This window comes from Bos taurus, chromosome 17, assembly GCF_002263795.3.
Source record: "Bos taurus isolate L1 Dominette 01449 registration number 42190680 breed Hereford chromosome 17, ARS-UCD2.0, whole genome shotgun sequence".
Lineage (NCBI taxonomy): Eukaryota > Metazoa > Chordata > Mammalia > Artiodactyla > Bovidae > Bos > Bos taurus.
This window is the reverse complement of record NC_037344.1, coordinates 79,056-151,144: the sequence shown is the minus strand read 5'-3', so window position 1 is coordinate 151,144 and position 72,089 is coordinate 79,056. Positions and strand designations below refer to the sequence as shown.

The 72,089-nt window shown below is 38.6% G+C and overlaps 7 pseudogenes; all 7 read left to right on the top strand.

Moving 5' to 3' along the window:
• OR5F8P (olfactory receptor family 5 subfamily F member 8, pseudogene) lies at window positions 17,423–18,382 on the top strand (annotated as a pseudogene).
• On the top strand, window positions 31,875–32,781 carry OR10AG69P (olfactory receptor family 10 subfamily AG member 69, pseudogene; annotated as a pseudogene).
• OR5F13P (olfactory receptor family 5 subfamily F member 13, pseudogene) lies at window positions 37,378–38,106 on the top strand (annotated as a pseudogene).
• Window positions 39,276–39,617, top strand: OR5F2FP (olfactory receptor family 5 subfamily F member 2F, pseudogene; annotated as a pseudogene).
• OR5F12P (olfactory receptor family 5 subfamily F member 12, pseudogene) lies at window positions 45,675–46,517 on the top strand (annotated as a pseudogene).
• OR5F9P (olfactory receptor family 5 subfamily F member 9, pseudogene) lies at window positions 49,584–50,508 on the top strand (annotated as a pseudogene).
• Window positions 69,091–70,016, top strand: OR5I1EP (olfactory receptor family 5 subfamily I member 1E, pseudogene; annotated as a pseudogene).

Genomic DNA, 72,089 nt, shown 5'->3' with positions numbered 1-72,089 from the left:
CACTGGAGAAAGGAATGGCAAACCACTTCAGTATTATTGCCTTGAGAACCCCATGAACAGTATGAAAAGGCAAAATGATAGGACACTGAAAGAGGAACTCCCCAGGTCAGTAGGTGCCCAGTATGCTACTGAAGATCAGTGGAGAAATAACTCCACAAAGAATGAAGGGATGGAGCCAAAGCAAAAAGAATACCCAGCTGTGGATGTGACTGGTGATAGAAGCAAGGTCCAATGCTGTAAAGAGCAGTATTGCATAGGAACCTGGAATGTCAGGTCCATGAATCAAGGCAAATTGGAAGTGGTCAAACAAGTGATGGCAAGAGTGAATGTCGACATTCTAGGAATCAGCGAACTCAAATGGATTGGAATGGGTGAATTTAACTCCGATGACCATTGTATCTACTACTGCAGGCAGGAATCCCTCAGAAGAAATGGAGTGGCCATCATGGTCAATAAAAGAGTCTGAAATGCAGTACTTGGATGCAATCTCAAAAATGACAGAATGATCTCTGTTCGTTTCCAAGGCAACCCATTCAATATCACAGTAATCCAAGTCTATGCCCCAACCAGTAACACTGAAGAAGCTGAAGTTGAACGGTTCTATGAAGACCTACAAGACCTTTTAGAACTAACACCCCCAAAAGATGTCCTTTTCATTATAGGGGACTGGAATGCAAAAGTAGGAAGTCAAGAAACACCTGGAGTAACAGGCAAATTTGGCCTTGGAATACGGAATGAAGCAGGGCAAAGACTAATAGAGTTTTGCCAAGAAAATGCATTGGTCATAACAAACACCCTCTTCCAACAGCACAAGAGAAGACTCTACACATGGACATCACCAGATGGTCAACACCAAAATCAGATCGATTATGTTCTTTGCAGCCAAAGATGGAGAAGCTCTATACAGTCAACAAAAACAAGATTGGGAGCTGACTGTGGCACAGATCATGAACTCCTTATTACCAAATTCAAGCTTAAATTGAAGAAAGTAGGGAAAACCACTAGACCATTCAGGTATGACCTAAATCAAATCCCTTATGATTATACAGTGGAAGTGAGAAATAGATTTAAGGGTCTAGATCTGATAGAGAGAGTGCCTGATGAACTATGGACTGAGGTTCGTGACATGGTACAGGAGACAGGGATCAAGACCATCCCCATGGAAAAGAAATGCAAAAAAAGCAAAATGGCTGTCTGGGGAGGCCTTACAAATAGCTGTGAAAAGAACAGAAGTGAAAAGCAAAGCAGAAAAGGAAAGATATAAACATCTGAATGCCGAGTTCCGAAGAATAGCAAGAAGAGATAAAAAAGTCTTCCTCAGCGATCAATGCAAAGAAATAGAGGAAAACAACAGAATGGGAAAGACTAGAGATCTCTTCAAGAAAATCAGAGATATGAAGGGAACACTTCATGCAAAGATGGGCTCGATAAAGGACGGAAATGGTATGGACCTAACAGAAGCAGAAGATATTAAGAAGAGATGGCAAGAATACACAGAAAAACTGTACAAAAAAGATCTTCACTGCTCAGATAATCACGATGGTGTGATCACTCACCTAGAGCCAGACATCCTGGAATGCTAAGTGAAGTGGGCCTGAGGAAGCATCACTACGAACAAAGCTAGTGGAGGTGATGGAATTCCAGTTGAGCTCTTTCAAATTCTGAAAAATGATGCTGTGAAAGTGCTACACTCAATATGCCAGCAAATTTGGAAAACTCAGCAGTGGCCACAGGACTGGAAAAGTCAATTTTCATTCCAATCCCAAAGAAAGGCAATGCCAAAGAATGCTCAAACTACCGCACAATTGCACTCATCTCACATGCTAGTAAAGTAATGCTCAAAATTCTCCAAGCCAGGCTTCAGCAATACGTGAACCATGAACTTCCTGATGTTCAAGCTGGTTTTAGAAAAGGCAGAGGAACCAGAGATCAAATTGCCAACATCCGCTGGATCATGGAAAAAGCAAGAGAGTTCTAGAAAAAAAACAAAAAAACAAAAAAAAACACATCTATTTCTGCTTTATTGACTATGCCAAAGCCTTTGACTGTGTGGATCACAATAAACTGTGGAAAATCTAAAAGAGATGGGAATACCAGACCACCTGACCTGCCTCTTGAGAAATCTGTATGCAGTTCAGGAAGCAACAGTTAGAACTGAACATGGGTCAGCAGACTGGTTCCAAATAGGAAAAGGAGTTCATCAAGGCTGTATATTGTCACCCTGCTTATTTAAGTTATATGCAGAGTACATCATGAGAAACGCTGGACTGGAAGAAACACAAGCTGGAATCAAGATTGCTGGGAGAAATATCAATAACCTCAGATATGCAGATGACACCACCTTTATGGCAGAAAGTGAAGAGGAACTCAAAAGCCTCTTGATGAAGGTGAAAATGGAAAGTGAAAAAGTTGGCTTAAATCTCAACAGTCAAAAAATGAAGATCATGGCATCCGGTCCCATCACTTCATGGGAAATAGATGGGGAAACAGTGTCAGACTTTATATTTCTGGGCTCCAAAATCAGTGCAGATGGTGACTGCAGCCATGAAATTAAAAGATGCTTACTCCTTGGAAAGAAAGTTATGACCAACCTAGATAGTATATTCAAAAGCAGTGACATTACTTTGTCAACAAAGGTCCATCTAATCAAGGCTATGGTTTTTCCTGTGGTCATGTATGGATGTGAGAGTTGGACTGTGAAGAAGTCTGAGCACCAAAGAATTGATGCTTTTGAACTGTGGTGTTGGAGAAGACTCTTGAGAGTCCCTTGGACTGCAAGGAGATCCAACCAGTCCATTCTGAAGGAGATCAGCCCTGGGATTTCTTTGGAAGGAATGATGCTAAAGCTGAAAATCCAGTACTTTGGCCACCTCATGCGAAGAGTTGACTCATTGGAAAAGACTCTGATGCTGGGAGGGATTGGGGGCAAGAGGAGAAGGGGACGTCAGAGGATGAGATGGCTAGATGGCATCACTGACTCGATGGACGTGAGTCTGAGTGAACTCCGGGAGTTGGTGTTGGACAGGGAGGCCTGGTGTGCTGAGACTCATGGGGTCGCAAAGAGTCGGACACGACTGAGCAACTGAACTGATCTGAATGAGGTTGTTTGTTCCAGATTTTTTGGTATAGTTGAAGTACAATCCTTTATCAAATATGTATTTTTAAATATATTTTTCTGTGACTTGTGTTTAAGTTTTGTGAATAAGAATTTTCACAGTTCAAATTTATAGTTTTTTAAGGTCATGTTATAAGTTTTATGTCCTTTTTTGGATAGACTTTAGTGGGGTTTTTTTTTTTTTTTTTTTTGGTTAAATTTCATAAGCAAAATTGAGGTACTGTGGATACCATTTTAAGCAAAGCTGAGGTACCATAGATACAGTTTTGCCTTTTGTCTGCGGAGAAGTTTGAGTGAGGTTGGTATAAATTATAAAATTATGTCTACATTCATTTGACTGGATATGGCTTCCAATTATTTGTATAATTGGTTTTGGAGATGTCATGGGAAGTCAGTTTCCCCAAGGGAAACTGAGTGGGTTCCATGAAACATGAACTGTCTTCTCTCCCTGGGCATCACTCACTGCTTTTTCTGGCTTTGGATTTGACTTGTTTGGATATCTCATACTAGTGGAATCACAGAACGTTTGTCCTTTTTTGGCCTGGTTTATTTCACTTAATATAATCATCATAAGGTTCATCCACATTGTAGCATTGTCAGAATAACCGTCTTTGAAAGGCTGAATCATATTTCATTGTGTGTATACCACAGTTTGTTTATGGAATTGGCTGTCCACGGACACTTAGATTTCTTCTGTTTCTTGGCCAGTGTGAATCATGCTGTTGTAAATATGACTGCAGAAATACGCATTTTTTCAGCCCCTTTTTCCAAACATTTTTGGTACACAGCATGAATTAGAATTGAAATATATATTTATTCCATGTGTTAGTTTTGGAGTAATTTCTGTAATGTCTTGCACAGTGGCAGAACCATTTCAGTTTATCTTTTTGTATGGTAGAATACTGTTCAAGCTTTTGAATATACTGTGTTGCATATTCTTTCACCCACTGATGGACACTTGAATGGTTTCTACCTTTGGGCTATTGCAAATAATGTCACTATGAATATTTGTGTACCAGTTTTTGTTTGAATTATTAACAAATACATAGTACTATATATGAAATAAACCATAAGGATTACTGTATAGTTTAGGAAACTGTATTGAATCCCTTATGATAACGTATAATGGAACAGAATCTCAAAAGGAATACATGAAAAAGACATAATACCATGATAATAATTTTGCCAACACTATGAGTTATCATAGCACTAGTCAACATGTATTTATACATGCCACTAAAATATTCACATCCATAAGTATATTTCACAGCTTGATTATATAAAAAGAGAGAATTCAAACAGAGAATAAACTTCTTGTCATTGCTCATCATCATTTATGCACTATTACTACTGTAACACTCATTGTATAAGTACTGGACTAGGAATTGACATTCGTGTAAAAAGAGAGAGATTGTGCAGGTGTAAGGAAGTATAACTTATATAATTTCTTAATGAAGGATTATAGAACTCTATGTACATGAAGTGAATGAAAGCCAAATGGTTTAATTGAGCCACATTCTTACTAGAGTGATGAGCTGCCACCCCACCCAATGTTATCTCACAATTAAATCCTGCAGTCATCTGGCCTCAGTGTCCGCTTCCTGCCATCCAGAAAGAAAAGGTGAGGAAGTCCTGACAAAATCGTTGCTATTTTTTTTTTTTTTTGATTTGTATTTTATTGCAGGGCTTGGCAAAAAGAGGGCCTAACCTGTTTTTAGAGTTCCATCCCAAGGCTTTCTCTGGCATGTTACATATGTTGACAAACGGCTGATTATTTTCAACAAAAGAGAATGATCTGCACTTCACTATCTGTTGCTTGAGCTGGAATAGTAGGCATCCTTTTAAGTGCAGTCCTTCATGCTGAAGTGGGCATACCTGAAGCAGTAGCACAATATGAACACATTTATCATGTAGACATCGCATCCCATGAATTTATAGTAATTTTTCAGTTATATCCATCATCACTGGAGGAACTGACTTGTCTCAGTAATAACTGGAGTACCCAGCATAACAGTTCCTTGGCTAACTAATACGCTTACGAGTACTTCTTCCAGTGTTCTTTCTCTTACTTCGGTCATGAACAGTAGAAGCTGATGGCAGTGGTTCTTGAAAAGTATATTGATTCCTAGGTGTCACAGTCGTTAAATAATCTGCCTATCAGTGCAGGAGATAGAAGTGAGGTAGGTTTGATCCCTGGTTTGGGAAGGTAACAATTCATACACTCGTTTATACTCATGAGTTTTTTTCTTCTGTATACAGAATATATAGTTGAACTATAAAGAAAGCTGAGCACAGAAGAATGGATGCTTTTGAACTGTGGTCTTGAAGACGACTCTTGAGAGTCCCTTGGACAGCAAAGAAATCCAACCAGTCCATCCTAAAGAAATCAGTTCTGTGTGTTCATTGGAAGGACTGATATTGAAGCTGAAACTCCAATATTTTGGCCACCTGATGCGAAGAGCTGACTCATTTTAAAAGCCCCAGATGTTGGGAAAGATTGAAGGCAGGAGGAGAAGGGGATGACAGAGAATGAGATGCTTAGATGGCATCGCTGACTCAATGGACACGAGTTTGGGTAAACTCTGAGACTTGGTGATGGACAGGGAGGCCTGGCGTGCTGCGGTTCATGGGGTTGCAAAGAGTCAGACACGACTAAGCAACTGAACTGAACTGAACAGAAAAACAAATGCTGTTCAAGGACACTGAAAGAACCCTAATGTTGAAAATCAGATCTGTATTGTAAGCAATGGTTAGAAATCCATGAGTTGAAGCATAGTATTATGCCTATCATCCTTGTAGTTCCTTCAGTGAAATATGTTGAGAAAAGCTCTTCATTCGTGGTATAGATTCATGAAGAAGCTAAATAGCATTAATCCTTTGCCTTGACAAGTGTGAATTTAAATCTCCTGTGAATCCTATGTGACAACCACACATACCAACATGATATATTAGTATTATATCAATATTTTTAGTCTTATTTCAACTAAAAATATCAATATACAAACAATTGTACATGAAGTCAAGACATAAAATCAGGGCAAATACAAAATATTCCATCCTTTGAGAAAGGGAGTGAAAAATCTATGTACTTTTCATATTTCATTTTTATGTATTAGATCCTTAAGTATTTTATTCACCACACCTGAATATTGACAAATGTTTCAGAAAGGAAAGGATCATTTCTCTTTAACAATGAGTAGTTCAACTCCTCTCAAAGCAAATATTGGACAGTAATAACTATGAAGGATGAAGTTGATTATTCATATTTATATTACTCATTCTTTAGCTTGACAAAGGTACTAGATATGTTACCGCATTTTTTAAAAATAATATCTACATGTGAAAGTGAAAGTGGCTCAGTCATTCCTGCCTGACTCTTTGTGACCCCATGGACTGTAGAGGCCATGGAATTCTCTAGGCCAGAATACTGGAGTGAGTAGCCTATCCCGTCTCCAGGGGATCTTCCTGACCCAGGAATCAAACCGGGGCCTCCTGCATTGTAGGTGGATTCTTTACCAACTGAGCTATTAGGGCTTCCGTGGTGGCTCAGTTAGTAAAGAATATCTGCATAACTGTCTAGAAATTTGGAATTAGCAATCTGTTTGTAAGCAGGACTGGTCATTAGCAGCTTCTGTGATAAAACAGAAGCATGTCTGTCTGACTTTCTTCTACAAGGATCTTTCACTGTTCTTGTGCTAGTAAACACGGAAAGTATTAGATTCGGTTTCTAAGTGAGAATTACAGTGAGAAACTAATGGGTAATATTACAGCTGACCATTTAAGTACTTAATGGTAGAGGCAATCCTAGCTCTACCAAATAGTAGCCATCATGAAATTAGCTATTGTCATTGTAGCCATGTTCCTTGAATTTGTAGTGTTATTTGCTGTGTTATTCAAGAATATGCCTTCACCCTGTCAATAACGCATATTTCTATAACACATAGCGATGCATTAAACCAGTGTTCATCCTACAGTAAATCCCAGCCCCCATGTCTTATAGGAGCCTCTCCGGCCATTGTTAAAAGTGAGTCTAATTTTGTGTGAGACCATGAAAACTCAGTGTTTTTATTATGCTTGTGCTTATGATGGGAGGTCTGAGAAGGCACTTCTGAAGGTTTATTCCTACCAGTTGTTGCCATTTGTATAGAGTCTTTAAAGGTTTAATCACTGAGGTATTGCTTCTACACTTGTACTAGGCTGAGTAGCAACATGCCCTTTCTCCCTAAGTGCAGTAGAAGTCATTCCCACTTCCCAACATGTCTATCTTCTGTCCTCTGGAGTATGTATTGCTTGAGCTCACCATAGCCTGGTAGATGAAAATTGTCAGGATATTCTAGAAACCCTTTTTACTGCAGTCTCTTCAGGAGGTTACAACTGGTGCAAACCTCAGGATTTTACAAAGCACTTTTTACAACCTTAAATGAAGGAGAAGCCAACACTCATGACAGTCACAGGCTTCCGGGGCCTGTACGTGATTGTGGGCTTTGCTTTCATAATCATCTTGTTTCTTATAGCAATTAAGATGTCACTGTATTTTTTTAATCATCATTTTATCTTTGATGTTTTTTAGATATATTATGGATTTTCCTATACATCTTCACTTATTGATGAGGGTCTTCTGTTAGTAGCAGTTACTAAAACTGACTTCAAGTCAGTTAGCTGTGGTAGAATAGGAAAAAGAATGACCAACTGTATATTATTAACATTATGTATTAATATATTATTCATTTTATTGTTTGCAGGCATCCAATTCTAACTTTCTGAAATAAACATTCAGAAAAACCATATACTTTTGCATGTCCATTTGACTGTATAGGAACACGACAATGTTATTACATAAAATTGTTTAGTTTCCATTACATTTCTCCTGTTTGATGTAGATATCAGCCTTTGGTTCTATCACTAACATTGCAAGTAAAAAAAAAAAATTAATTAGAGCTCCAGTGGTATTTTTACTGTTAGAAATAAGTATAGCATAATGTGTGGCCTAGCAACAGCTAGTGAGCCTAGGTCTGTCTGGAACATTCTTGGATTCTGTGGGGAAAACACCCTGTGTGCGCCCCTGGATACTGGGCCTAAGGACCAAAATTCCCATGTCTCCCCTGGGGAGCCCTAATGCAGTGTGACCTAGCAACTGCTTGAAAATCTATCCCATTGCTGTTTTCCTCCTTTTGACAGAGCTAGCTTTTGCCTCACATTGTGATATCTCCAGCAAGGGGCCAGTCCGTAACTCCTCTCCTGGGGCCCTTCGGATGTGCAAGGTGCCCTCGACCAGATGATCCCAGCATGGCACCTGGCCCCCTTAGAGACACTCCCACAGCCATCTTCCTCATGGGCAGCACCGCTCTGACCCAGGAATGTCAGCAAAGGGAAAGGCAAAACTTCATCCACACGTCTTTGCTCTGTAGGAGAGCTCTAGTGACCCTAACTCTGTCAGGAACATTCTTGGCTCCTACAGAGACACACTCTGTGTGTGAACCTGCACACCCAAGCTTTCATTTGCAAAGTCTTCAAATATTTCCAACTTTGGGAACTATTACCAGTTAATTATATTTGTTCATTTTAATTAACTGAATATGTACTGCTTATGTAACTCAAGATTATTTACTTAGCCTTTAATTGCTTTTGAAAATTATTTTGAAATCATATTTTCTTGCTCATTTTTCAAAGAATTTTTGTAAAACATATTCAATTTTTTAAAAATTTTCTTTGACTCAAAAGAAATTTAGATTGTAAAAGCATTGAAACCTCTAATTTTGAGTTTGATTTTATCCTTCTCTTCTTTATAATTTAACAACATTTATTAAACTCTCCCTTATGAATGCATTCTTTTGCGCCTTTGGCTATTTGCATTTCGCTCACTTTTTCTAATGTCCCTAGTCTTTTATTTCCCTTAAACATTTAACATTACCACCTACCACTTATCAACCATGTTTTGCTTATTCAAGGGTTTTTGAATACCTTTTTTTTTTTATTCAAAGTATTTTATTTATAAAAGTTAATGAATTTTGAAATGCATGCCTTTATGCTTTGTTCAGTCAATATTCATCAGCAATTCTGGGAAATCAGAGACTACCTTCAAAACCTGTGAATATCATAAAGTTGGAAAATTAAGCAAATGCACTGGAAAGGATGAAATAATCAACATTTAGGAATCACAAAGATTCAAATATACAACCTTCCAAAAAGATGAAATTATTGGAGTCCTGCATTTAGGAAGAAGAAATGTTCAGAGACAGTAGGTATTAATATATAAAAATGATGTTTTATTTGTATTTAAAAATATAAACTAACATGTACAAAATAATTTTCATTAGATAATTAAAAAATGGGAGGTCTCATATTTTGTAAACATCTATTAGGTACAGGGTTAAGTGAAGCAATAAGCCTGTTTAACTTCACACAACTCAATTAAGTTAAAATATAGTGTATTACCTTATAATTATCCTTTAAAAGAGAAAAACAAGTGATATTATGTCAAAAGGACAAAACTAAAATGGTCACATATATGGAAAAGTGAAATATAAAGTAGTTGAATAGATTTAAAAAGATACAATCTGTAGTAAAAGAAAGCACAATGAAGTTCATTGAAAATATGTAGGTTTATTGAAATACATAAATTTATAGAAGCAATTTTGAAACAAGTAGTCTTTTAGAAACTGTATGGAATATATCTCAAATAGAAGGTATGACATCAGAAAGCAAAAATGGGGTCATTTGTTGCTAAACTTAGGTATAATTTACTTCTTTGGCTGGGAAATTGGTATGTATCATCTTTTTATCTTTAAATTTCATGATTTTAAGCCTACTGTGAATACATTACATATACCTACATTCCATCCTTAAGCCTCAAAATAGTCTATGGGATGTTTTAGTCACTTAATAAAAATTATTATCCTAGAGATTTTACTAAAGAAGGATGAATCTTGGTGAAGGAATTTCAAGTTTTTGCAAAGAAGAGATCAACTCTGGTTGAACAGCTATGTCAAAAACTTAGTTTCTGAATTGGGTTCCAAGTCCTCAACTTCCTGAAATTGTATGATCCTTGTAAACTTGTATTGTAAAACAAATAAACCTATAAGATATCATTATTCATGTTTGTGTTAAGTCTGGGTCAGATTCTTTAACACACTGGTTGGAGAAGACAGAAAGATGAAAAGAACATACAGACTTGTAGAGTATATGGAGATACAACGTTTATTTAAATGCAAAACAGACTCTTGCTTTCAGATTAAAAAAAAAAAAATCATTGCCAAGATGCATAATGCTGAGCAGATTTACCCTACATGTTCTTCTAGATGTTTTATGGTTTCAGGGCTTATATTTACCCTTAATCAATTTGAGCTGATTTTTGTTCATGATGTAAGTTCATGATGTCCAATTTCATTCTTTAACAGGTGGCTATACAATTTTCTCAGTATTATTCATTGGAGAATTGGTCCTTTTCCCACTGAGTGTTCTTGGCTCCTTTGTGAAATATTAGTTGACTATACACAGCCATGCTGTGCGGCATGCAGGGTCTTAGTTCCCTAACCAAGGATCTAACCCAGGTCCCATACAGTGGAAGTGCAGATTCTGATCCACTGAACTACCAGGGAAGTCCCTAAACGACTTGGTTGTAATGCTCATGAGGGGTCCAAAGACAACATTTTAGGCCTATAAGGAACAGAGGTAGAGTATTATTTGCAATAGTGAAGATATGGAAGCAACCTGACTGGCCAACAGTAGATGAATAGGTAAAGAAAAGTTATATGTGTATGTACATGTACACACACAAAATGGAATTAATAACCATAAAAAAGGAAATCTTGCCATTTGTGACAACATGGATAGACCTTGAGGGCATTATGCTAAGTGAAAGAACTAACCAATCTGATCACATGGACCACAGTCTTGTCTAACTCAATGAAACTATGAGCCATGCAGTGTAGGGCCACTCAAGACAGACAGGTCATGGTGAAGAGTTCTGACAAAATGTGGTCCACTGGAGAATGGAATGGCAAACCATTTCAATATTCTTGCCTTGAGAACCCTGTGAACAGTATGAAAAGGCAAAAGATAGGACACTGAAAGATGAACTCCCCAGGTCGGTAGGTTCCCAGTATGCTGCTGGAGATCAGTGGAGAAATAACTCCAGAAAGAATGAAGAGATAGAGCCAAAGCAAAAACAACACCAAGTTGTGGATATTACTGGTGATAGAAGCAAGGTCTGATGCTGTAAAGAGCAATATTGCATAGGAACCTGGAATGTTAGGTCCATGAATCAATGCAAGTTGGAAGAAGTGGTCAAACAGGAGATGGCAAGAGTGAATGTCAACATTTTAGGAATCAGTGAACTAAAATGGACTGGAATGGGTGAATTTAACTCAGATGAACATTATATCTACTACTGTGGGCAAGAATCCCTTAGAAGATATGGAATAGCCAACATAATCAACGGAGTCTGAAATGCAATACTTGGATGCAACCTCAAAAATGACAGAATGATCTCTGTTCATCTCTAAGGCAAACCATTCAATATCAAGGTAATCCAAGACGTTGCCCTGACCAGTAAAGCTGAAGAAGCTTTACCTTCTAGACCTTCTAAAACTAACACCCCCCAAAAATGTCCTTTTCATTATAGGGGACTGGAAAGCAAAAGTAGGAAGTCAAGAATCACCTGGAGTAACAGGCAAATTTGGCCTTGGAGTAGAGAATGAAGCATGGCAAAGGCTAACAGAGTTTTGCCAAGAGAATGCACTGGTTATAGGAAATACCCACTTAGAACAACACAAGTGAAGACCCTACACATAGACATCACCAGATGGTCAATACCGAAATCCAATTGATTATATTATTTGAAATCAAAGATGGAGAAGCTCTACAAAGTCAGCAAAAACAAGACTGGAACTGACTGTGGCTCAGATCATGAACTTCTTATTGGCACATTCAGAATAAAATTGAAGAAAGTAGGAAAAACGACTGGACCATTCATTTATGACCTAAATCGAATCCCTCACGATTATACAATGGAAGTGAGAAATAGATTCAAAGGACTAGATCTGATAGACAGAGTGCCTGATGAACTATGGACAGAGGTCTGTGACATTGTCCAGGAGACAGGGATCAAGACCATCCTCAAGAAAAAGGAATGCAAAAAAGTAAAATGGCTCTCTGAAGAGGCCTTACACATAGCTGTGAAAAGAAGAGAAGTGAAAAGCAAAGCAGAAAAGGAAAGATACATCCATTTGAATGCAGAGTTCCAAAGAATAGCAAGGAGAGTTAAGAAAGCCTTCCTCAGTGATTGATGCAAAGAAATAGAGGAAAACAATAGAATGGGAAAGACTAGAGATCTCTTCAAGAAAATTAGAGATACCAAGGGAACATTTCATGCAAAGATGGGCTCAATAAAGGGCAGAAATGGTATGAACCTAACAGAAGCAGAAGGTATTAAGAAGAGCTGGCAAGAATACACAGAAGAACTGTGCAAAAAAGATCTTTATGATCCAGATAATCAAGATGGTATGATCACTCACCTAGAGCCAGACATCCTGGAATGCTAAGTGAAGTGGGCCTGAGGAAGCATCACTACGAACAAAGCTAGAGGAGGTGATAGAATTCCAGTTGAGCTATTTCAAATCCTGAAAGATGATGCTGTGACAGAGCTGCATTCAATGTGCCAGCAAATTTGGAAAACTCAGCAGTGGACACAGGACTGGAAAAGGTCAGTTATCATTCCAATCCCTAAGAAAGACAATGCCAAAAAATGTTCAAACTACCATACAATTGCACTCATCTCACACTGCAGCAAAGCAATGCTCAAAATTCTTCAGCCAAGCTCAACAGTACATGAACCATGAACTTCCAGATGTTCAAGCTGGTTTTAGAAAAGACAGAGGGACCAGAGATCAAATTGTCAACATTCTTTGGATTATTGAAAAAGCAAAAGAGTTCCAGAAAAGTATCTATTTCTGCTTTATTGACTATGCCAAAGTGTTTGACTGTGTGGATCACAACAAACTGTGGAAAATTCTTAAAGAGAAGGGAATACCAGACCACCTGACCTGCCTCTTGAGAAATCTGTATGCAGGTGAGGAAGCAACAGTTAGAACTGGGCATGGAACAACAGACTGGTTTCAAGTTGGAAAAGGAGTACGTCAAGGCTGTATATTGTCACCCTGCTTATTTAACTTATATGCAGAGTACATCATGAGAAATGCTGGGCTGGAGGAAGCACAAGCTGGAATCAAGATTGCAGGGAGAAATATCAATAACCTCAGACATGCAAATGTCACCATCCTTATGGCAGAAAGCGAAGAACTAAAGAGCCTCTTGATAAAAATAAAAGAGGAGAGTGAAAAAGTTGTCTAAAATTTTGACATTTAGAAAACTAAGTTCATGATAACTGGTCCCATCACTTCATGGCAAATAGATGGGGAAACCGTGGAAACAATGTCAGACTTTATTTTTTGGGGCTCCAAAATCAGTGCAGATGGTGACTGCAGCCATGAAATTAAAAGACACTTACTCCTTTGAAGGAAAGTCATGACCAACCTAGACAACATATTAAAAAACAGAGATATTACTTTGTCAACAAATGTCTGTCTAGTCAAAGCTATGTTTTTTCCCAGTGGTCATGTATGGATATGAGAGTTGGGCTGTAAAGAAAGCTGAGTGCCAAAGAATTGATGCTTTTGAACTGTGATGTTGCAGAGGACTCTTGAGAGTCCCTTGGACTGCAAGGAGATCCAACCAGTCTATCCCAGAAGAAATCAGTCCTGAATATTCATTGGAAGGACTGATGTGAAGCTGAAACTCTAATACTTTGGCCACTTGATGTGAAGAACTGATTCATTGGAAAAGACACTGATTCTGGGAAACATTGAAGGCAGGAGGAGAAGGGGACAACAGAAGATGAGGTGGTTGGATGACATCACTGACTCAATGGACATGAGTTTGAGTAAACTCTGGGAGTCAGTAATGGACAGGGAGGCCTGGTGTCCTGCAGCCCATGATGTTGCAAAGACCCCATGACTGAGCAACTGAACTGATAGATGTGTCTCAATTCTTTATGTTGTCTCAATTCTGCTCCATTTGTCTATGTGCTTATGTTTATGTGAGTACCACACTAGTTCAATAACTATAACTTTAACGAGTTCAATAACTATAACTTTCAAATATCACTTGAAGTTTGAAAGTGTGATAACTCAAGATTTGCTCTTGCTTGAAATTCCTTAGCTGCAATTGAGTTTTACATCGCTCAACATGTAAGGAAACCTAATGTAGTTAGGTGCAAATTAATGAGGTTTCTTTCTATATATTTCAGTGAATTAAACCTCTCAAAATAAGATGCAGTGAGTTGATGCTAGTTCTGGTACGTTTTTTTTTGTATTTCTCCATTTACAAATCCATCCAAGAAACTTTGAAAATCAATTTGAATCCAGGAAGCTGTGGACTTAGTCATGCTATAAACAGACCTGACATGGGCAATGATGACATGACAAAGAAGATGAAGCGAATGGAATCACAGACTACACTTTTAATAAGAGAATATGAAATGGAAGAAGAGACTGATGATAAGATGTTTGTGAGATGTATTCAGGAAACAATCTCTTAGACAGAATCTGATCTCAGTAACTTTAACATTAATGTTCTTTATGTATGGATGTGAGAGTTTGACTATAGAGAAAGCTAAGCACTGAAGAACTGATGCTTTTGAACTGTGGTGTTGGAGAATACTCTTGAGAGTCCCTTGGACTTCAAGGAAATTCAACCAATCCATCCTAAAGGAGATCAGTCCTAGGTGTTTATTGGAAGGATTGATGTTGAAGCTGAAATTCCAAATTTTGCCCACTGATGCAAAGAGCTGACTCATTTCAAAAGACCCTGATGCTGGGAAAGATTGAGGGCAGGAGGAGAAGGGGATGACAGAGGGTGAGATGGTTGGATGGCATCACTGACTCAATGGACACGGGTTTGGGTGAACTCTGGAAGTTGATAATGGACAGGGAGGCCTGGCGTGCTGCAGTCCATGGGGTCGCAGAGTCGGACATGACTAAGCAACTGAACTGAACTGAACTGAATGTATAAATATGAATTGTGTAGCAGTGTTCTATATAGAAAACAGCTGTTTCATTAAAAAGCGAAATTAGATCAGTTTTTTTTTTTTTTCTATTCCTTTCTTTTCTTCTCAAAAATTTCCTGTTCTTCTTTGAGTTTCTCTCCTCCAGAGTGATACATATAAACAAAGCCACATGAACAAACATTCAGTTATGGCAGAGTTTAATCACCGCATAGTTCCAAAACAGGTAGATCAGTGTTTAATGTGTGAAACTGACACATATTCTGCATGATGGACTCATGGATTTCTTGCTTATGGAAATCTGTCAATTACCAACAGCATCCTTTAATCTGAATATTAAAGGTAAGCCTAAATGTGGAAGTGGAATGGGAGTGATTTAGTAGAATTCTGGAGGAAATTGAGAGGGGGTCAGCTCTTGTTAAGATGGTAACTATATTATATAGTTTTTGGAGAGAAATTCCCCATGGCCCTTGCCTTGCACTTGCTGCTAAAGTGGCACCTGATAGAAGCTGCGATATTCAACTGGGATGTGGTAAAGCTGACCTAATGACCTGCCATAAAGTTGTCATCCAGCTCAAAAATCTAGGTCCCTTTGTGGCCAATATAATTCATATTCATCAGAAGAATATTCATGAACTTAGTAGTTAGCATCTTCTTCCAGTTTATTTCACTCAAAACAGGTGGATTGCAGGTTAAATTTACCCAGAAATGTGGTGAGTTACATACACACACAGTTACACACAGACACACACTCAGACATATGCATACATAGGGGGAGATTTATAATTTTGTAGTGGTTTATGTACCCTTTTGGAATAAGCTAAAATTATAAAAAAAAATAGGCAATTAAATAGCCAATTAAAGTTTTTATCTTTGGAAAACAACTTTAAAGTAACACAGAGATCAATAACTAAGTTATGATGCAAGTCCACATAGAGTGTGATTCCATCTACCTATGTATGATCATATTTTAATTACTTTTGAGAATGGAGTTTCTGTCATTAGAGGATTGACTCACAATTAAAAGCTGTAATCTAGTCACCATGGTTAAACCCTCTTTCAGAAAAAAAAAAAAATCCAAGTATGTGTATATATTCAAGAAGTGTCTCAAATTTTTACACAGAAACAATCCATATTGTCTCTGATTTCATTTCATTTCAACATGAAAATTGTCTCTTTATAATTTTTATGCCTCAACTGAGTTATTAGAGAAGATTATGATAAGAAAGAAAATAATAGACCAGATGAACTAGTACTGGGAAAGATATTATTAAGTGTGTGCTGCTGCCCTTATCTTTCACTGCCGAGGACAGGTATGGTGACTGCTACTATAGGGCATTGATTTGATAATGTGTTTTGTAATGAGAACAGATATGTGGTTAACTTTTAAAACATACATAATAATTCTTAAGAGTATAATAGGTATCAAAATATGGGTTATTTGAAACAGGCTGTGTTTGCTGCTTGGAAAATACAAAAGTGATGTTTGGGTAGTGAGTCATAAATATTGGAATCAAAGAATAAAGAGAGCTGTCTTTGTGAGAAAAAAATGCATTTGAGTTAAACAAATACCTCCTCAGAAAATGGGGAAGACTTCAACAAGGATAGCTCTGAAATTTGCATTTTGGATGTGGGCTAGAAGAGAAAGAATAGAACATAAATGTTGCATTAGAAAAAAACTGAAGTGAACTATGTAGACTTAGGCCAAGGATTTTTGGATGCCTCAACCCACATTTCGGAAAAGGCAATGGCAATCCACTCCAGTACTCTTGCCTGGAAAATCCCATGGATGGAGGAGCCTGGTAGGCTGCAGTCCATGGGGTTGTGAAGAGTTGGACATGACTGAGTGACTTCCCTTTCACTTTTCACTTTTATGCATTGGAGAAGGAAATGGCAACCCACTCCAGTGTTCTTGCCTGGAGAATCCCAGGGACAGCGGAGCCTGGTGGGCTGCCATCTCTGGGGTTGCACAGAGTCGTACCCAACTGAAGCGACTTAGCAGCAGCAGCAGCAACCCACATTTAATACAGATAATTGGTTAACAAACTCCAACATTTATTCATTTTTTCACTAGTTTCTACCTTATTTCAGTTGTTCTATTTACCATACTCTATTATCCAAGCCATTTTTTCCCTCATGTGCCACTAACCACATTAACATTCCTATTACTTCATGGAAACATAGAACAGTGAAATGTTTCCCTCTAATGGAAGCTGAAGCATTATATATCTGTAATAAATGGCCGGAAAAAAAATTATACTTCACTGACGGAGTTCATCCTGTTGGGATTAGCAGACACACTGGAGCTACAAGTTATCCTCTTCTGCCATTTTTCTATGATTTAAACACTTACAGTTGTGGGGAATGTTGGGATGATCCTCTTAATCAGAGCTGATTCCAGACTTCACACACCCATGTACTTCTTCCTGGCTAACCTGTCCTTTGTGGATGTTAGTTATTCCTCCACCATTACTCCAAAGATGCTGGTTGATTTATTGTCAGAGAAGAAAACCATCTCCTTTGCTGGCTGGTTTCTGCAGATGTACTTCTTTATAGCCTTGGCCACAATTGAATGCATCCTTTTTGGGTTAATGGCCCATGACCGCTATGTGGCCATATGTAGCCCTCTCCTTTACTCCTTGATCATGTCCAGGACAGTCTGCCTGAAAATGGCAGCAGGGGTTTTTACAGCAGGACTGTTCAACTCTGTGGTTCACACAGGTTATGTGAACAGCTTGTCATTCTGCAGTTCCAATGTCATCTATCACTTCTTCTGTGACATCCCTCCAATTTTTAAGTTCTTGTGTTCTGACACACACCTGTGTGAAAGCATCTTGTCCACATTTGCTGGTGTGAATATGGTCAGAACTCTGCTGGTGATCCTTACCTCCTAGTGTTACATTCTTTTCTCCATCTTCTGTATGCATAAAGAGGAGGGGAGATGCAAAGCCTTCTCCACATGTGCATGTCACCTGACAGCCATGATCCTGTTCTATTCCACCTCCATCTACACTTATCTGAGACCTACTTCCAGCTACTCCCTGACTCAAGACAAAGTGGCTTCCGTGTTCTACAGAGTGGTGATCCCCGTGTTGAATCCTCTGATCTACAGCTTTAGGAATGAGGAAGTAAAGAAGGCTGTACGGAATGTAATTACTAAGAAAACGGTCCCTTTATTTCTAGGATTGTTGCTTAGGTTTTCTTGACTAAACAGAGCATGTTTTAAAGTTTTAAAGTGTGGATCAAGCTTACTGTTTATCACAAGAATATTTCCTAATTAATCATGTATTATTATTACTCAAGTACTTGTATCCAATTAGATATAAACTAACTGATATAAAATGTGTATCAGACTGTTATAAAATAATATACTTTTCACCTGATCATTTTATATTTCTATTGTGTCATCAAAATTTGAGCTTATTTATAAAGTAATCTTGGTTAGGGAAATGAAGTTATTAAGTATTTAAAGACAAAAGTAACAGTATCATATGAAACTAGCCAAGAAAAGAACTTAGAATTTTCAGTTTATTTTTTCCAGTGCATACTTTTTCACCATTTATGTTTTGTAATAGATTGCTATATAGCATATATGCCAAATGTTTTAAGTTTTGAATAGATTCCGATTTTATTTCATGGAATAATTTCCTGGGGATAAGCTTAAATCAAAATTCAGGAATATAATTTTAATAATAGCAGTAAACACATCAACTTTTATTTCTGCTATTCCTACAAACAGATATTCATTTAAAAAAGAAGTTATGAATTTTTATAAAAGAATGAAATTTAGAAAACTGTTCTTTGATTAGAATGCACTACTTACAGTAGTTTTTCTTCTATTGCCTTCTTTCCTTCTCAAAATTTTCTATTCTTCTCTCACTTTCTGTCTTCCAGATGATTTATACACTCAAAGCCACCTCACACACATTCAGCTACTCCAGAGTTTAAGTAGCTCTACCCGTAGATGTTGACATTGAATGGATGTAACACACATATTATGGAAATCTATCATTAACAACAAATAATCAAAATCAATCATAATATTAAAGCTAACCATTAATATGAAGGTGGAATGGGAATTGGCTTAGTAGAATTCTGGAGTAAAGTTAGTGTGGTTCAGGGCTTGCTAAAACGATCAACTCACATATAATTTTTGAAGGGAAATTCTCCATGGCCGTTCCTTTGCTCTTTCTGCTACAGTTGCACCTGATAGAAGCTGTGATGTTCAAGTCATCTGGGATGTGGCAGAACAGATCATTACCTGTCACAAAAGGTCATTCAGGTCAAGCGTCCATGGCCCTCTGTGGTCTGAAGAGCATTCACGTAGTCATCCGTGCTGTCTGTGTACCCTTGGGCCCTACTTTCAGTCTATATTTTTTCTCTGTTCCTGGAGGCCCTGCAGCAGGCTGATCAGGCTGATCTCAGTGAAGATCCACTCCTTCACTAAGTGACTCACCTGCATTCCGCTGCACCAGCCAGCTGCTGTTTGGTTGGTCTCTTTCTATTTCTCTGTCATAGGTACTTCTGGGATCAAGATAGTTCACTAGCAAACACTAATATTCTACTCCTTCCATTAAATGCTTTATTTCTAGTAAAGCTCAGGAATAGAAACATTGTGTTCAGGATGAAATATAGTTATTCTGAGATTTGGGTGTTTTGACATATTGCATTTAGAACCATGTTCACTGTTCTCTAATTCAGCCTTTAGGAATTCAGCCTTCTACATTTCATTAATCTTGCAAATATTTAAAACTTTGGGAGATGTTTTTTTTAATTAATGAATGTGTGCTCCTTATATACATTTAGACTAACTTTTAACTTGCAATTTTTGTAAAAAGTGTTTTTAACATTATTGTATGTTCTTTCTTATTAGGGCAATGGCACCCCACTCCAGTACTCTTGCCTAGAAAATCCCATGGCCGGAGGAGCCTGGTAGGCTGCAGACCATGGGGTCGCAAAGAGTCGGACACGACTGAGCAACTTCACTTTCACTTTTCTCTTTCATGCATTGGAGAAGGAAATGGCAATCCACTCCAGTGTTCTTGCCTGGAGAATCCCAGGGACGGGGGAGCCTGGTGGGCTGCCGTCTATGGGGTCGCACAGAGTTGGACACGACTGAAGCGACTTAGCAGCAGCAGCATAGCTCAGTTGGTAAAGAATCTGCCTACGATGCAAGAGACCTGGGTTCAGTCCCTGGGTCTGGCAGATCCCCTGGAGAAGGAATTGGCAACCCACTCCAGTATTCTTGCGTGGAGAACCCCATGGACAGAGGAACCTGGGTGTCTACAGTCCATGGGGTCACAAGAGTCGGACATGACTTAGAGACTAAACTGCCACCACTGCCTTTATGCCTGTTTGTGCCTGTTTGCTATACTCTATACTACTTCCTGCCTGTCTAATTTTCCAAGTCTCTTATCTCATTTGAATGTTTAATGTTACCACCCTTTCCAAATATACAGTTGTCAATCCATGTTTTGCCTTATTCAACTGTTTATGAATAATTTATTCACTGAAAGTAGTGAAGTTTGAAACCTATGCCTTTGGCTTTGTTTTGCTCTATATTAATTAGTGTTTGAAGTGAAGTCGCTCAGTCCTGTCCAACTCTTTGCGACCCCATGGACTTAGCCTACCAGGCTGCTCCCTCCATGGGATTCTCCAGGCAAGAGCAAGAGTACTAGAGTGGGTTTCCATTTCCTTCTCCAGGGCATCTTCCTGACCCAGGGATCGAACCTGGGTCTCCCACATTCCAGGTTTAGGCCAGATAAATCAGGCTTGTAATAGCTGGGAACATCACAGTTTGGAAAAGCTGGAAAAAAGTAAGTAAACAAGTTGGGAGGAATGACATAATACATATTCAATAATCACATGGATCCAAATAAATAACCAAAAAGGGGGATGTTACTAAGAAACAGAGCCCTGAATATAGGCAAGAAATATGCAGAAAGTGTTTTATATTAATATATAATGATGATTTTTTAAAATTTAGTTTGTTAAACAGAAATTTCACAGCAGAATTTTCATGGGTCTACTGAAAACTGAAAATCATACATTTTGTAAGCAATAATTAGGTAAAGGTTAGTACTGAGATTAAGTGAAGAAATAATCTGATTTCACTTCATACTGCTCAAATTAAATTAAACATAGTATATTAATTCATAATCACATTTCAGTGGACAGACATGGAAACTTATGATGTCCAAAAGGTAAATTGTAAATGGTTAGGTGTACAGAAAATATTCTAATATGAAATAATTGAATTGAGGTGAGACTATTCAATCTGTAGAGATTAATGTACACATAACTTTAATGCAAATATGTAGTTTTATTGCAAAGATATAGCCTTATTGGACATATATGTATATCTTTATAGGAACAATCTTAAGGCAAATAATTTTATTAAAACTATATGGAATACATAACAAATAGAACTGTGGCATCAGCAAACAAAAATGTGGTCATTTTTTGCTAATGTGTGATACAATTTATAGCTTTGGTGGGAAAATGCTCAAATTCTCTTTAAATGTAATATTAGTCCTAAAATAGAAACATTGCATGTACCCACCCACCACCTTTAAGTCTCAAAATAGTCCTTGGGATATTTTAGTTATATAATAAATATTATTCTCCTTAGATTTGTTACTAAAGCAATGTAGTAATTATTGGCCACGGGATTTCAAATTTTGCAAACAAGAGATCAATCTGATGATGAGCATGGCAAAAATTCTGAGCTAATAGATGGGGTTCAAAACAGTCAATCTCCTGAAATTGTATCATCATTTAAACCTTGCATTGTAAAAAACAAAATTTTAAAATATAATTTATTAACTATAGTTGTGTTGTATGTGTCAATCATTAACTCACTAGTAAAGGAAAACAAGAGAGATTAAAATACATAGATCTGTTACATATATGCATGATTCTGCTTAATGTCCCTAATATCAGAGCTCAAGTTTTGTCCATTCAATATGGAGGGGGAAATAGAATACAATTCCTAAGTGTAAAAAAATTACAACTACAGAGGCAAAGACAGAAAGATTTCCTCTAGGTTCTTATTCAAACAGTTGCAGGAAATGTTCTGGTTGAACTGTTTGGTATAACAGGCTGTGTGGAATCAGTAACGTGTGGCCAGGTGAGTGCAGTCATGTGGTATATAATGACCATGTGAAATGGGAGAGTAAGGGTGAAGAATGTTCTGAGATAATTTATGCAGAGGGAGAGGAGAACAAAAACAATATCTCTACACTAATTGGTTAAACTATGACAAAGATAGGAAACTCCTACAATTCTAAGACCTGAGGGTTCTAAAGAGGGGTATTCTAAGACAATATCTGGGGTTTGGGGTGAAGCTCACTGTGTTGCTGTTGTTTAGTCTCTTACTCGTGTCCAAATCTTTGTGACCCCATGGCCTGCAGCACACCACGCTTCCCTGTCCTTCACTATCTCCCACAGTTTTCTCAAACTCATGTCTTCTCCAGTGTACAACACCACTGTTAACAATTATTCAGGGTCAGGTGGCTTTGACACTGGTAAATTCCATGGTTTCTGGGATTATTATGAATGTGTTCTTTCCTTTCCTATTTCATTGCCAAGAACTGAGTCATGCAAGTGGGAAAAGAAACTGGAAACACACTTGGGCTACTATGGAAAAAGGTAAATGAAGGAGAATTGCATTTATTAGTGGTATTTCAGTCTCTTTCATGGTGCATGATACAATCATGAGAACCAAGAAGAGACAGTAAAGGGAATTAAGGAGAAAAATGGCATGATTTTATCTACCTCACAGAAAAAATACTGTCTTTGAATAAAAAGAGATTGATGAAAGTGAAGAAGTACCAAAAATAAAGTTTTATAAGGCATATTTCAATATAAAAAGTATACAAAGATATAAATTTTAAAAGTTCCCATAAAAATAGAAGGAAATGAGTGAAATTAATATTTAGAAGAAAAAGTAAGCATATAACTGACTAATGTAGATAAAATAGATGAATTATAAACTCATCATATTTTCTCTTGTGGTTGATTTTATGTATGATAAAATTGAGAATGAAAACAGAGGAACATATTTGGAAGGAAACTAAGTAAACATTGTGACCATTTCTCACAATATACATACCACATCAACCCTAATTTCCTACATAGATTATTGCAACCACATCTTAAGTGGTCTTTCTGCTTCCATTCTTATGTGAACTAAAGTGTATTGGGTTCTTCTATCATAACATCTCTCAGACATTTTCCTCACTACTAACAATGGAAGAGTACACATTAAATGTGATTAGTGACTGGTAAAATTTCAAAGGGCTTCCTTCGTAGCTCAGTCGGTAAAAAATCTGCCTGCAATGCAGGAGACCAGGGTTCCATTCCTGGGTTGGGAAGATCCCCTGGAGGAAGAAATGGCAACCCACTCCATTATCCTTGACTGGAAAATCCCATGGACAGAGGACCCTGGCAGGCTACAGTCCACGGGGTCACAAGAGTCAGACATGATTTAGCAAGTAAACTACCACCACCAAAAGTTCAAACGTGCAGGTATAAATTATTGGGTTCTTAAAAAGACCCAGAGTGTTCCTTGTGTATGTCTCCACACTTAGAGCTGCATGTGCATCAATAGAAAGGACAAAAACCCTAGATTCAAAGAGTTTTTGACAAGAAATTCAAATTATGGGGTAAATGTTAAAATATGATATGGTGAAAATGAAAATGTTAATCACTCAGTCATGTCTGACACTTTTGACCCCATGAACTGTAGCTCACTGGGCTTCTCTGTCCGTGGAATTCTTCAGGGAAGAATAATGGAGTGGGTAGCCATTCCCTTCACCAGGGGATCTTCCTAACACATGGACTGAACCCAGGGCTCCTGCATTGCATGCAGATTCTTATGGCCTCAGGTATCAGGGAAATAATAAAGGTCAAACTAAATAAGCTATATACAAAAACATTACAGTAAAAATGTATAATTTTACATGCAGGAATAATGGGTTCCTTTATTAATACATAGAGTGTGGCATTCCAGCTCCACCAAAGAGATGACTAGGTGATTGTCAGTCAGACACTGTGGTCAATTTATAGGATACAAAATTGCCTGTGCATCCTGAAGACTATACTGCAGCACCTGATATGGTTCAGTTCAGTTCACTTCAGTCGCTCAGTTGTGTCCAACTCTTTGCGACCCCATGGACTGCAGCATGCCAGGCCTCCCTGTCCATCACCAGCTCCCGGAGTTCACTCAAATTCATGTCATCGAGGAGGGGATGCCATCTAACCATCCCATGCTCTGTCACCCCCTTATCCTCCTGCCTTCAGTCTTGCCCAGCGTCAGGATCTTTTCAAATGAGTCAGCTCTTTGCATGAGGTGGCCAAAGCATTGGAGTTTCAGCTTCAGCATCAGTCCTTCCAATGAACACCCAGGACTGATCTCCTTTAGGATGGACAGGTTTGATCTCATTGCAGTCCAAGGAACTCTCAAGTCTTCTCCAACACCACAGTTCAAAAGCATAAATTCTTTGGTGCTCAGCTTTCTTTATGGTCCAACTCTCACATCCATAAATGACTACTGGAAAAACCATAGCCTTGACCAGACAGACCTTTGTCAACAAAGTAATGACTTTGCTTTTTAATATGCTGTCCAGGTTGGTCATAACTTTCCTTCCAAAGAGTAAGTGTCTTTAGATTTCATGGCTGCGGTGACCATCTGAGGTGATTTTGGAGCCTCCCGAAAATAAAGTCAGCCACTGTTTCCCCATCTATTTGCCATGAAGTGATGGGACCCGATGCCATGATATTTCTGAATGTTGAGCTTTAAGCCAACTTTTCCATTCTCCTCTTTTATTTTCATCAGGAGGCTCATTAGCTCTTCCTTACTTTCTGCCATAAGAGTTGTGTCATCTGCATATCTGACGTTATTGATATTTCTCCTGGAAATCTTGATTCCAGCTTGGGCTTCATCCAGCCCAGGATTTCTCATGATGTAATCTACATATAAGTTAAATAAGCAAGGTGAGAATATACAGTCTTGATGTACTCCTCTTCCTATTTGGAACCAGTCTGTTGTTCCATGTCGAGTTCTAACTGTTGCTTCCTGATGTGCATACAGATTTCTCAAGAGGCAGCTCATGTGGTCTGGTAGTCCCATCTCTTTAAGATTTTTCCACAGTTTATTGTGATCCACAAAGTCAAAGGCTATGACATAGTCAATAAAGCAGAAATAGATGCTTTTCTGGAACTCTCTGGTTTTTTTCAATGATCCAGTGGATGTTAGCAATTTGATCTCTGGTTCCTCTGCACTTTCTAAATCAAGCTTGAACATCTGGAAATCCACAATTCATGCACCGTTGAAGCCTGGCTTGGAGAATTTTGAGCATTACTATACTAGCGTGTGAGATGATTGCAATTGTGTGGTAGTTTGAGCATTCTTTAGCATTGCCTTTCTTTGGGATTGGAATGAAAACTGACCTTTCCCAGTCTTGTGGCCACAGCTAACTTTCCAAATTTAGTGGCATATTGAGTGCAACACTTTCACAGCATCATCTTTTAGGATTTGAAATAGCTCAACTGGAATTCCATCACCTCCACTAGCTTTGTTCATAGTGATGCTTCCTAAGGACAACTTGACTTCCCATTCCAGGATGTCTGGCTCTAGGTGAGTGATCACACCATCGTGATTATCTGGGTCATGAAGACGTTTTTTGTACAGTTCTTCTGTGTGTTCTTGCCACCTCTTCTTAGTATCCTCTGCTTCTGTTAGGTCCATACCATTTCTATCCTTTATTGAGCCCATTGTTGCGTGAAATGTTCCCTTGGTATCTCCAATTTTCTTGAAGAGATCCCTAAACTTTCCCATTCCATTGTTTTCCTCTATTTCTTTGCATTGACCACTGAGGAAGGTTTTCTTATCTCTCTTTGCTATTCTTTGGAACTATGCATTTTAATGGGTATAATTTTCCTTTGCGGCTTTGCCTTTCACATCTCTTTTCACAGCTATTTGTAAGTCCTCCTCTGACAGCCATTTTGTTTTGTTTTGTTTGCATTTCTTTTTCTTGGGGATGGTCTTGATCCATGTTTCCTGTACAATGTCACAGACCACTGTCCACAGTACATCAGGCACTCTGTCTATCAGATCTAGTTCCTTAAAATTATTTGTCACTTCCACTGTATAATTGTAAGGGATTTGATTTAGGTCATACCTGAGTAGCCTAGTGGTTTTCCCTACTTTCTTCAATTTAAGTCTGAATTTGGCAATAAGGATTTCATGGTCTGAGCCACAGAGAGCTCCTGGTCTTGCTTTTGCTGACTGTATAGAGTTTCTCTATCTTTGACAGCAAAGAATATAATCAATCTGATTTCTGTGTTGACGATCAGGTGATGTCTGTGTGTAGAGGCTTTTCTTGTGTTGTTGATAGAGGGTGTTTGCTATGACCAGTGCGATCTTTTGGCAAAACTCTATTAGCATTTGCCCTGCTGCATTCTGTATGCCACGGCCAAATTTGCCTGCTCAGTTCAGTTCAGTCGCTCAGTGTGTCTGACTCTTTGTGACCCCATTAATAACAGCATGCCAGGCCTCCCTGTCCATCACCAGCTCCAGATTTTACTCAAACTCATGTCCATCGAGTTGGTGATGCCATCCAACCATCTCATCCTCTTAGGTCCCCTTCTCCAGAGCCCTCAATCCTGCCCAGCATCAGAGTCTTTTCCAAAGAGTCAACACTTCGTATGAGGTAGCCAAAGTATTGGAGATTCAGCTTTAGCATCATTCCTTCCAATGAACACCCAGGACTGATCTCCTTTAGGATGTACTGGTTGGATCTCCTTACAGTCCAAGGGACTCTCAAGAGTCTTCTCCATCACCAGAGTTCAAAAGCATCAATTCTTCAGCTCTCAGCTTTCTTCACAGTCCAACTCTCACATCCATACATAACCACTGGAAAAACCATAGCCTTGACTAGACGGACCTTTGTTGGCAAAGTAATATCTCTGCTTTTTAATATGCCATCTAGGTTGGTCATAAATTTCCTTCCAAGGAGTAAGCGTCTTTTAATTTCATGGCTGCAAACACTATCGACAGTGATTTTGGAGCCCAGAAAAATAAAGTCTGACACTGTTTCCACTGTTTCCCATCTATTTCCCAGGAAGCAATGGGACCAGATGACATGATCTTAGTTTTCTGAATGTTGAGCTTTAAGCCAACTTTTTCACTCTCCTCTTCTACTTTCGTCAAGAGGCTTTTGAGTTCCTCTTCACTTTCTGCCATAAGGGTGGTGTCATCTGCATATCTGAGGTTATTGATATTTCTCCAGCAATCTTTATTTCAGCCTGTGCTTCTTCGAGCCAGTGTTTCTCATAATGTGCTCTGCATATAAGTTAAATAAGCAGGGTGACATTATACAGCCTTGACGTACTTCTTTTCCTATTTGGAACCAGTCTGTTGTTCCATATCCGGTTCTAACTATTGCTTCCTGACCTGCATACAGATTTCGCAAGAGGCAGGTCAGGTGGTCTGGTATTCCCATCTCTTTCAGAATTTTCCACAGTTTCTTGTGATCCACACAGTCAAAGGCTTTGGCATAGTCAATAAAGCAGAAATAGATGTTTTTCTGGAACTCTCTTGACTTTTCAATGACCCAACGGATGTTGGCAACTTGATCTCTGGTTCCTTTGCCTTTTCTAAAACCAGCTTGAACATCTGGAATTTCATGGTTCACATATTGCTGAAGCCTGGCTTGGAGAATTTTGAGCATTACTTTACTAGCGTGTGAGATGAGTGCAATTGTGTGGTAGTTTGAGCATTCTTTGGCATTGCCTTTCTTTGGGATTGGAATGAAAACTGACCTTTTCCAGTCCTGTGGCCACTGCTGAGTTTTCCAAATTTGCTGGCATATTGAGTGCAGTACTTTCACAGCATCATTTTTCAGGATTTGAAATAGCTCAACTGGAATTCCATCACCTGCACTAGCTCTGTTTGTAGTGATGCTTCCTAAGGCCCCTTGACATCCCATTCCAGGATGTCTGGTTCCAGGTGAGTGATCACATCATCGTGATTATCTGTGTCATGAAGATTTTTTTTTTGCACAGTTCTTCTGTGTATTCTTGCCACCTCTTCTTAATATTCTCCGCTTCTGTTAGTTCCATACCATTTCTGTCCTTTATTGAGCCCATCGTTGCATGAAATATTCCCTTGGTATCTCCAACTTTCTTGAAGAGGTCCTTAACATTTCCCATTCTATTGTTTTCCTCTATTTCTTTGCATTGACCACTGAGGAAGGCTTTCTTACCTCTCCTTGCTATTCTTTGGAATTCTGCATTCAGAGGGGAATATCTTTCCTTTTCTCCTTTGCTTTTTGCTTCCCTTCTTTTCACAGCTATTTGTAAGGCCTCCTCAGACAGCCATTTTGCTTTTTGCATTTCTTTTCCATGGGGATGGGCTTGATCCCTGTCTCTTGTACAATGTCACGAACCTCTGTCTATAGTTCATCAGGCATTCTATCAGATGTAGTCCCTTAAATCTATTTCTCACTTCCACTGTATAATCATAAGGGATTTGATTTAGGTCCTACCTGAATGGTTTAGTGGATTTCCCTACTTTCTTCAATTTAAGTCTGAATTTGGCAATAAGGAGTTCATGATCTGAGCCACAGTCATCTCCTGGTCTTGTTTTTGCTGACTGTATAGAGCTTCTCTATCTTCGGCTGCAAAGAATATAGTCAGTCTCATTTCGGTGTTGACCATCTGGTGATGTCCATTTGTAGAGTCTTCTCTTGTGTTGTTGGAAGAGGGTGTTTGCTGTGACCAGTGCATTCTCTTGGCAAAACCTATTACCTTTGCCCTGCTTCATTCCATACTCCAAGGCCAAATTTGTCTGTTATGTCAGGTGTGTCTTGACTTCCTACTTTTGCATTCCAGTTCCCTATAATGAAAAGGACATCTTTTTTCAGTGTTAGTTCTAAAAGGTCTTGTAAGTCTTCACTGAACCATTCAACTTCAGCTTCTTCAGCATTACTGGTTGAGGCATAGGCATAGATTACCGTGATATTGAGTGGTTTGTCTCAGAAATGAACAGAGATCATTCTGCCATTTTTGAGACTGCATCCAAGTACTGCATTTCAGACTCTTTTGTTGACTATGATGGCTATTCAATCTTCTAAGGGATTCTTGGCCCTAGTAGTAGACATAATGTTCATCTGAGTTAAATTCACGAATTCAAGTCCATTTTAGTTTGCTGATTCCTAAAATGTTGACATTCACTTATGTCATCTCCTGTTTGACCACCTCCAATTTGCCTCAATACATGGACAACATTCCAGGTTCCTATGCAATATTGCTTTTTATAGCATTGGCACTTGTTTCCATCACCAGTCACATCCAAAACTGGGTGTTCTTTTTACTTTGGCTCCATCTCTTCATTTCTCCACTGATCTCCAGTAATATATTGAGCACCTTCCATCATGGAGAGTTCATCTTTCAGTGTCCTATCTTTTTGCCATTTCATACTGTTCATGGGGCTCTCTAGGCAAGAATACTGAAGTGGTTTGCCATTCCCTTCGCCAGTGGACCACATTTTGTCATAACTCTCCACTGTGACCCACCCATCTTGGGTGGCCCTAAACATCATGGCTCATAGTTTCACTGAGTTAGACAAGACTGTGGTACATCATTGAGTTATGGTTAATCTAACTGATACAGTTAGGTTTACTGAATAGTTCAATAAATAAAGGCTGAATGCATGAATTATTTTACATAGTTTAGCAAAGATTCATAGTGTAAAAATTAACACTAAAATCTCTTTTATGTATGTAACTTTCAACTATAGATAAATTCTATATGTGGTGTGAAGTGAGGACCTTAACTCATAAACAAATTAGAAACTCATCTAAATTCCAAATTCTATTCTGTGTGGTTAAGGAATGGTATTTTAATAATAAATAAATTTTGCACTGAATGCATCAATAGATACTGCCCAAATTTAAGACTGTGAATACCTTAAACAGCCTTTCCTAGAAGGACAATTATCCTACTCTCCAAAGATACAGAGTACTTGGAGACATGTAAAGTGGCATTGGCAGGTAGCTAGTGCTCCTCAGACCGTATTTCATAGAGAGAGAAACTTGTGCAGCACTAACTGACTCAGAGGAGGCTGTGATTATTTCTTAAGTTGTCTTAATAAACAGTTTATTGAGTTTAAAAATGCAGTTTGTCATGAAGAGATGTCTCCACAGTAAAAACAGACCATTTTTATTTAAGTGCACAGATTGATTTAAGCAAGGTATGAGCTTCAAGGGAAAATAGTAAGGATTGAATTAGTTGCTTAAATAATTCAAACCAGACATATATGTTACATAGGGCAATATTCATTATAAAAGAGAAAAACATAGTTACTTCTTCACAATAAAGAAAAAGGTAAGCAGCAAGTATTTTAACCAGCTTATTTTATAGTAGTATATTCTTTATAATTAAGAAATTAAAAAAAGAAGAAAAAAGTTCATTTCAGTCAAATTCATTAATGAGATAAATCTCCTGAACTTGAAATATGCAGGCTGTAACCACAAGAAATCAGACTCTCATTTTATGACAATGCGTGAGATACTGCATATAGCACTTGCTTTCTGATAATTATTCAGACATAGATATTTTAAATAGATATTACATGACATTTACATGTCTATGATACATGCTACATATTCACAATATTTATGTATTTTCATAAGTATACATGCATATTTATAAATATATATCTAGAGGTAGAAAAATATGCAAAAGTTGAGTTTGCATTTGTCTGTTGTCAGGTCTGTGACTGCTATGATCAATTTTTTTACCCATTTTTTCCCTATTTCTTATTCAATTACTGCTAAAGACCTCAAAATTATCTAATTACCTTTCAAGGCCCAACATGTAAAATATAAGCAGAGTTGTTAAGATTGTTGGGGGCCAGCCATAATGAGGTTGAGGACACATTACCTCAAATTCTTACTTACTTTATATTCTAAACTCAAGTGAACATATGACGCTATGATGTTTTATTTGTACTATAAACTTCTGTAGTATATCACATGGAATTTGCATGATGATGACAAGAACATATTTCTTATTTTTCTGATGAAAGTTTAAGTCTCTTTCTTACAGAGTGGTCTGGAGAATGGTGGTGGTGGGAGAGGGTGGTGCTGAACTGGGCCTGGCAGTGGAGTCTTAGTGATTACACTGCCCTTTGGTTATCTGAGATGCAGCTCACAAGAGAAACATCAAAGAAAACATGAAAAAAAAAAAAAACACATTCAAAAATGGAAAATTAGGAAGCTCAAGGCAGAAAAATACAAATAAAAAGATAATAGAAACCAAACTGATCAGAAAAGAGAAGCATTTTCCAGAAGAAAATGCCACCCGTTACCTACAGCAATTCTTATCCTGAAAATAGGCTACACAACATATTTTTTGTTTTTGTTGTTGTCTGTTTTACTGTTACTCATAAACCCATAACCTTTAATGTGAGCCAAAAGAAAGAGTTTAAGAGTTGTTTTCTATTTTCACATTGTGGTATTTTAGAATACTGGATTTGATTTATTAATAAAAATACAAACAAAAAATGGGTAGCTATCATGTGAATTGATTTGAAATCATTGATTTATTTTGTCTTGTTTTGCTGCTGGACACAGTGTATCTGAGTGACTCTAAACATTTTATTCATAGATGGGATCCAGAGGGTAAAATCCACCAGAGTTGAACCAGGCTACATTGGTGGATTTCAACTTGCTTGGTTTCTCTGATATTCTTGACCTTCGAGGATTTCTTTTTGGGGTATTTTTGATCATGTATATGATTATTCTGATGGGAAATAGTCTCATTATTATAATAACCAAGATGGATCCTTCCCTCCAGACTCACATTTTTTTTTTCCTAGGGAATTTTTCTTCCTTGGAAATATGTATCAGTCACTGTCCCCGGGTTATTAACAGATCTTTGTAGACAATCTAGAAATATATCCTTGCTGGCCTGTGCTGCTCAAATGTATTTCTTTCTGGTGTTTGGGGTCACTGAGTGCCTTCTTCTGATTTCAATGGCTATGACAGGTATGTTGCCATTGGCAACCCACTGCTGTACCCTCTCCTTATGAACTGCAGGCTGTGTGTCTAACTGGCCGCTGGCAGTTGGGTCAGTGGAATTCCTACGTACTTAGGATTTACTTACCAGATCTTCTCTCTACCCTTCTGTGGCCCTAACCAGTTGAATCACTTCTTCTGTGATGTACATCCAGTGCTAAAGCTTGCCTGTGGGGACACTTTTATGATTGAGATATTTGTTTATGTAGTTGCTATTCTAGTTGTCACTATTATTCCTTTTATGTTAATTCTTGGTTCTTTCACGAGAATAATTGAGACCATCTTAAAGCTGCCTTCAGACACTGGGCGAGCCAAGGCTTTCTCCACCTGCTCTTCTGATCTCATGATTGCGGCTTTATTCTTTGGATCAGGACCCATTACATATTTAAGACCAAGTCCAGTCATTTGATAGGAATGGACAAGTTTCTCTTTTTTATACCATTGCCACACTGATGTTTAACCCTATGGTATATCGTCTGAGAAACAAAGATGTTATGGTGGCACCGAGAAAATTCCTATTGAAATTGATTGTACTGTGATTTAAAAATATTAATTCATAAAATTTGTTTCTTATTCATTACAGTCTCCACTCAATAATTTCTGTTATTTTCCCATTATATATGATTTAATATTTTAGGTAAATGATCTCTTATTTTTATATCACACAAAGTCTGATGTCATGTTAAATAGAAAAGTAATACTAAGCTCTATTCAGGGTATTGAAATCTCTGATATAACACATAGCATTCATTAATGGGTCTTGTGACCGTTGTTGGTTTTTAATTTTCCAAAATATTGCCTACATTTTCTTTTTCCAATGAGATTATTCAGCTTTCTTTCTCTAGTCCCAATGTATAGCCTGGAAACTAATAGATATCAAATCAGCTTTATTAGATTAAAAGACTAACAGCATGGTATAGCAGACCTGGTGTTGATAGTTCCATTAAAAGATGAGTGTTTGAGCAAAAATTATGACACCACATTCGAGACATAAAATGTCAACTCATTGGCAGTTGTACCTCTGCTGACTGCACAGAACAATGGGAAGAAGCAAAGGCCATTTGTTGCCTTTAATTTGAGGAAGGTTTTCCAATTTTCCATATATGCTGGTAGGGCATCTTCAGATACTGGTTTCTGAATATAGATTTCATGTCATAACATACTACCTGCATGAGAAGAATGTACTGTTTTCTAGGAAAGCCATTATTCTGATTGATAAAGGGTGGAAAAGAGATTTTCCAGCAATGGCTGACTCATCGACCTCTTGCATACAAGATCACTCCTTTAGAGATTTCCTTCTACATAAGAAGCAAAGAAAGCCTTCCCAAATTTGATTCTCTGGTTTTGACCACTTATTCAGGCTCAAAAATCTTATTTTTAACTGGGTTATTTGCTCTGAATATGCCTTTTAACATTCTGTCTATAATTATTTGCTTTGAGATATCCTTATTTTCCTCACTGCAGATGGTGAACTGAAGCTATGAAATTAAAAGGTGCTTGCTTCTTGGAAAGAAAGCTATGGCAAACCTAGACAAAGTATTAAAAAGCAAAGACATCACTCTGCTGATAAAGGTCCATATAGTCAAAGCTATGGTTTTTCCAGTAGTCATGGATGGATGAGAGAATTGGACCATAAAGAAGGCTAGGCTGAAGAATTGATGCCTTTTAATTGTGGTACTCAAGAAGACTCTTGAGAGTCCTTTGGCCTGCAAAGAGATCAAACCAGTCAATCCTAAACTAAGTCAATGCTGAATATTTGTTGGAAGAACTGATGATGACGCTGAAGCTACAATACTTTGGCCAACAGATGGGAAGAGATGACTCATTGGAAAAGACCCTGATGCTGGGAATGATTGAGGTTAGGAGAAGAAGAGGGCATCAGAGATGGTTGGATGGCATCACAGACTCGATGGACTTGAGTTTAAGCAAATTCTGGGAGATGGTAAAGAACAGGGAAGCCTGGCATGCTGCAGTCCATGGGTCGCAGAGTTGGACACAGCTGAGTGACTGAACAGCAACAACATAGGATATTAAATATAGTTCCTTGTGTGTATATACACATGCACACATGCGCGTGCATGCACGCACACACATACACATAGTAGGACCTTGCTGGTAATCAGTTTTGTAAATAATAGTTTGTATCTGCTACTCATAAACTCCAAATTTGTTCCCCTACCCTTTTTCCCCTTTGGTAACTATAAATTTGTTTTCTATGCTTGTGAGTCTCTTTGTTCTGTAAATAAGTTCATTTGTATCATTTTTTTAGGTTCCACATATAAATGATATCATACCATATTTGGATATTTGTCTTTTTCTAACTTGGTTCATTTAATATGATAATCTCTAGGTCAATCAATGTTGCTGTGAAAGGTATTATTTCATTCTTTTTTATGGCTAATATTCCATTGTGTGATATGTACCATATTTTTATCCATTCATCTGTCAACAGACATTAAGGTTGCCTTCATGCCTTAGCTATTGTAAATAGTACTACTATGAACATAAGGGAGCATATGTCTTTTCAAATTATAGTTTTATTTAGATATATACCCAGGATTGTGATTGCTGGATCATATGGCAATTTTATTTTTGATTTTTAAGGAACCTCAATAAGTTTTCCACAGTGGCTGCACTAGTTTGCATTCCCACCAACAATGTATTAGGATTCCCTTTTCTCCATAAGCTCTCTAGCATTTATTATTTGTAGATTTTTTTTAATGATGGCTATTTTGACTGCTGTGAGGTTGTAGTTTTGATTTACCTTTCACTAATAACTATTGCTATTGAGCATTTTTTTTCATGTGCCTGTTGACTATCTGTATGTTTTCTTTGTAGAAATGTCTAATCAGGTCTTCTGTCAAATTTTTCCTGGTTTGCTATTATGTTGTGTTGTTATTGAGTTATATGGGCTGTTTGTGTGTGTGTGTATATATATATATATATATATATATATATATATATATTGTTTTTTGTTTTGTTTTGTTTTTGTTCTTTTTTAAAAATTTTAAATTTATTTATTTTAATTAGAGGCTAATTACTTTATAATATTGTATTGGTTTTGCCATACATCAACATGAATCCATTAAACCCTTGTCATTTGCATGGTTTGCAAAAATTTTTACCCTGTCCTAGGTTGTCTTTTCATTTTGCTTATGGTTTCCTATGCTGGCAAAAGCTTATATGTTTCATTAGATCCTATTTATTTATTTCAATTTTTATTTCTATTTTCTTGGAGCTTGAACTAAGAATATGTTGCCATGATTTATTTATTTCTGTATGCAAATAGACTCTGTTTTCATATGGACACACAGTGTGATTCATTTCTCTTTGTGATTTGTGTTTTTGGAATGGAATATTTGTAGTTTAAATTCTTTGTAAGTTCAGAATCACAGACAATTTCAACAAACAAATGTAATTACAAAATCTTAAAAATATGTTTTTTTTTTAATATATTGTCTTATTTACTCAGAGTATTTAAAGGCAACCTTAATGTCTGTTGACAGATGAATGGATAAAAATATGGTACATATTACACAATGGAATATTAGCCATAAAAAAGAATGAAATAATACCTTTCACAGCAAAAAAGAGTTGAAGTGAGTGTCATTTTCTTATTTACTTCACTCAACTAGTGAGCTGGAATGAAGGCTAAACACACTGAGACGAGGGGAGGGGTGAACACACACACACGAACACACACAAACTCAAACAGAAAAGGAAAAATGATAACTTGGTAGTGGGCTATGCACCCTTTTGGAATATGTGGGCGCTACAAAGAAGCAATTAAACAGACAATTAAAATTAATATCTTATAAACATTGGTGAAACATTAAGGTAACAGAGAGATCCATAATCACATGAGGATGCAGGAGCCACATCCCATTTGACTGCATCTAACTGCATATGATCTTGTTTTAATTTCCTCTGAGATTAGAGTTTATGCCTTTAGAGGACTGATGCCACAACCCAAACCTATAATCCTGTCCTCATGGTTACCCTACCCTGTTCAAGGAAAACCAAATAAAAGGCAGCCATGTGTATACATTCAGAAAGTGTCTCAGATTTTTACGAAGGTGTAATTCAAAATTTCACTGCTTTTCATTTCACTTAGAAAATGAAAATCTTTTCATTTTTGTGCCTCAACTGAGTTATTTGGGATTCTAATAAAAACAACAACAACAATAAACTAGACAAGTTAGTAATGGGAAGGATGCTGTTAAGTATTGGTGCTGCCATTCATTAATGTGGACAGGTACAGTGTGTGCTTATATTAATGTGTATGCTTAGTCGCTCAGTCATATCTGACTCTTGGGACCCCATAGACAGTAGGCTCCTCTTTCCATGGGATTCTCCAAGCAAGAATACTGGAGTGGGTTGCCATTTCCTTCTCCAGGGGATCTTCTCCACCCAGGAATTGAACCCGGGTTTCCTGCATTGCAGGCAAACTCTTTACAGACTGAGCTATGAAGGAAGCCCTGTGCTAATACTAATACATGGCATTAATTTTATAGTGTGCTTTGTAATGAAAGAGTTGTTTGGTTTAATTTAAAACACTATAAAATCATGTTTATGAATATGGTAATTGTCAACATGTTGATTATTTGAAATGGACTTTTTTTACTGCATGAGGAACACAAAAGCAACTTTCAAGTATTGGTGCATAGATTCTAGAGTTGCAGGATATACAAAGTGGTCCTGAAGAGAGAGAAAAAAAAAAAAATGCATTGAGTAAACTCCCATACCTGTTCAGACAATGGAAGAGACTTCAGGTAGAATAGTTTGGTACTTTGCATTTTGGATGTAGGCTAGAAGAGAAAGAATAGAACATATATATTGGATTTGCAGAAACTGAAGTGAAATATGTGTACTTAGCCCAATAATTTGAGAATCTTTCAAACCAGGTATATTTTAACATGGAGAATTGTTTAATAGATTCCAATGCTTATTCATTTGTCCACTAATTTTCCTCTTGCTTCACTTGCTCTATATAATATGGTGTTATCCTAGATTATTTTCATGTGTGACTAATTTTATTAGACCTACTACTTCTTGTAAACTTTTGAGAGGAAAATATTTACATGAATTCAAATTGAAGCATAAAGTATCTGTAATAAATGGCCAGAAAAAATTATACTTTGCTCACTGAGTTCATCCTGTTGGGATTAGCAGACACACTGGAGCTACAGGTTATCTTCTTTTGCCTTTTTTCTGTGATTTATACACTTACAGTTGTGGGGAATGTTGGGATGATTCTCTTAATCAGAACAAATTCCTGACTTCACACACTCATGTACTTCTTCCTGGCTAACCTGTCCCTTGTGGATGTTTGTTATTCATCCACCACCACTCCAAAGACGCTAGTAGATTTTTTTATCAGCGAAGAAAACCACCTCCTTTGCTGGCTGCTTTCTGTAGATGTACTTCTTTATCGTTTTTGCCACAACTGAATGCATCGTTTTTGGGTTAATGGCCTGTGACTGCTCTGTGGCCATATGCAACCCTCTCCCGTTCGCCTTGATCATGTCCAGTACAATCTGCCTGAAAAGGGGGCTTTTACAGCAGGACTGTTGAACTCTGTGGTTCACACAAGTTGTATAAGCAGCTTATCATTCTGCAGTTCCAATGTCACTCATCACTTCTTCTGTGACAGCCCCCAATTTTCGAGCTCTCTTGTTCCGACACATGCCTATATGAAAGTATCTTGTCCACTTTTGCTGGTGTGAATATCATTGGAACTCTGCCGGTGATCCCCACTGCCGGGAGCTGGCGAGAGACATTCCGCTCGTGACAAAGGTCATGAGGAAGGAGGCTCGGCATACGCAAAGGCGGGATCGAGCCTCGGGAGTCTCCCCGGATATTCTCGAGCATCTTCCCCCCAAAAACCAGAGTCTGCCTACTTTATTGCTTTGTGCTCTCACCTGTGACTTTACTGGGGGCTGTCCCCCACCACCATCTCGCTCTCTCTGTCAAAGAGTTAACTTACAGCTCCAATTAATAAACTTCCTGGGCAATTAGGAGTGTTTAAATCCAAACCCCTCAGATGGCTCTCTAACTCGCCTGACAACACAGCTATGCATACGATTATTTACAGTCTCCCAGCCTCGAGAGGCACGGGAAGCTTAAGATATTCAAATAGCTTAGAGCCTCTCAGAGAGTTAGAAACTGTCAGAATAAGACTAGTAAGGGATTTCATTGATGAGTCAATGCTTGTTGCCAAGTTTTCACATCCCCTGAATTGTATCCTTGAATGTGTAGTAATTAATATAGTTGGTATGTAGAAAAAATAAGTAGTGGCCTTGGTGTTAGTAACTTTAGATCCTTAAGGTGATAAATTCTTTCCTTTGTTGTAAACCCATTACACATCCGTCCTATAGGAATGCAATTTTATCTTCGGAAGATGGCGCCAAACTTTAAAATAATTACTCTTAGAGAAAATAAGTCTTTATTGATAAGTCCTTGTCAAGAGTCATAAAATGTTAGTAGGTCTTCTGGCCAGAAGATGGTGTAAATCACCTAAACCATTTGTATATGATAAATTTGCAGAAAAGAAACCCCGGTGTTTGATAAGAATCAAAGACTGTTGACTTTGCATCCCCTATTATCCTCTATGTGTAACTTAGGGTATATAAGCCCCTGTTGAAAATAAAGCTATGGGCCTTGCTCACCAGCGCTTGGTCTCCCTATGTCATTCTTTTCACATTCTGGCTGAAGTCTCCATCTGGAGCGTGGAACCCACCATGCTTACTAATTATGCCTGGGCTTCTAAGACCCACTCGAGAAGGTGTCTAGGGTGAGGCACCTTCCGCTATTTGAGAGGGTGCCTGTGGCCTACGTAAGTGGTGCAAACTTCTTGTCTTGAAGTTTTATTGGTCTCCCACGTAAACCAAGCTACTCAGCCTCTTTTCTCAACTGAATTTTCCTACTAAGCTATCCTCATTCGATTACTCTTTATATCTCTAATTATCATATAAATAGTCGCCTAGGCCGTCTCTCCTTCGAATACCCTGGATCAGCCGGGGCTGGACCCCGGCACCTCACCTCCTACTCCTACATTCTCTTCTCCATTTTCCGTATGCATTCAGGGGAGGGGAGATGCAAAGCATTCTCCACGTGTGCATCTCACCTGACAGCCATCATCCTGTTCTATTCCACCTCCATCTATACTTATCTGAGACCTACTTCCAGCTACTCCTTGACACAGGACAAAGTAGCTTCCATGTTCTACACAGTGGTCATCCCCATGTTGAATCCTCTGATCTACAGTCTCTGGAATACGGAAGTGAAGAAGGCTTTATGGAATGGAATTACTAGGAAAAGGATTCCTTCATTTCTGTTATTGATTAATTTTCTGAACTAAATAAAGTACATAATTTAACTTTCAGAAACTGGATCAAGCTTATTTTCATTACAACTTAATCTGTGTAATTATGTTCTAGTAATATTCATGGACACGAGTCCTGTTAGATATAACTTATCAAACATGTCAGATCATGAAACTTTTTTCTAATCATTGTATGTTTTCCTATAGGTTTCTAAAATATGATTTATTCATAAAGCTGTCTTGGTTAGGGAAATAAAGGGTTAAGTATATGGAGGAGATAACTTTTGCAATGTCACATGAATCTAGTTGTGTATTATATTTTTAATTGTCAGCTTTTTAAAATGTATTTTTTCATTACATTTCATTACAAACCATTACATGATTTGTAAAGGATTGTATATATCACATGTGTGAAAATATTTTCAATGTAGATTTCCACCTAATTGAATTAGGGCTGTAATGCTTAAATCAAAACTCAGTAATATCATTTAACTGCTACAATAAACATGTGGACTTTCATCTCCTTTATCCCCATAAACACATAGTTATTCATTAAAGAATATGTAGGAATTTGTTTAAATATATTTGTTTAGAAAACTGCTGTTTGATTAGAAGGAATCAATTGCAACAGCTTTTCTTCTCTTCCCATCTTTTCTTCTTAAAAATTTCTCACATTTTCTCTCCCAGACTGATCCACATATTTTACATAAAGCCACATGCACACACAGTCAGCTGTAGCAGAGTTTAATCAATGCATAGTTCAAAGTAGGTAGATCTGTATTTGAAGGATAAAACAGACCCGTATCCTTTAAAACAGTCTCATGGATTTCCTGATTATGGAAATATTCTATCAGTCACCAATTAAATCCATTAAAGTGAACCCATATATTATATTAAAGGTAAACAATAATATATATGTGGAATGGAGTGGCATAGTAGAATTCTGGAGGAAATTGAGTGGGATTCAGGGATTGCTAAGATGCTAACCACACTTAGAGCGTTTGGAGGGATATTCCTTGTGGCTCTTCCCTTGTCCTCACTGCTGAAATTGCTCCTGATAGAAGTTGCAATATTCAAGTCATCTGGGATATAACAAAGCTGATCTGTCACACTTGTCACACCATCCAGTGCCCTTTGCTGTCCACATAGTCCAGCTGGGTCTGATGATTATTCGTGTAGGTATGTAGTAAGAAATTAGTGTCTCCTAATTTATTTCACTTAAAAACAGAGCTTCCATCTTAGCTCAGTTGGTAAAGAATTTTCCTGCAATGCAGGAGATCTGGGTTCAATCTCTGAGTTGGGAAGATTCCTGGAGAAGGAAATGGCAACCCGTTCCAGTATTCTTGCTTGGAGAACTCCATGGACAAAGGAGTTCAGCAGACTACGGACCAGGGGTCTTAAAGAATCAGACACAACTGAGTGACTAAGACACTCACTTTTAAGAATGGAACTAGATTGAAGGTTAAATTCAGCCAGATGAGTGTAGGGATATGCACACACACACAAAAAGGGAAGAATCATAATTTGGTAGAGGATTATGTAACCATTGTAATAAGCTAAAACTTCAAAGAAAGAGGCAATTAAATAGATCATTTTTAAAAATTTTTCAAATAAATAGCTTTGAAATAACACAGAGATCAAAAAATTCAATATAGGCTTTAACCGTATCTACTTGCATGTGATCATATTTAAATACTTCTGAGACTGGAGTTTCTGCCTTTTGAGGATTCATGACACAGTTCAAACCTATAATCCAGTCCCCATGGTTACCCAACCCTCTTTCAGATCAGATCAGATCAGTCGCTCAGTCATGTCTGACTCTTTGCGACCCCATGAACCCCAGCACGCCAGGCCTCCCTGTCCATCACCAACTCCCGGAGTTCACTGAGACTCACGTCCATCGAGTCAGTGATGCCATACAGCCATCTCATCCTCTGTCGTCCCCTTCTCCTCCTGCCCCCAATCCCTCCCAGCATCAGAGTCTTTTCCAATGAGTCAACTCTTCGCATGAGGTGGCCAAAGTACTGGAGTTTCAGCTTTAGCATCATTCCTTCCAAAGAAATCCCAGAGCCGATCTCCTTCAGAATGGACTGGTTGGATCTCCTTGCAGTCCAAGGGACTCTCAAGAGTCTTCTCCAACACCACAGTTCAAAAGCATCAATTCTTGGCACACAGCCTTCTTCCAACTCTCACATCCATACATGACCACAGTAAATAAAAGGATAGCAATATGCATATACTCAGAATGTGTCTCAAATTTTTACAAAATGGTAACTCAAAATTTCACTGCTTTACATTTCACTTAAAGAATAAAAATTGTCTTCTTTATGTTTTTTTTGTGCCTCACCTGAGTTATTAGGGATTCTAGTAAAAACAGAAATAATAGACTAGACAAGTTAGTACTGAGAAAAATGCTGGTAAGTACTCGGTGCAGTCTCTGTCATTCACCACCATAAACAGGTATAGTGTGTGCTCCCACATGACATTAGTTTGGTAGAGTGCTTTGAAAGGAGAACAGTTATTTGTGTACCTTAATACACTACAATATCATTAAGAATATGATGGATGTCAAAATATCAGTTATCAAACTGGGCTACTATTTGCTGCCTGGAGAATCACACACAAGTGATTTCCAAGTGACCATGCATACATTTTGGAGTTGAAGAATATAGAGAGCAGACTTGAGGAGAAAAAAAAAAAAGATTTCAGTTAAATTCAAATACCTGCTCAGAGAATGGAAAAAACTTCAGCAAGAATAGTTCTGTACTTTGCAGTTGGATATGGACAAGAAGGGAAAGAATAGAACATAGATGCTGCATTCGAAAAGGAACCTTAGGTGATGTATGTGTATTTAGATGAGTCATTTGTGGTTCCCTCAGTTCAGAATTAATAAAGCCAATACTTAATAAAATCCAATGCTTATTAATTTGTCTACTAATTCTCCTCTGACTCTGTTTACTGGGCTCTGTTGTCCTAGGTTTCCTTTCCATATATGTTTTACTTAATTAATATTTGTATTTCTGGTAAATTGTGCAAAGGGAAATATGCACACCCAGTTTAAGTTTAAGCATACTATACTATAAACAATGGGCAGAAAAAATTACACTTCACCCACAGAGTTCATCCTGTTGGGATTAACAGATACATTGGAGGTACAGGTTTCCCCCTTTTGCCTTTTCTTGGTGATTTACAAAGAATGAAGGGATGGAGCCAAAGCAAAAAGAATACCCAGCTGTGGATGTGACTGGTGATAGAAGGAAGGTCTGATGCTGTAAAGAGCAATATTGCATAGGAATCTGGAATGTCAGGTCCATGAATCAAGGCAAATTGGAAGTGGTCAAACAAGAGATGGCAAGAGTGAATGTCGACATTCTAGGAATCAGGGAATTGAAATGGACTGGAATGGGTGAATTTAACTCAGGTGATCATTATATCTACTACTGCGGGCAGAAACCCCTCAGAAGAAATGGAGTGGCCATCATGGTCAACAAAAGAGTCCGAAATACAGTACTTTGATGCAATCTCAAAAACTACAGAATGATCTCTGTTCGTTTCCAAGGCAACCCATTCAATATCACAGTAATCCAAGTCTATGCCCCAACCAGTAACACTGAAGAAGCTGAAGTTGAACGGTTCTATGAAGACCTACAAGACGTTTTAGAACTAACACCCAAAAAAGATGTCCTTTTCATTATAGGGGACTGGAATGCAAAAGTAGAAAGTCAAGAAACACCCGGGGTAACAGGCAAATTTGGCCTTGGAATATGGAATGAAGCAGGGCAAAGACTAATAGAGTTTTGCCAAGAAAATGCACTGGTCATAATAAACACCTTCTTTGAACAACACAAGAGAAGACTCTATGCATGGACATCACCAGATGGTCAACACAGAAATCAGATTGATTATATTCTTTGCAGCCAAAGATGGAGAAGCTCTATACAGTCAGCAAAAACAAGACCAGGAGCTGACTATGGCTCAGACCATGAACTCCTTATTGCCAAATTCAGATTTAAATTGAAGAAAGTAGCGAAAACCACTAGACCATTCAGGTATGACCTAAATCAAATCCCTTATGATTATACAGTGGAAGTGAGAAACAGATTTAAGGGCCTAGATATGATAGATAGAGTGCCTGATGAACTATGGACTGAGGTTCGTGACATGGTACAGGAGACAGGGATCAAGACCATCCCCACGGAAAAGAAATGCAAGAAGCAAAATGGCTGTCTGGGGAGGCCTTACAAATAGCTGTGAAAAGAAGACAAGTGAAAAGCAAAGGAGAAAAGGAAAGATATAAACATCGGAATGCAGAGTTCCAAAGAATAGCAAGAAGAGATTAGAAAGCCTTCTTCAGCAATCAATGCAAAGAAATAGAGGGAAACAACAGAATGGGAAAGACTAGGGATCTCTTCAAGAAAATCAGAGATATCAAGGGAACATTTCATGCAAAGATGGGCTCAATAAAGGACAGAAATGGTATGGACCTAACAAAAGCAGAAGATATTAAGAAGAGATGGCAAGAATACACAGAAGAACTGTACAAAAAAGATCTTCATGACCCAGATAATCACGATGGTGTGATGACTCACCTACAGCCAGACATCCTGGAATGTGAAGTCAAGTGGGCCTTAGAAAGCATCACTATGAACAAAGCTAGTGGAGCTGATGGAATTCCAGTTGAGCTATTCCAAATCCTGAAAGACGATGCTGTGAAAGTGCTGCACTTAATATGCCAGCAAATTTGGAAAACTCAGCAGTGGCCACAGGACTGGAAAAGATCAGTTTTCATTCCAATCCCAAAGAAAGGCAATGCCAAAGAATGCTCAAACTACCGCACAATTGCACTCATCTCACACGCTAGTAAAGTAATGATCAAAATTCTCCAAGCCAGGCTTCAGCAATACATGACCCGTGAACTTCCAGATGTTCAAGCTGGTTTTAGAAAAGGCAGAGGAACCAGAGATCAAATTGCCAACATCTGCTGGATCATGGAAAAAGCAAGAGAGTTCCAGAAAAGCATCTATTTCTGCTTTATTGACTATGACAAAGCCTTTGACTGTGTGGATCACAAGAAACTGTGGAAAATTCTGAAAGAGATGGGAATACCAGACCACCTGATCTGCCTCTTGAGAAATTTGTATGCAGGTCAAGAAGCAACAGTTAGAATTGGACATGGAACAACAGACTGGTTCCAAATAGGAAAAGGAGTACGTCAAGGCTGTATACTGTCACCCTGCTTATTTAACTTCTATGCAGAGTACATCATGAGAAACGCTGGACTGGAAGAAACACAAGCTGTAATCATGATTGCTGGGAGAAATATCAATAACCTCAGATATGCAGATGACACCACCCTTATGGCAGAAAGTGAAGAGGAACTAAAAAGCCTCTTGATGAAGGTGAAAGTGGAGAGTGAAAAAGCTGGCTTAAAGCTCAACATTCAGAAAACGAAGATCATGGCATCTGGTCCCATCACTTCATGGGAAATAGATGGGAAACAGTGGAAACAGTGTCAGACTTTATTTTTCTGGGCTCCAAAATCACTGCAGATGGTGACTGCAGCCATGAAATTGAAAGATGCTTACTCCTTGGAAGGAAAGTTATGACCAACCTAGATAGCATATTCAAAAGCAGAGACATTACTTTGCCAACAAAGGTTCGTCTAATCAAGGCTATGGTTTTTCCTGTGGTCATGTATGGATGTGAGAGTTGGACTATGAAGAAGGCTGAGTGCTGAAGAATTGATGTTTTTGAACTGGGGTGTTGGAGAAGACTCTTGCGAGTCCCTTGGACTGCAAGGAGATCCAACCAGTCCATTCTGAAGGAGATCAGCCCTGGGATTTCTTTGGAAGGAATGATGCTAAAGCTGAAACTCCAGTACTTTGGCCACCTCATGTGAAGAGTTGACTCATTGGAAAAGACTCTGATTCTGGGAGGGATTGGGGGCAAGAGGAGAAGGGGACGACAAAGGATGAGATGCCTGGATGGCATCACTGACTCAATGGATGTGAGTCTCAGTGAACTCCGGGAGTTGGTGATGGACAGGGAGGCCTGGTGTGCTGAGATTCATTAGGTCATAAAGAGTCGGACATGACTGATCTGATCCACATGTTTACACTTATGGGGAATGTTGGGATGATCCTCTTAATCAGGACTGATTCCAAGTTTCACATACTCATGTATTTATTCCTGTCCTTTGCAAATGTTTGTTATTCCTCCACCATCACTCCAAAGATGCTGGTTGATTTATTATCTGGGAAGAAGACAATCTCCTTTGTTCACTACTTTTTGCAGATGTACTTCTTTTTAGCCTTGGCCACAACTGACTGCATCCTTTTTGGGTTAATGGCCCGTGACCACTATGTGGCCATATGCAACCCTTTCTTTACGCCTTGATCATGTCCAGGACGGTCTGCCTAGAAATGGCAGTAGGGGCTTTTACAGCAGCACTGTTCAACTCCATGGTAAACACCAGTTATGTAAGCACCTTACCATTCTGCAGTTCCAATGTTATCCATCACTTCTTCTGTGACAATCCCCCATTTTAAGTTCTCCTGTTCTGACACACGCCTGCATGAAAGCATCTTTTCCACGTTTCCTGGTGTGAATATGGTCGGAACTCTGCTGGTGATCTTCAACTCCTACTCCTACATTCTCTTCTCTGTTTTCCGTATGCATTCAGGGGAAGAGATGCAAAGCCTTTTCCACGTGTGTGTCTTACCTGACAGCCATCATCCTGTTCTATTCCACCTCCATCTATACTTATCCGAGACCTACTTCCAGCTACTCCCTGACTCAGGACAAAGTGTCTTCTGTGTTCTGCACAGTGGTAATCCTCATGTTGAATCCTCGATCTACAGTCTCGGGAATACTGAAGTGAAGAAGGCTTTATGGAATGTAGTTACTCGTAAAAAGATTCCTTCATTTCTGTGATTTATTAATTTTCTGAACTAAATAGAATATATAATTTAGTTTTCAGAAACTGGATGAAGCTTATTTTCATTACAGCTTAATCTGTGTATTCATGTTCTGGTAATTCTCATGAACATGTGTCCTATTAGACATAATTTATCAAACTTATGTAAGATCATGCAACTTTCATCTAATCATGTGTATTTCTTGTAGGTTGCTAAAATGTGATTTATTTGTAAAGCTGTCCTGGTTAGGGAAATAAAGGGTCAGGTATATGGAGATAAAATTTACAATGTCACATGAAACTAGCTGCTTATTATTTTTGTAATTGTTAGTTTATTTTTGATGTATTTTTCACCATTTATGATTTGTAAAGGGTTGAAATATATGATATTTGTGAAAAAGTTTTCAATGTAAAATAGATTTCCATTTTATTGAATTATTAAGATTTTAATGCTTAAATAAAAAATAAAAAAATAGCATTTAGTTGCTACAGGAAACATGTCAACTTTTATTCCCTTTATCCCCACAAACACATATTTATTCATTAAAGAATATGTAGGAATTTGATTAAATATGTTCTGCTTAGAAAACTGCTGTCTGGTTAGAATGCACTGATTGCATCAGCTTTTTTTCCTCTTCCTGTCTTTTCTTGTCAAAAATTTCCTGTCCTTCTTTCATGTTTTCTTTCCCAGATTGATACACATATTAACACAAAGCCACAAGCACACACATTCAGCTATGGCAGAGTTTAATCAATGCATAGTTCAAAGCAGTTAGACCAATATTAGAAGTTGAAACAGACCCATATTCTTTACAATAGTCTCATTGATTTCCTGATTATGGAAATGTTCTACCAATTACCAATCCAGTCCATTAAAGTCAATCTGTATATTATATTAAAAGTAAGCAATATTATATAGGTGGAATGGAGTGGCTTAGTAGAATTCTGGAGGAAATTGAGTGGGATTCAGGGATTGCTAAGATGATAACCACACTTACAGTTTTGGGAGGGATATTCCCCATGGCCCTTCCCTTGCTCTTACTGCTAAGTTGCTCCTGATAGAAAATGTGACGTTCAAATCACTGGGGAGGTGGCAACACAGACCTCATGACCTGTCACAGCCACCTGGGGCCCTCTGGGGGCCCCATAGTCCAACTGGATTAGATGAATATTCATGTAGGCATGTAGTTAGTAGAGTCTCCTTCTAATTTATTTCACTCAAGAACAAAGCCGATTGAAGATTAAACTCAGCCAGACAAGTGGAGGGGCACACACACACACACACACACAAAGGGAAGAATCATAATTTGGTAGAGGGTAATGTGATGGGAAAACAGTGGAAACAGTGTCAGACTTTATTTTTGGGGCTCCAAAATCACTGCAGATGGTGACTGCAGCCATGAAATTAAAAGACGCTTACTCCTTGGAAGGAAAAGTTATGACCAACCTAGATAGCATATTGAAAAGCACAAACATTACTTTGCCAACAAAGGTCGATTTAGTCAGGGCTATGGTTTTTCTAGTGGTCATGTATGGATGTGAGAGTTGGACTGTGAAGAAAGCTGAGTGCCGAAGAATTGATGCTTTTGAACTGTGGTGTTGAAGAAGATTCTTGAGAGTCCCTTGGACTGCAAGGAGATCCAACCAGTCCATTCTGAAGGAGATCAGCCCTGGGATTTCTTTGGAAGGAATGATGCTGAAGCTGAAAGTCCAGTACTTTGGCCACCTCATGGGAAGAGTTGACTCATTGGAAAAGACTCTGATGCTGGGAGGGATTGGAGGCAGGAGGAGAAGGGGATGACAGAGGATGAGATGGCTGGATGGCATCACTGATTCGATGGACATGAGTCTGAGTGAACTCCGGGAGCTGGTGATGGACAGGGAGGCCTGGTTTGCTGTGATTTATGGGGTCGCAAAGAGTCGAACATGACTGAACAACTGAACTGAACTGAATGTACCCATTGGAATAAGCTAAAACTACAAAGAAAGTGACAATTAAATAGACTTTTTTTTTTTTAATTTGGCAAAAAACTTTAACACAGTCACCACTAAGTTCCATCTAGAGTTTACTTTCATATACTTACATATTATCATATTTAAATACTTCTGAGACTGGAGTTTCTGCCTTTAGAGGATTCATGACCCAATTGAAACCTATAATTCAATCCCCATGGTTACCTAGCTCTCTTCAAGGAGAATAAAATAAAAGGGGAGCAACATACATATACTCAGAATGTGTCTCAGATTTTTATGAAGAGGTAATACAAAATTTCACTGCTTTATATTTCATTTGAAACATGAGAATTGTCTTCTTTATGTTTTTTTGTGCCTCAACTGAGTTATTAGGGATCCTAGTAAAAACAGAAATGATAGACTAGATAAGTTAGTACTGAGAAAAATGCTGTTAAGTACTTGGTGCAGTCTCTGTCATTCACCGCCATAAACAGGTACAGTGTGTGCTACCACACGGCATTAATCTGATAGAGTGTTTTGTATGAAGAACAGTTATTTGTGTACCTTAATACACTACAATATCATCATTAAGAATATGATAGATTTTAAAATATCAGTTATTGAACTGTGCTATTTTTTGCTGCTTGGAGAACACACAAACGATTACCAACTGGCCATGCATAAATTTTAGAGTTGAAGAATGGAGACAGTATTCTTGATGAGTGAAAAAAAAAAAAGCATGTGACTTAAATTCAAATACATGCTCAGAGAACGGGAAAAACTTTGGCAAGTATAGTTCTGTACTTTGCATTTTGAATGTGGACTAGATGGGAAAGAATAGAACATAGATGTTGCATTCAGGAAAAAAAAAAAAAAAAAACCTTAGGTGGTATATTAGACCAGTCATTTGTGGATCCCTCAATCCAGATTATTAGAAACAAATATGTAATAAAATCGAATGTCTATTCATTTGCCCACTAATTTCTCTCTGACTCTGTTTACCATGCACTGTTGTCCCAGGCTTCTTTTTCATATATGACTTAACTTATCACTATTTCTATTTCTGGTAAATTGTGCAAAGGGAAATATTTACATCCAATTTAAGTTTAAGCATACTGTATCCGTAATCAATGGGTAAAAAAAATTATACTTTACTCACGCAGTTCATCCTGTTGGGATTAGCAGACACACTGGAGCTACAGGTTATCTTCTTTTGCTTTTTCTTGGTGATTTACATGCTTACAGTTGTGGGGGATGTTGGGATGATCCTCTTAATCAGGACTGATTCCCAACTTCACACACCCGTGTACTTCTTCCTGGCTAACCTGTCCTTTGTTGATGTTTGTTATTCATCCATCATCACTCCAAAGATGCTGGTTGATTTATTGTCAGAGAAGAAAACCATCTCCTTTGCTGGCTGCTTTCTGCAGATGTACTTTATAGCCTTTGCCACAGCTGAATGCGTCCTTTTAGGTTAATGATCTGTGACCGCTATGTGGCCATATGCAGCCCTCTCCTTTATGCCTTGATCATGTCCAGGACAGTCTGCTTGAAAATGGCAGCAGGGGCTTTTACAGCAGGACTGTTCAACTCTGTGGTTCACACAGGGTATGTGAGCATCTTGTCATTCTGTAGTTCCAAGGTCATCCATCACTTCTTCTGTGACAGTCCCCCACTTTTTAAGCTCTCCTGTACTGACACATGCCTGCATGAAAGCATCTTTTCCACGTTTGCTGGTGTGAATATGGTCGGAATTCTGCTGGTGATCTTTGCCTCCTACTCCTATATTCTCTTCTCCATCTTCCGTATGCATTCATGGGAGGAGACGCAAAGCCTTCTCTACACGTGTGTGTCACCTGACAGCCATCGTTCTGTTCTAGTCCGCCTCCATCTATGCTTATCTGAGACCTACTTCCAGCTATCTTTGAATCAGGACAAAGTGGCTTCTGTGTTCTACACAGGATGATCCCTATATTAAATCTTCTGATCTACAGCCTCAGGAATAAGGAAGTAAAGAAGACTTTATGGAATGTAATTACTAGGAAAAGAGTCCCTTCACCTCTGGAATTGTTTGGTGAATTTTCTGAATTAAATAGAATACAGTGAAATTTGGAAAGCTAGATTCAAGTTAGTTTTTCATTAGAATATTTTCTAATTAATCAAGTCCATTCTTTTTCACATATATGTATCCAATTAGATATAAGTAAAGTTATCAAAGTTATATATAAAACTATGGAAGTGTCATCTAATCATTCTATATTTCTTTTGGGTTCTCAGAAATAAGGATAACTTGTAAAGAAATTTGGGTTATGAAAATAAGCAATTCAGTATTTAGAGTCAAAAGTGACAATATCACATGAAACTAACCATGCAGAGTATTTGCAATTGTCAGTTGTTTTTTTCCTGATGCATGTTTTTTCACAATTTATAGTTTGTGAGAGAGTGTTATATACAACATATGTCACATTTTTTAAACTTTAAAATAGATTCCAGTTTTATTTGTGGAATTATTTCCTGCAGAGTTGCTTAAGTCTAAATTCAGGAATATCGTTTTAATTGCAAAAGTAAACATCCCAACTATGATTTCCTTTATCCCTGGAAAAACACACATATCTGTTAAAGAAAAAATATGAATTGGTATAAAACAGTGTTATTTAAAAAAATGTTGTCTGATTTGAACGCAAAAATTTATGATAATTTTTCTTCTATTCTTTGTTTTCTTCTCAAACGTTTCCTATCCTTCTCTCACTTACCCTCTTCCAGATATTAGTACATTAACACAAAGACACATGCACACATACTCAGATAATCATGTTTCAAAGGACAATAAACAGTTTAACATCAAAAAGGTAAAATGCAAATGGCTAAGTGTAGAAGAATAAAAATTCTGTTATAAAGTAGCTGAATTTATGTGAAAATATGTAAGCTGTATAGATTAATGTGCACATAACTTCAATGCAAATAAGTAGTAGTAGTGGCAGTGTTAGTTGCTTAGTTGTGTCCAATTCTTTGCCACCCCACACACTGTAGCCCTCCAGGCTCCTCTATCCAAGGGATTCTTCAGGCAAGAATACTGGAGTAGGTTGCAAATAGATGACTTATTGCAACTAGATAGCCTTATTGCCAACCTATAAGACTACAGCCTTATAGAAATAATTTTAAAACAAATTGCTTTATTGAAACTATATGGGATGTATGTCAAATAGAAAGTGTGGCACCAGAAAACAGAAATGTGGTCATTTTTTGCTAAACTGAGATATAATTTACTGCCTTGGATAGGAAATTGATGCGTACATATGTTAGCGTTCTCTTTAAACTTTGTGATACTAGCCTGTCTGTGGACACATTGCTATGTCAAAAACTGAATTGGTGAATTGGGTTCAAAGTGTTAAATCTCCTGAAATTGTATTATCATGTTTGATTTGACTTTGTTATGAAACAAATAAGATGTAAAAATATAATATATTAGTCATGGTTGCATTGTGTGTGTCAGTCATTAACTCATGGGTAAAGGAAAGCAGAAAAATGAAAAATGCGTACATACTTTTTGATAAATCTGTTGACTATCCTCTATCTCCCTGACGTCTGACTTTAGATTTTCTCTAGTCAATACTGAGGAAGATATGGAAAACAATTCCCAGTCTAAAAAAAAAAAAAAATACACTACAGACAAAGAAGGATAAACACTTTTTTTTGGTTCTTATTTAAACAGCTGCAGTAAATAGTTTGGTTGAACCATCTTTGTATAACAGGCACTGTGGACTCAATCACCTGTGGCCAGGTAAGTGCATTCACATGTTAGTGCAATGGCTATGTGGAATGTGGGAGATGAGTGTGAAGAATGTTCTTAGATAATTTATGCAGAGGGAGAGCAGAAAAAAAGTAGTGCATCTGTGCTAACTTGGTTAAACTCTGATAAAAATAGGAAACTCCTGCATTTCTAAGATCTAAATGTTCTAAAGCAGAATATTTGCAAAGAGTTGAATGCTACTGAGTGACAAACACATACGCATCTAATTTAGGGTGAAGCTTCACCGTAAACAATCATTCAGGGACAGGTGGCTTTGATATTTTACACTGGTGACTTCCATGGTTTTGGGCATCATTTTGTGGTTTTGCAGCCAAAATTCTAGAATTCTAGGAGATGTCCTCTTGTTACCGAGTCCAAGCTCACTCTGCTCTCCACACAACAGGCCAACGAATGAATCTGAGAGACAAAGTGTTGTGGCAAGGAAAATGACTTTATTCAGAAAGCAGCTGACCCTGAATATTCACTGGAAGGACTGATGCTGAAGCTGAAGCTCTAATACTCAGCCTGATGTGAAGAGCCAACTCATTGAAAAAGACCTTGATGCTGGGAAAGATTGAGGGCAGGAAGAGGAGAGGTGACAGAGGATGAGAGGTTGGATGGCATCACCAACTCAATGGACGTGAGCTGAGTAGCCTCGGGGAAACAGTGAAGGACAGGAAAGCCTTCTATGCTGCAGTTCATGGAGTTGCAGAGAGTCAGACATGACTGAACAATAATTGTCACATATGGTTGATTGTTTCCCGAGGCTAGTTTTTTCCATGACATTTTCTTCAGCCATTTATTTTGGTCCCCTGGTCCTGGTCAAAATAGTCCTCCTTTCATAATTCTTGCTTTGCTGACCATGGACTTGGGTTTCTGTGGTCAAGTCAAGAAGGAGCAGAAAAGCTGCAGGAAGGGGAACCCCTTCCAGAGCCCAAAAGGGGGCTCTCATCTAACACTCAGAAATGAATTGTCAGAAGAGACATAGTCACTGACAAAGCAAGAAACTTTATTGGGAATGGACGCCTAGGCAGAGGCCAGGGTGGTTAGGGAGCCCAGGATGACTGCCTTGCCATGCAACTCACAGTCTAGGGTTTATGTTGATGGAATTAGTTTCCAGGTTGTCTTTGGCTGATCATTTGGACTCAGGGTCCTTTCTGGTGGTGCACGCATTACTCAGCCAAGGTGGATGTCAACGAGAAGGCTTCTGGGAGGTGGTAGGACATGTGGAGTCTCCTTTTGACCTTTCTCAGATTCTTCCAGCTGATGGTGTCTTGTTAGTTCCTTACCAGGACTTCCCGTGGTAAAATAATTCATGCAAATATGTACTAAGGTTTCTAGCCAGGGTGGGCAGTTTCAGTCAGTGTGTTTCCCCTAACAGAAACAGTGAGATTGCCACACACATGAATCAGCAACAAAGAATGCACATTAACAAAGAATGCAAATTTTAGTTCTCAGCAATGATAGGAGAACAGAGGGGAAAAACACAAAACAAAGAACAGAATCACTTGTCAAACAGTTTTAATTTTGAGGGTCCTATTACACAACCACCAAGATAAAAGAAAAATGTTACATATTACTGTACTCAGGAATTAGACTTCAGGGTTAAAAGGTTGTGATACCTTGCAGTGTACATTAAATTTTTATTGTTGCATAACACATTACCAAAATTTTAGTTTAAACACACACACACACACACACAGATACATATACACAGAGATACAGTAATTATTCCTGAGTTTTGTAGGCCAGTACTCTTATCACAGAGTTGCATATTCCTCTGTGTAGGGTCTCACAAGATTGCAATTAGGGTATTATCCAGGGTTGTAGACTCAGCTGAGGACTAACTGGAGAAAGACCAAGTTTTGTTGGCATAATTCAATTTCTTGCAGTTGTTAGACTGAAGGCGTCACTTCTGGCTAGATACGGGTTAAAGGCTCTCTGTTCCTTGCTGCGTGATCCTCATCATAAGCAACAACTAATATGATAGTTTTCTCCTTTAAAAGCCTCCTACTGAGATGGATGTTACAGGCTTCTGTAATGGATTCTTATTTACATAATCATGGGCATCCTATATTACTTCCCTGCCTGGACTAGTAGCAGCAGACATGACCAACTACACTCAGTTGGAAGGTATTGACCAAAAGTATGGTTATCAGGAGGTAGGGACCACAGAATCCACCTTAAGGGTCTGTCCATCATGGAAGAAAATCCACAATGTTAATCTCATGACCATGCTGGTTTTACACCTGGAGACAATTTCCTGATCAAAGTATGGATAAATAGAACTGAAAGAATAGCACAGATGCATCACTGAGCTGAGGGGGCAGAAATTGGAACTCAACAAAAGATCCTAAGATCTGTCCCAAGGCACAAAACATAAGGGAGGTGTGTTGGTGGCTGGGGCTGGGAACCGACCAATAGGCCTGTATTAATTTTCCTGAGAGTCTCAGGGAGAACAATGGGATATTCATATCCCAGAGAAGGTTACAGGGGGCTTCTAAGAAAATGACTGCCATGTGGTTGCAGAAAGAATGGAGATACTAGAGATAAAGCATAGCTCAGAGTTATAGGAGGTGCCTCTCAACCAGAACAGTAAACATCTGGGTATATTTGTGAGGTGGGTGACAGTGGGCCTCTGGGCCGGACACCTGGTGTTGTCAAGTGGAATAGAATTGAGCCTTTGTTCTCACCCCAATACTCCAAGGACAAAGCCACTGATAAAAGCTGAGCACTGTTAAAGCAAAGAGACAGGTAGATGCCGACTCCTGAGGTCAAGGAAGACTTCCCTGTCTGCACATGTGCAGGAAGTCTTCTTGGGGGTTGAAAAGGGAGGGTGCCCCACCCTGTAATAAGTGTGAACATGTACCCATAGGCCTCTGTGGTGGGATCCATCTTAGAAAAAAATTGTGCACTCCTCTTGAGGAGGATCCATGGACCAGTCAGGTTGAAGGAAGAAACAAGACAACTGGCCAAACGTAAACAAAGCCCCTGAAGGATGGTCCTATATGTGTGATTTACACACCTCCACAGTGCATTCCTCCTCACTCAGGACACTTCCCCCCCTTTCCTCTCAGGGTGTGTATCTGTGTATCTGTGCCTAGTTTCTGATGTACTGCACTCCTCCTCATTGGAGACAATGTCCGTACCCTTTCTTTCTGGGGGTGTATCTCTGCCCTGCTTCCGAGTTAGATAAACAAACTGTTTTCCTGTGTGATCTCCCATGCATTGAGCTATATCTCTTATAGTAAAATTTGTACCTGTTTTTACAGTTTTTCTCTTCTTAAAACATTCTTACTTTCAGCTAGGGGCAAGAGTTAGAGCCACTTTAATTCTAGCCCCTGGTGGTCTTGTGGCTAGGACTCTTAGTTTTCATCTCATGCATCATAGGCTACTTAAATTATCTAGAATATGAAAAGCTCAGGGAGACTAACCCACTGTCCAGAAAAATAAATAAATAAACAAATAATCAATTGAAAATGACTTCAAGATGTCTCAAGTGATGGATTTAGCAATGCCTCCCATAATCTCTTAATAGGATAGCCAAGGACTTGAAATAAAATATAGCTAAACAAAATTTGAGTTAAATACAGAGTTTCAGGGCTTTCCTGGTGGTTCAGATGGTAAAGAATCATCTTGCAATGAGGGAGACCTGAGTTTGATCCCTGTCTTGGGAAGATCCCCTGGCAAAGGGAATGGCTACCCTCTCCAGTATTCTGGTCTAGAGAATTCCATGGACAGAGGAGCCTGGTCCATGAGGTAACAAAGAGTCAGACATGACTGCATGACTTTCACTTTCACACACAGAGAGTTTCAACAAATACATAAAACCTGTAAAAAATGCACTGAAATTCTAGAGTGAAAGGTAAAAAGAAAGGGAATGAAATATAAGTGAAAAGAAAGTAAGATGAAAAATTAATGTGATTTGATTTACAGCAATTTGGACATGTGCAAGGAAATGCCAGTGAACTTGAATTTAAATTCTGGAAAAAAATAAAACCCATAAAGAGTATTTAAAAAATGATGTAAAAAAAGTCACAGCCTCAATAACAGGCATTGTCTAAAATTGCCTAAAATATGAATAACTGAAGGCCAAGTGTAAAGAAATAATTATAGTGATAGAATAATTTTCAAATTTGTTGGAAATCATGAATATATGTATTATAGTGAGCCCCTTTAGAATGAATAAGAGTAAAATCTATCACACCATCGTGAGACTGTTACAGAATGCAAGATTGTGTCCCTGATGCACAGTGAAGCCAAACACAGCTGAAACATCCTAGTTTGGAGCAGAGAAAGCTTGACTGCAGGGCCACGCAAGAACAGGTGCCTCATACTCCAAAAACATTTGGTACTCTTGCAAGCATTTAAACAAAGCATTTTTAAAGTCCAGATGAGGGAGAGGGTCGCAGTGTACATGATCAGCTCATGTACAATTATGTATTTGGTTGATTCTGAGGTAGCAGAGCAGCTGATATTATCAATCATTAGGTGCCAGGAGGTCTGGAAATCAAGCAGTTAATTTCTTCCACTTGGTAGTGGTCACTAGCATTTGAGGACTTCCCTGGTAGCTCAGATGGTAAAGGATCTGACCCAGGAGACCTGGGTTTGATCCTTGGGTCAGGAAGATTCCCTGGAAAAGGGAATGGAAACTCACTCCAGTATTCTTGCTTGGAAAATCCCATGGACAGAGGAGCCTAGTGGGCTACAGTCCCAAAGAGTAGGACATGACTGAACTACTAACACTTGACTTCTTTAGCATCTGAAAAACCCAGGGAATGTGCATGAAATGGTATTATCTGGGTACTTCACAGAGGAGCTAGACAGAGGATTTCAGGGAGGTGCAATAGTAGTCCTGATCTGTTAGACAAATGACTACTTAAAGCTAAAATATTGACAGGGTAAGTTGGGATTATAATATAGATACAAGTATAATATATGACATCAATAACACAAATAATGCAATCTGAGGAACTGGCAGTATACTGTTACAAGATTATGACATTTGTGAAACGTCAGGTGTGAAGTGCTTGACGTGAGACATGAAGTGGAATGTGGAAAGTTGTAAACAAAAATCAAAGTGGAACAATTTTAACTGTAGGCAAACATTGATAACTTGCACATTTTAAATTGTAAGCCCAGAAGCAATCACTGAAATGATAATAAAAAGTCAGAGCAAGATATCAAATGTAAAATATAAAACAATTAATTCCAAAATTGGCAGAAGAGCAGCAAAACAAAGGAATAAATGGAAACAAATAGGAATTTATAGAAAAAAGAAAAAAAGTTAAATATGGACTAAGCAGTCCAAATGAAAGGTAAACATTAAAATTTTAAAAAGCTATATGTTCAATATCAGCCACCTTGAACTGCATTTTGAATAAACAGACTGAAAGTGATTGAAAGCAAAAGAAATGAAAGTGAGATAATTTCCATATAATAAATTGTTAATAAATATTTTTGAATGTGCAAAAATGGAGAGAAGAAAAAAATGAGATAAGGTATAAATAAGAAAGAAAGTGAAGTCATTCAGTCGTGTCCGACTCTTTTGAGATCTCATGGACTGTAGCCCACCAGGCTCCTCAGTCCATGGAATTTTCCAGGAAAGAGTACTGGAGTGGGTTGCCATTTCCTCCTCCGGGGCATCTTCCCAACCCAGGAATCAAACCCGGGTCTCCCACATTGCGAGCAAACGTTTTACCGTCTGAGCCACCAGGGAAGCAAGGTATAAGGAAAATGTATATATATTAGACATTAAAGAGGTCATCGTGCAAGTATGTTCAGCATGGGGTGTATGTGTGTGTGTGTGCTAAATTGCTTCAGTCACGTCAGATTCTTTGCGACTCTATGGATTATAGCTTTCCAGGTTCCTACGTCCGAGATTTCCCAGGCACGAAAACTGGAGTGGGTTTCCATGCCCTCCTCCAGGGCATCTTCCCAACCCAGGGATTGAACTCTGGGTCTCCTGCACTGGCAGGTGGGGTCTTTAGCACTAGCGCCCCCTAGAGTGTGTTCTGAGTATAAAGCAAATCTGTCAAAATCAGAAGCAAAGATAGCTCTCAAAGAACACTTTTGAAATAGAAAAGCATTTTTAAAGCAGCAGTAAGATGGGGAAAGATGGTGACTGCAGCCATGAAATTAAAAGACGCTTACTCCTTGGAAGGAAAGTTATGACCAACCTAGATAGCATTTTCAAAAGCAGAGACATTATTTTGCCAACAAAGGTTCGTCTAGTCAAGGCTATGGTTTTTCCCGTGGTCATGTATGGATGTGAAAGTTGGACTGTGAAGAAGGCTGAGTGCCGAAGAATTGATGCTTTTGAACTGTGGTGTTGGAGAAGACTCTTGAGAGTCTCTTGGACTGCAAGGAGATCCAACCAGTCCATTCTGAAGGAGATCAGCCCTGGGATTTCTTTGGAAGGAATGATGCTAAAGCTGAAAGTCCAGTACTTTGGCCACCTCATGCGAAGAGTTGACTCATTGGAAAAGACTCTGATGCTGGGAGGGATTGGGGGCAGGAGGAGAAGGGGACAACAGAGCATGAGATGGCTGGATGGCATCACTGACTCGATGGACATGAGTCTGAGTGAACTCCAGGAGTTGGTGATGGACAGGGAGGCCTGGCATGCTGCGATTCATGGGGTCACCAAGAGTCAGACACGACTGAGTGACTGAACTGAACTGAACTGATGTAAATACAAAAAGTATATATGCAATGCATATGTAATCATATATATATTTATATTCACTGACAGGCTTCCTTGGAAGCTCAGTGGTAAAGAATCCACCTGCCAAGCAGAATATAAGGGTTCAATCCTTGGGTGGGGAAGATCCCCTGGAGAAGGAAATGGCCATCTTGCCTGGGAAATCCCATGGACAGAAGAGCTTGGCAGACTACAGTCCATGAGGTTGCAAAAGAGTCAGACATCACTTAGGGAGTAAACAACAACAATGATATTCATTGACAGATTACAAAACGAAAGAAAGCCATTATCCAAAAATTTTACTGGCAGGAATTAAGCTGATAGAGCTGCTCAGCTGCACATGTATGCTACGTTTCATGAAAAGGTACTTGTAACAAGGAGTTTGACTCCATATTTGATGTTTAACTGTGGACAGCTTTTAAAGCACACAGTTAAAACAGTTGAAATGTCCCAGTGTAAAATAAAAGACTTAAACTCTAAGTCTTAAGCCTTAAACTTAAGACTTAAACTCTAAGTCTTGAGCCTCTAAGACTTAAACTCATTATATAAGAACCATTTGAAAGAAAAGGAGAATTTTGTTTGTTTGTTTGTTTTTTAGTAATTAGGGCTAGAAAGCTCCTTCCTCTTCTGTCTTCCCCGTCCTTCTGTAGCCGAACCAGCCTTTTGCAGCCCGAACCTGGGGAGTAGACTTTCTGGGCTGACCCTGACAGCTTGTGGCTGGTGGGGCTGTGTAAAAAGCTAGGCCTGGCGAGCCTGCTCAGACCTGTCCACCGGCAGGCTCCCTGCACGCCCCCTCCTGGGGGCTGGCCTTGCACAGCCCCAGCTTCAGGCTGGGGATCATCTGGGAGAGAAAGGTCATAAACTGGACCCTCCTGTAGTCGGAGGTGTTGGGGTTCCCAGCAGCCCTGGCCTCCCCAGGAAGGCAGGAGGACCTTTGCTTTGCCTCTGGTCAGGCCGCCTGGGCTCAGAAAGTACAGGCTGGTCCAGAGGCAGCGTGTTCCCAGTCCCAGGGTACAAGCTGCAGGGAACAGGGACGAAGGACTCATCCCCCCCCCCCCACCAATCCCCCCACCTGTCACCGAGGAGCTGCACAATGCTCTGGGGCCCTTGGTTTGTGTCCTTGCTTTGTCTTCCACCTTCATCCATCCCCTTTCTCCAGATCAAGTTGATTCAGGAAGAGGGGGGATTAGGTCCCAACACCTCCAGGTAAGAACCTACAACCCAGTTTGGCCGGTCCATAAAATGGAAATAATGAATGACACCCTATGATCACAACCTTTACACTGTAGCCCCAGCTACGAAGGCTCCATAGGCAATAACAATGAAATTACTGACTTCATTCCATTAACAAGTATCAAGTATTTTGCAGCCATAGATTTAGCTAATATATTCTGTTCAGTGCCTATTTTGACTGCCTCTCAGAGGAAGTTTGCTTTCACCTCTAAAGGGACACAAGACACTTTACTTGACTACTCATAGGGTATCTCAGTAGCTTGGCCATCTCATACAATTTTTTCAAGATATTAACTGGATTCAACTCCTTCTGGAAATATGGATATGACATTGTGTATAAACAGATTCAGGCTTCCCCAGTAGCTCAGCAGTAAAGAGTCTGCCTGCTGAGCTGCAGGAGATGCAGGTTCAGTCCCTGGGTCAGGAAGATCCCTAGGGGAGAGTATGGCAATCCACTCCAGTGTTCTTTCCTAGAGAATCCCATAGACAAAGGAGTCTGGTTAGCTGCAGTTCAGGTCAGAAAGAGTTGGACACGACTGCAGCAACTTAGGACTCATGCACATAAAGGGATTCATTTGACAAATTCATTTAGGACCATGGGAGGAGGTCATCTGGAGAAGATGACATCTGATTGACTGGCACACTGGACCTACATGCTCCTCACCCTCTCCCTTGTCTTTAGAATGTATCTTCAGTCCATCATTCCTTCAGTGAGAGATATTTTCAAAGACCACACACGCAGTCTTGAGAGAGAAACTTGCTGTTGAGACCATCTGGACAGTATACATGCTTGAAGCTGGTTAAGACCTCTATATAAATATTTAAAATTCTGACTGGTGGGTATTGAGAACTACTTGTCTCACAGCCTCCCATGAAAAGCCCTGTATGTGAGACTATAAGCAATGATTTGATGCTTATTCTAGAACATGAGTTCAACTTTAATTCAATTGTATTTTACTGACCTGCTGTAAAATTAATTCAACTTATTGGGATATCAGGGCTTCCCCAGTAGTTCAGTGATAAAGAATCCACCTACAGTGCAGGAGACCCAGGTTTGATCACTGGGTCAGCAAGATCCCCTGGAGGAGGAAATGGCAACCCACTCTGGTATTCTTGCCTAGAGAATTCCATGAAAAGAGGAGCCTGGTGGGTTACAGTCCATGGGGTTGCAAAGAGTCAGACATGAGTTAGAGATGAAACAAGAACAAGAATATTTGGGTATTGACACCAAAGATGAGAAGAATCAGGACATTTTATTTGATGATGGTTTATTGGAACCCAAGAGTCACAGTTTCTTGCACAGAGAGAAGTATTATCAATTGACCAAGGAATGAGAGAATTTATTAAAAGAAAATTTAAATTTCTGAAAAAAAATATATATAAACGGTGAGAAACAGTACTAACATAATTGGAAATCTCAATTACACAAAGATCTTTAAGAACATTGAAAGTTTATTTTTCAGGACTGACTCAGAGGCATACTAACTAGATTAGATAGTTGTCTCTGGTGCCATCTATTGTCTGAAAGATGTAAGAATTCTAGGTTCTACAGTATATGGAAAACATTTTTTAAGTTCATTCCTCTCAAGCAGTGCCAATGTGAGCCTTTGCTAGGAAAGTCTGTTTTCTTAAGGCTGGTTCATGGTGAGCATTTAAGTACTTGAGTGGAAGTAGCATATATTTTCCACTGTTTCCCCATCTATTTCCCATGGAAAATAGTTGGGGAAATAGTGGAAACAGTGTCAGACTTTATTTTTTTGGGCTCCAAAATCATTGCAGATGGTGATTGCACCATGAAATTAAAAGATGCTTACTCCTTGAAAGGAAAGTTATGACCAACCTAGATAGCATATTAAAAAGCAGAGACATTACTTTGCCAACAAAGTTCCATCTAATCAAGGCTATGGTTTTTCCAGTGGTCATGTATGGATGTGAAAGTTGGAATGTGAAGAAAGCTGAGCGCCAAAGAATTGATGCTTTGGAACTGTGGTGGGGGCAGGAGGAGAAGGGGACGACAGAGGATGAGATGGCTGGATGGCACCACTGACTCGATGGACATGAGTTTGGGTGAACTCCGGGAGTTAGTGATGGACAGGGAGGACTGGTGAACTGCATTTCATGGGGTCGCAAAGAGTCGGACATGACTGAGCGACTGAACTGAACTGAACTGAGCATATATTTTCTTGATGACCTCCTTTACCACATTAGTTGCAAGTTCCAAACCAAGATCCTTAACACAAACCCTTTTGACCTTGTCACTTTTCATCCAATTCTTTGCTTTTAAAAATTCAATGTATCAACAAATCCATTCAATAAGTTGCTAACTTAGATGTGTTTTTCAATTCTATTTTATTTTCTAAGGTTTCCAATCATTTGTGGAATGTCTCCCAACTTTTGTCATTTTCAATTTTATTTGACAATTTTCTTTAGGATGTTTTTAGAATTATTTTTAAATTCTTGCTTGCCAACTCTGTTTTGGTTCAATGTGTATTTGCTTTTGGCATTTTCCCTCTTGTATGGGAGTAAAATCTTTCCTGTTACCATGCTTAGTAATTTGTTTATTACATGCCATACAGACTACAAAGATGTTCTACAGGATTTCTCAAATTAATGAAGCTTCAATTATTTTTCTGATGCAATTAATAGTGATAAGCTCCATTCAATAGAAAACTGATTCTTTTGATTTTGGCAACATGTACTGTATCTCCAGTTCACCCCTCTTACTAGGGCATAGTGATCTGGGACTTTCACATAAGTGCTTGAGCTTTTTTAGTCTCTTTAGCATGAAAGTAATATAGAATTGTCTACTCTTGTATTTCAGAGGTTTTTGACATATCTTTAACCCATTACCCCAAGCAATTTTAAATTTGGAAGATGCTGTGAAGAGAAGACAGCTCTGTATTTGTAACCATGTAAATTTCCAGTTTGGGTGCTCTAAGTTCACTTCAGTTCTGTCACTCAGTCATGTCTGACTCTTTGAGACCCCATGAATCCCAGGACATCAGGCCTCCCTGTCCATCACCAACTCCTGGAGTTCACTCAAACTCATGTCCAGCGAGTCAGTGACACCATCCAGCCATCTCATCCTATGTCATCCCCTTCTCCTCCTGCTCCAATCTCTCCCAGCATCAGGGTCCTTTCCAATAAGTCAACTCTTCACATGAGGTGGCCAAAGTACTGGAGTTCCAGCTTTAGTATCAGGCCTTCCAAGGAATACTCAGGACTGATCTCCTTTAGGATGGAGTGGTCGGACCTCCTTGCAGTCCAAGGGACTCTCAAGAGTCTTCTCCAACACCACAGTTCAAAAGCATCAATTCTTCAGTGCTCAGCTTTCTTCACAGTCCAACTCTCACATCCATACATGACCACTGGAAAAACCATAGCCTTGACTAGATGGACCTTTGTTGGCAAAGTAATGTCTCTGCTTTTTAATATGCTATCTAGGTTGGTCATAACTTTCCTTCCAAGGAGTAAGTGTGTTTTAATTTCATGGCACTGTCACCATGTGCAGTGATTTTGGAGCCCCCAACAATAAAGTCTGACACTGTTTCCCCATCTGTTTCCCATGAAGTGATGGGACCAGATGCCATGATCTTCGTTTTCTGAATGTTGAGCTTTAAGCCAACTTTTTCACTCTCCTCTTCCACTTTCATCAAAAGGATTTTTAGCTCCTCTTCACTTTCTGCCATAAGGATGGTGTCATCTGCATATCTGAGATTATTGGTATTTCTCCTGGCAATCTTGATTCCAGCTTGTGCTTCTTCCAGCCCAGCGTTTCTCATGATGTACTCTGCATACAAGTTAAATAAGCAGGGTGACAATATACAGCCTTGACGAACTCCTTTTCCTATTTGGAACCAGTCTGTTGTTCCATGTCCAGTTCTAACTGTTGCTTCCTGACCTGCATACAGATTTCTCAAGAGGCAGGTCAGGTGGTCTGGTATTCCCATCTCTTTCAGAATTTTCCACAGTTTCTTGTGATCCACACAGTGAAAGGCTTTGGCATAGTCAATAAAGCAGAAATAGATGTTTTTTCTGGAACTCCCTTGCTTTTGCAGTGATCCAGCAAATGTTGGCAATTTGATGTCTGGTTCCTCTGCCTTTTCTAAAACCAGCTTGAACATCTGGAAGTTCATGGTTCACGTACTGCTGAAGCCTGGCTTGGAGAATTTTGAGCATTACTTTACTAGCGTGTGAGATGAGTGCAATTGTGTGGTAGTTTGAGCATTCTTTGGCATTGCCTTTCTTTGGGATTGGAATAAAAACTGATCTTTTCCAGTCCTGTGGCCACTGCTGAGTTTTCCAAATGTACTGGCATATTGAATGCAGCACTTTCACAGCATCATCTTTCAGGATTTGAAATAGTTCAACTGGAATTCCATCACCTCCACTAGCTTTGTTCGTAGTGATGCTTTCTAAGGCCCACTTGACTTCACATTCCAGGATGTCTGGCTTTAGGTGAGTGATCACACCATCGTGATTATCTGGGTCGTGAAGATCTTTGTTGTACCGTTCTTCTGTGTATTCTTGCCATCTCTTCTTAATATCTTCTGTTTCTGTTAGGTCCATACCATTTCTGTCCTTTATCGAGTCCATCTTTGCATGGGATGTTCCCTTGGTATCTCTAATTTACTGTGTAATTACCAAAAGTTCTGCAAGTTTTTCTGAAAGCAGCTGAAATATCATTGTTTTAGTGAAACTGTCATACAAAAAGCACATAAGAACAATCAAGTTAGTGATGAAAAACTGTATTTACTAACTGGGATGGTTTTGCCTCCTTTTGATGCTCTTAGGCATAAGACTCTTATTTAAAAGTCCTTCTGGGACTTGCCTGGTGGTACAGTGGTTAAGAGTCCACCTGCCGCTACAGAGGACATGGGTTCAATCCCTGGTCCAGGAAGATAACCATAAGCCACATTCCATCTAAGCTGTGCACGCAACTGCTGATCCTGTGATATTAGAGCCCATGGTCTGCAACAGAAAGTAGCCCCACTCTCTGCAACTAGAGAAAGCCCATGCACAGCAAGGAAGATCCTGCACAGCCAAAAGTCAATAGACAGGTAGATAGATAATTTTTAAAAATGAAGTCCTTTCATCTTCTCAGAAAGCACCTACGATAACAGGTTCTATAGCAGCCCTCGCTGTTCTCACCCTTCAGTGCAACAAAAAATATTACATTTTAGTGCTGAGGGTATCAAGTAACAATTTTAGGAACTTCCATGTTGTTTTTGAAAGAATTTAAATGAGAGTTACATTTTAAAATATATGAACTATTTAAAAGAACCTCTACAGTATTAGAGTGTAGGACTCTAGTGGGATTTCAAGAAAAAAACAACCACAATATTACTGAGAGTAAAAATTGCCTCTTCAAACTAACAGAATTGGTATTGTAATTATGAAGTTGTTTCAAAATAATAATTCACAATAACCTACTAATTATTCCCTAAAAATCTCTTAGAAATGAACATGTTTGGAATCTTCAGTTATTATGTCTCTAATGACTTGAGAATGTATATAAAAGTCCTTGGTTCTATTGGTGAAATTATTCATCTAGGTAATGGAAAATGTTTCCTTCTTTGGTGAGTAGCTTCTGTGTTTACCATATTGTCTTTATTGATGCAAAAATAGACTCTTATGGATCTGAGACCATTGACATGTGTCAAAATAGTTACAAAATCATATGTATTAGCATACTGCTGCTGCTAAGTCGCTTCAGTCGTGTCCGACTCTATGCGACCCCATAGATGTAAGCCTGCCAGGCTACCCCATCCCTGGGATTCTCCAGGCAAGAACACTGGAGTGGGTTGCCATTTCATCTACCTGTGTCATTCTTCTATAGCTTCTACAGGGATCTGAGACACTTACCTTGTTTAAATAATTTTTGTTTGTTAACAGAAATAAACTGAAACATGATTGGCTACCTGATAGTTTCAATTAATTTATTTTCTAACATTGTTTTGCTATATATTTATGAAAAATTTAGTGAATCACTTCAGTTTGATTGAATCTTTTTGGTCATTCCCATTGAAAGCAAGAATCCAAGATTCACTCTCATCTCTGACTTCTCCCCTCGTGCTTCTCTTCTCACTCACATTTCTCTACATGGATGGTGGTGGTGGTGATGGAGGTGATTTAGTTACTAAGTCGTTTTCGACTCTTTGCAATCCTATGGACTGTGGCCCCGCCCAGCCCCTCTGTCCATTGTATTTCCCAGGTAAGAATACTAGAACGGGTTGCCAATTCTTTCACCAGGGAATCTTCCTGACCAGGGATCAAACCCAGGTCTCCTGAATTGTAGGCATTCTCCTGCATTGTAGGCAGATTCTTTAAGGGTGGAGCCACCAGGGAAACCCTTCTTAGTCTATTAGAAGGGGTGCTCGCTGTGAGTCCCCGAGAGTAATGGACTGTGTTTTCAGGAAATAACTGCACTGCCTTCAGCAAGTCTGCACCACAGCATGTCATTCTGCACTGCCTTCAGCAAGTCTGCACCACAGCATGTCTCATGGAGACCGCACTGTTAATTCTCTAACCACCTTCATGGTTGTCCTCGTGAGCCTTGACTTCACACATATCTGAATTTGAATTGTACCTGTCAACTACTTGCAGACTGACTCGGAACATTAAGCTTCAACGTCCCCATGCAACATATGGAATCAATAATGAGAATCTAGCTTACACAGCCAATCTGTCTTGAAGTTTTGGAGACAGGACCCTGGGCTCCAATCCTATTTTCATCACGTCTTAGCTCTCCAGCTCTCTGTGCTTTAGCTTCTTCAACTGTAACAGAAAGACGACAGTGACAGCAACTGCTATGATACTTTGTTAGCATACTTTTGTGTGACAAGTAAATAAATTATATGTAAAGTGTTTAGAATATTGCATTTCACATCACAATCATTATATAAATGATAACTATTATTAAAAAAATCTAGTGACATAGTTCTAATTATTAGCTAGGGATAAGCGAGAGCAGTGGGGTTGTTTCTGTTGTTGTTTAGTAGTTAAGCCGTGTCCAACTCTTTGTGACCCCATGGAACTGTAGCCCATCAGGCCTCTCTGTCCATGAGATTCTCCAGGCAAGGATACTGGAGTGGGTTCCCATTTCCTTCTCTAGAAGGTCTTCCCAGATCAGGGATTGAACCCACATCTCCTGCTTTGGCAAGTGGATTCTTTACTGCTGAGCAGAGAGCAGTGGAGTAATTGAAACTAATCTTCACTGTTTACCTATTATTTGCTAGTCTATCTAAAGTGAGACAGCAAAAAAAGTATAGATAGATAGTTTTCCTAATTTAACCTGGCAGAGAAACCATGTGAAATACTGTTGTCATTATTATAGTAAAATTTTAAATATATATATAATGTAATATGTAATAATATACATATAGTATATCTATTAAGTATAGCAGATCCTCTCTCTCTCTCTCTCTCTCTCTCTCTCTATATATATATATATATATATATATATATATGTATTATACACACACACACACATAATTGTGCAAGGTCATACAAGTGCAAGTGCAAGTGGCTAATATGAGATTCTAACCAAATGCTTATTAACTTTAAGTTTAGGTCTTATCATTTCTGAACACTCTGATTACCTTGAAAACAGGTAAAATAAGAATAAATTACCTACTATCCTAACAAGGTACTGCATCTCATTCACACTCTTTGAGGTAATAACATAAGACAGCATCCTAACCCTTCTAATTCTCTTAGACTTTTCTGTGCCTATGTTATAGTATACTTTTAGTGATTAGATGATATTACAACAATGAAGTTCTTAGCCCTGTATTGTCTCAATAATTTTATATAAGTGAGAGAATGACCCCAACCATTTGTTCTAGCCGACTGTGGCAGTAGAAACAAAGCTCATTGGAGGTTTCATTTGCTCATTTTATAGATTTCCAAGTCATCATTCAAGGTTACAATAAAAAGTCATATTTCAAAGTCATGTTCAAATTCTCCTTGCTTCCAGAAATTTTCTGAGGTTACAGAAACAGAAATTGACAAAATTCTTAGGCTCAACATCCTGAATTATACTAGGATAAAAATTAAACGCAGCTATTTGTGTTTGCTCACATATATAATTAGTGAGGAGGCTATATAGAGTAATTTTTAAAGATGAGAAGTTAACACTAATTTTTTAACCACTTTACTCATTCATCTTATATTTATGATGTGCTTACTAGAAGCCAAGAATGATAAAGAATGCCAAAGAGAAAAGCAGTTAATTACTTTAACTTCCTTGACTTAGTGTCTTGAGAGGATTTAAGGACTTGCCTTAAACTCATCACTTTCTAAAACATGCTCTCAGCTGATGTTTACTGACATTTGCTTTAATTTCACTAATATCATTTTTGCTTTTATTACTTTTTGTAATAGCTGAAGAATATTTCATTGCATCACTCTAATCACAGTCAAGAGTACAACACACTGCTATCTATTAAATACTGGACAGAGGAGTACATTGTTCTAGAGTTATCATTGCAAAATGTATTCAAGTTAACATACTTTTAATAACAGATATATTTTTCCTCTTATCATCATTTCATTTATTACTTCATTACTCATTTACTCCTCTTACTATACTACCTATAGTAGCTATAGGTCTATACTTGAGAATTAAAAAGTAAGAAATATGAGATGTTATCTGCACATGTCTGTCCAGTGGAAGAACTAGCTATTAATCAAACAAAATAAAACTATCAACCATGAGATAAAGCTACCAAATTCTGAAATATGTTCCTCAGAATTTATATTTGGAAGGAGATTTGGTCTGGGACTTTTGACTTGATTGCTTGTTTGTTGAAACAATAAAATAACCTTATAATTATATCTATTTTTTTTTCTCTATCAACATAGTATCTCAGGATGTTAGAATTCTCATAAGAAGAAAACAGCACAGAATATGGACTTTTTAGATGGAAACTATACCTTGGTGACTGAGTTTATTCTGTTAGGGTTTTCAACTCTCCCTGAACTGCAGATTGTCTTGTTTCTCCTGTTTCTGACTTTGTACTCTATGATTTTAATGGGGAACATTGGATTGATGATGTTAATCAGGGTTGATCTGCACCTTCAAACCCCCATGTATTTCTTCCTTAGTAACCTATCCTTTGTAGACCTTTGTTATTCTTCAGTCATCATTTCCAAAATGCTTGTCAACTTCCTCTCAGAACAAGTCAATTTCCTATCACAGCTGTGCCCTGCAGTTCTATTTCTTCTGTACTTTTGCAGATACCGAATCCTTTATCTTGGCTGCCATGTCTTGGCGACCGCTATGTCGCCATCTGTAACCCTTTACTGTACACGGCTGTGATGTCTCAGGGCATCTGCATGTGGTTGATCATCTTGTCATACTCTGGAGGCAATATGAGTTCCCTGGTGCACACATCCTTTGCGTTTATTCTGAAATACTGTGATAGAAATGTCATTAATCGTTTTTTCTGTGACCTCCCTCTCTTGCCTAAGTTATTGTGCACAGACACGTCACTTAATGAGTGGCTTCTCTCCACATATGGCAGCTCAGTGAAAATTATCTGCTTCATCATCATCATAATCTCCTACTTTTACATTCTCCTCTCAGTCTTAAAGATCCTTTCTTCCAGCGGGAGGGAGAAGACCTTCTCTATGTGTGCTTCTCACCTGACATCCTTGGCCATCTACCAGGGAACTTTGCTCTTCATTTACTCATGACCCAGCTACGTGTATTCTCCCAACACTGATAAAATCATCTCAGTGTTCTACACCATCATCATCCCAGTGCTGAATCCCTTGATTTATAGTTTGAGAAACAAAGACATAAAAGACGCTGCTAAAAAAGTCTTAAAATGAAAGATAAATCCCTCCTGAGATATAAGGTTCCAGGATTCAACTAAATCCCTGATTACAAACTCCAGCTGTGTGTATGCTCAGTTGTGTCCAACTCTTTGCGACCCCATGGACTATAACCTGCCAGGCTGTTTTGCCCTTGGAATTATCCAGACAAGAATACTGGAGTGGGTTGCCATTTCCTCCTCCAGGGAATCTTCCTCACTCAGAGATGGAACCTGTATCTCTTGCTTATCCTGCATTGACAGGTGGATTCTTTACCCCTGCAGTGCCTGGGACAAACTGTAGCTAAGAACCTGCAACAACCTTGCCAGCACATACTCAACTTCTCACACAAACATTTTATTAAACACTTGTTTTCACAGAGCCAAACACAGTTCATAGCCCCCAGATAAAGGAAACATTTACAAGTTTCAAAATTGCTGCAAACTAATAGTTGGATAACTTTCCAACTATTCAGTTCAGTTTAGTCTTTCAGTCATGTCTGACTCTTTGCAACCCCATGGACTGCAGGATGCCAGGCTTCCCTGCCCATCACCAACTCCTGTAGCTTGTTCAAACTCATGTCCATCAAATTGATGATGCCATCCAACCATCTCATCCTCTGTTGTCTCCTTCTCTTCCTGCCTTCAATCTTTCCCAACTATGGGGTCTTTTCTAATGAGTCAGTTCTTCATATCAGGTGACCAAAGTATTGGAGCTTCAGCTTCAGCATCAGTCCTTCTGATGAATATTCCTTTATTACTGACTGGTTTGATCTTCTTACAGGCCAAGGGATTATCAAGAGTCTTCTCCAACATGACAGTTCAAAAGCATCAATTCTTTGGCACTCAGATTTCTTTATGGTCCGTCTTTCACATCCATACATGACCACTGGAAAAGCTATAGCTTTGACTCGATGGACCTTTGTTGCTAAAGTAATGTCTCTGCTTTTTAATATGCTGTCTAGGTTTGTCATGATTTTTCTTCCATGGAGCAAGCGTCTTTTAATTTCACGGCTGCAGTCACCATCTGCAGTGATTTTGGAGCCCAAGAAAATAAAGTCTGTCACTTCCAACCATTAGGAGCTGGGAGTTAATTCTAGAACAGATTGTATTAGGTTGTCTTAAAAGATATAGTAAGAACCTCAGAGATTGTGTCTGTGTGTGTTTTCCTGTGCAGAATATCTCATTAACAAGATTGCATTTATGAAATTACCGGATTAGGGAGGAAGCCATCTTGGTTTCTGTGCTATCTCTTGTACCCAACTAGTCAATTGCACTTTGATCAAGTTACTTATTTTTTCTGTCTCAATTGTCTGACCTGTAAAATGAGGAGAGTATAGTACCTACATCAATCACTGTTGTATGTTTGACTAAATGATGAGAATCAAGCCTGAATCATTTTAAACACTTGATAGATCTTAAATACATATATTTCTTTAATCAATTAAAATACATAAAGTGCAACAAGATGGTGTGAGGCAGGGGTGCTAGGAATACAAAATCAAATAGCTTTTCTTAAGTGCTGTCCTATAACAGCTCAAGAACCTTCTATACCCAATCTAATCCAAATTAATTTGAAAACTTTTTCTAAGTGGCATCTTGTAGTCTAAAGGTTAATTGCAAACAGAGTATTTGTTTTCCTCCCTATCTTTTATTTTTTTGTGTGAAAGCATTACTGAAAGTATGGAACATCCTTCTCTGGTATCTCAGAAACACGATGAGCGACTGAGCATATATCCTGTGTCTTCAATGGCTGGTCAACTGACATGACATTGGGAAGCACCACAGAGAACATTCACTTGAAGCCTGGACATAAAAAGACATGTATAACTGCAAAATATATTTCTATAACTTATGTTTTTGCTGTTTATTATTATTTTCATCATTATTATCTATTACATCATTATTTAATAGCCATTTATATATCTGTTGGTGAGGTATCTGTTCAAATCATGTCCCTATTTTTAAATGGGTTGTTTTTATTATTATTTATTTATTTTTATTATTTATAAACATTTTTGTATAGTCTAGCTACAAATTCTTTGTTGAAAAAATGTTTTGCAAATATTTTCTTCACTTCATCTATAAATCT